This window comes from Dromaius novaehollandiae, chromosome Z (genome assembly GCF_036370855.1).
Source record: "Dromaius novaehollandiae isolate bDroNov1 chromosome Z, bDroNov1.hap1, whole genome shotgun sequence".
Lineage (NCBI taxonomy): Eukaryota > Metazoa > Chordata > Aves > Casuariiformes > Dromaiidae > Dromaius > Dromaius novaehollandiae.
This window is the reverse complement of record NC_088132.1, coordinates 81,235,607-81,306,246: the sequence shown is the minus strand read 5'-3', so window position 1 is coordinate 81,306,246 and position 70,640 is coordinate 81,235,607. Positions and strand designations below refer to the sequence as shown.

Sequence of the window (70,640 nt, the reverse complement as noted above, 5' to 3'; positions counted from 1 at the left end):
AGTCTTTGCATAAAGTTTGTAGTGTATAAAAACTGCACCTTCTCAGCAAATCTAGATGTTTGGGGCTATATCATAACTTCACCTTCACTAGAGAAGCGTTTGTAGCTGCCTCATATCTGGAACAAAGAGGAATTAACAGAAGCAAAGACTAGCATTTGCTCTAACCCTCTTGGATAGCAACTTTTATCCCATTACATTTCAAAGCAGAATCGCTCTGCTAAGCAAAACTGTTGGGAGTGCTGCTTTCCGGAGTCTCACTGTTTTCCTGAAACCATCTGTAACTCTACTTTCCTCCAAGGGGTTTGTCTATGTAGTTTATGCCCATACGAGCGAATGTATTTTGACACAGTGTTACTCAACTGGTTTGGCTTATTCAGTGCATTTTTGAGAGAACTCTGTAACTCAGAAAATGGCTTTTTTGCTATAATGAGATTGTACTTCAGATGTACCCCATATGAAATGTTTCATCTCCAGACTACTAGCCAAGCATTCACTAATAAATCTCAGAGCATCCATGTAGGGTGGGTTCATAATCTACAACCAGGCTAAGAAATACCTGAAGACCCTCAGGCCCTGCGCATGGCTTAGATCATTGATCTTGCAGTGTAAGTGTGTCCCTTGGGCCATGTCCACACTTGCCTAGTTGCCATGGTCTCCTTGGCTTTGTTTTTTCTACACTGGCAGTTCGCAGTGGTGTACTGCACCCATCCCCAAGAGACCACATGTTTCTGCAGAAAAGAACTGTCTTCTCCACCATACCTCCACACTGTGTCAGTGGTTTCAGGTTTCTGCACAAAACCCAACTTAGAGTGAAGCAGATACCATTTTTTTTTTAAAAAAGTGCATTGAATTAAAAAGTTACGGATCCCCTTCAGGAACATTCAGTCTCCCATTGTTTTTTTCCGATTATCTCCTAAAGTTCATTCAAAGTGAATTGCATTCACAGAGATGTTTCCAGACAAGAACGTGTCCCAGACACTTCTATCAGTGCCTTCACACTGGGCTTGCACACAGGGATGGAGGGCTTTAAAAGTACCATGTGAGAGATGTTCAACAGCTTGCAGGAGTGAGCTCTGGTGTGTATTTAGCACCTTTCCCCACAGGGCATGGTCTGAATGCCAGAGAAGCCAACAGAGACTGCCATTGACTTGGGTGAGCTTTGGATCAGATTCAAAATCCCAAATCACTAACAAAGCAATTTATGCCTTAGTTAGAAGGGAGTATTCTGTTTGCTTGATAAAGAAGGAAAGCACTGGCACTTGCCTGGATATAAAATCCTCAGTTCTCAGGAAGTCCTCTATGTCATGTGCAACATAAAAAACATTTTTCACACCATGGTTGCTATGACTCAAAACCAAATAAAAGGACAGCGATGCCCTGTAGGACGTACATACCAAGTTTCCTACATGCCAAGTTTCTTGCTGTATGGATAGTAGAGAATGCAAAATCGGTGTGTGTCTTATCTCAAACCCTGCCAAACAGTCTCTGGGGGATTTGGGAAGGCTCTTCAGTACTGTTTGAGACAAGCACTGGGACAAGAGGAGCTGGAATTGTTTTGCAGCTATTTATCTAAGTACGGTGGAAAAATGTGTCAATCTCTATAGTTATTTTTTAGATACCTGCTCACCTGCCAATCTAGAGTGTGTGAATGAATTAGTGGGAAAGGAGTCCACCCAACAGTACCACACCCCCTTGGATCACAAAGCACAAATTACTTGAGCGATAATTGTGTTGTTTTTTCTTTTTTTTTTTTTTTTTGCAAGATAACTCAGTGCAGTTGCCAACTAATAAGGCAATAAGGATTAGGTCTTTTGTAGAGCAAATAGTGAGGTCCACATCTGCAGCGATGCTTAGTAATGGCATGCTTTAACTTTCAGACACTCGGCTCCAGGATTGAAATTCATACAACAAGGTGTGTGCATTCCCTCGAGGAGGCGTGGGAAAAGGTAGGTGCTGCAGAGCAGGATTCATGACATCCTGCTTGTGGTGCTGTGAAGAACAGCAAAGCCAGTCAGCAGAAAATACCAAAAAGAAGCACATCTGAAGCCCAGCCCCTCTCCAGGTTCATGGCTCAACAGCAGTTCCTTAACATCCTACAGCATTCCTTTTAGTATGAGGAGCTAGCTTGGTCTGCCCAACGCCCGAAAAGCAAGGGCTAGACTATGACTTACTTTGGTCCTATGGTTGCCCCTTGGTCAGGACCCATCTCAGCTGGTGGGACTTCCCTCCCTCTGCACCCAGGGCCGTGAGAGTGCCCTAACCCATCGGCTGCCTGCCCCCTCCACCCAGTTTGATGGAGCATTTCTGAATGCAAAATGTTTTGTTGGAGGCCTGCGTATTTATAGTGCCCAGAAAGGAGTCGGGGAGCTTGAAGGCAGCCCTGCCAGGCCTCTAGGTGGAGTGTGGCCATGCCTCATCCTCCAGCAAGAAAGGCTGCAAAAGGAATTGCTTAGTGAAAGGATGGTGAGTAAAGCCTCTGTTTGATCCACCTCCGCACTTTATTGACTGCCTATAAAAGGAGGAGGTTACTGTGCCCTAATAAAAACCGTGCAGAAAAGAAAGCAATCAACAGAGGCAAATGAAGTGAGCAATTAGTCTGAAACCTTTCAGACTAGCTTTCCTTTCCTGCAAAGTCTTAGCAGCATCATGGTGACACAAGGATCTCCAGCAGCCACAAGGTAATCTAGAAATTTACAATTTTTCTTCTCATTCTGTTACAGATTTAAATTTCCATGGCATTTTTCTTTTTTTAACTTTTTCAAACAGAAGGGTGAGAGCAAGGTGCCCCCGAGACATCTTAATGGTGTGAGAAAAAGAGATTGTACCACAGGGAGCTGGAGGACTCTCTGTCTGCTGTAAGCAGGTGATCTTCCATTCTGAGTGATGGACTCTCAGCTCAGCTCTCCTCCATCCCAGGGAATTTTCACATGAGTTTTTGAACAATTTTGGGGCGAACATTTCAGCCTACTCGCAAGCATGCACACACACACTATTGAATAAGAGACAAAACTGGGATACAATCTACTTAGCTACAAAACTTTGCTGCCTGGTTTTGCTGTTAAAGGTTTTTAAAAGTAGGAGTTGTTGCAGATACATCTAATTCATGCCACGTGTGGTATTTCAACCTCAGCAGCATTTCAAGCTGGTATCATTTTTCATATAAATGTGAGTACGAGTTTGGCTTAGCGTTTTTCCTACAGGGTTGTTTTTTTTTCAGTCACTTGCTTTTACTTATGCAGCCTGGGGCTTAACAGTTTTTTCACAATAATTCCATTTAAATTTAAGCTTATTGATGCAAAGAGAAAAGAATTTAAAGTGCAATGTTTAAGTCATTAGGTACAAGCTCTTTTGATACCTGAGAACATATTGCAAGCAATTGATTAATGTGTTTATTAACTAGATGTCATCAGGATATACCCTGTGATTCCACATTTCATTTCTGTTCTGGAAAAAAAGCTAGAATAGAATTAAATAATGAACACTTTACAGTAACAAGATGTGTTATAATTTTAAGCTTCTGTGAGAGGAATATTCTCATGGTGAAGGCATAAAAACAAGAGACGGGAGATCTGCTTGAAATTCCCAGCCATGCCACAGAATGTGGTTTATTTTAGGCAAATTGTTAGCCTCAGTTTCCCTGTCTCGACAGCAGGGTAATCATGCATCTGTGCCTCGTGTTTGCTGTGAAGAGAACTGCACTCACTATTTTGAGAAACTCAGTATTGGGATGAGTGTTATGGTAGCAGGCAATACCACTGTGGTAAATTAATCTTACTATTTTCTGCAAAGCAAGAAATTCTGTTTTGAGCCCCCATTATCTTTCTGTCCAGCTGCTGATCTTTCTTAGTTACTTGCATACGTGATGGCTGAGATTTTTTACAGGAGTTAAGCACTGCATTTCTAGAGGCAGTAAAAGAAAAGGTATAAATCTGGGCTCGAGAAACTTGGATGCGGTTCCCTGTTCTGCTAAAGTCTTCCTCTATATCCTGGGGCAAGTTGTCTGGGATTAGATAAAAGTGACGTGAAGTGGTGTCTGCTTGCAGGACTGCTTATGTATTTTATTCTGTGGCTTTATCATACTCAATGCCTGCATGCTTCATGGAGCAGAGACCTGACCCCAGTGGTCCGCAGCTCAGTGAGTTGCTTTCTCCAGGTGAAAGCCAAACTCAGGCTTGACCTTCTTGTGGCCCGTTGGAGGAAGGAACAGCTATTTCCACTCATTCCTGGCTCCTTTTACTCCAAACTCAGCTACTTCTTGCCTCCTCTCTCTAGAGAGAGATGAATTTCAGGCAGGGAATCAAAGCTGAGGGCAAGTTACGCACAGGTTTTCTCTGGCAGCAAAACCACTTAAAGATGTTTGTCTGTTTGTTTCTTTCTTATGTTTTACTCATTTTCCTAAACCATTTTATAGCCCTCAACCCACAAACCAGCATATTAGCACAGCTAAAGGGTCATTAGCAAACAACAGGGGCGTTGCAGAAGCGGAGAAGGAGGGAGAAACTTCCAAAACTGGCTTTGTGGCAGAAGACGACATTTGTGCCATTTCAGCCCGAGTTTGTCACACTCTGGACAAGCTTGCCGAGCCCGGGCTCACTGCGGAGTGGGGGAAGGAAGGTGCACACACTGTCCATGTGTTTGCTTTGCAGCCTACCTGACTGCAGCCATTTGGGGGACGTAGACAAACAAATGTCAGTCTCTGGATCCCGTTTGGGGACGTGATGTGCCACAGCACTTGTCAAAGTGAGGTGCTTTAGACAAGCATGACGTCAAACTCAAGGCACTCGGGGAAGTTTATTACCTTAAAGGAAACATTTAGGCTTGGGATGCCTTTTTAGATCTGTCCCTTAACCCCTCTGTGCTTTGGTTTCTAATCTGCAAAATGGTGATAGCAGAATGTCCCTATCTCACCAGGAAGTTGTAAAGATAACTCACATTGGAGGCAATGAAATATACAGTCCTCATTAATGGGTCTAGAATAAATATACTGATTTTGAACGTTAAACTGTGATCTGAATATGTGTCGGTTTTCTTTTTCAGAATGGTCATTGATGCTGAAGGAACTTTTCACAACACGCTGGTTGCCAAGGAAGAAGGTGCTATACTTTTCTGTTTGTTGTCATTAGCACTTAAAATCATTTTTGCAGTGTATATTTGTGTGACAACATTACTTTGAGGCCCCAGGCAATAGCAGTGTTGCTAAACATATAAGATTTAGCAGATACAGATTTGTGAATGGGCTCAAAAGGAATGGATGGACTAGTATAATGAATGTTAGACCCATTAGAGAGGGAGAAATGATGGAAATAAAAGGAGCTCTTGCAACAGAAGAGAGAAGTGTGAAACTTGGAGGAGGGGGATCTAAGTCCAATTTCACCCCATTAAGTTTTGGATTAAACCCAAGAGGTAAAATGGATGGAAACTGAGATTGCACAAGCTGGAAGTGGATGGAAAATGCTGGCTAGAAAGGGAGTAGGATATGGGATCCTGCTATGGCTTCACCGCGAATCAGCGGATAACATGTGAAATAGCTCTGTAGTCTAACAGTGTAGGACTACCCTTGCCCTCCCTCAGATCCAGAGTGCTGGGTTTTAGCCTCAGCCCTGCAACTTAGTTTTGGTTTGTACTTTGGCAGTTAAAGACCCATGAGTTAACTAACTGAGCTGCAAGATTGCTGAAGCCAAAGTAGTGCACAGGAATGGCCTCCTAACTGAGAACGGATCAGCCCCTCTCCATCCACAGCTTGGAGTGTGCACAGAAACCCAGCTGGAGAAGGAGCATCAGTATTTGCAATTTAAAATGAAAATGTAACAACGGGGGCTGTATGACAAAAGGCTGCATTTCTTAAAGCTGTTTGTTGGCAAAACTCACCTGTGGTTTCCATACTCTCCTCTAGGTTCGTCATTGCTTACTTACGAGATCGTCATGGTGTCTCTCGGTGGAAGTCTCCTACTGTTGGTGGCAGTCAGCATAGCAGTGCAGGTGCTCTGGAGGTGAGTGTTACGGCGGCAGGAGAGGAACAGAGTCGCTGGGGAAGTCTGCCCGCAGCAGAGGGGAGCGACGGTGGCTGGAGAATTGCTTGGATGTGTGTCTGGGTATAGCATTTTAGGGAAATGACATTTGGTTTTGTTTCATGTCTGAACCAAATTCCTCCTCCTTCCCCCAAATTTTAAATATACATATGGAAATTGTAGTGAGGCAAAGAGAGAGAACCAAACCCCTCATTTCTTACTGTGGCCAAAATTTTCTTTTTGCATTTTCTCAAGAACAACCAGAAGTCACAAGAAAAGGGACATCCCCCTAAGATTTTTCCTTTCTATAAAGAGAAAGTCAACAATCTTTTCTCAAGAAATCTCTTCAAACAAAATGTTTGTTCAGCTTTAGTTTGAATGTAGCTAGCCAAATGGAGGAGGGAGATGGGTCTTGAGACCTATTTTTGTGTTAAAGGACAAAAAAATTAGGGCAAGAGGAAAGGGTCATCTCCATAATTAATTAAATCAGCACTATCACCAGCATCCTCAGCTATTAGCTCTGTACTGCTGACAGTTATTTGCCTTCATTAATTGAACTGAGTTGAAAATACAAACAGCTCTTCATGCTTATCTAATGCCTAATGACATATTTTGCTCCATTTCTGTTGTGCCAGGCGCTGTGGATCACATCGTTCTTCCAAAGATCTCAGTAGACCTGCAGTGGTTCTGGAAAATATTACAGTGGCAAACAATAGCGCTGATAAGATTCCAACAGTGGATTTGACTGGCCCGGTGTATATAAGTTACATTTCTGAACAGCAAACTGTATCCACAGAGTTTGCCATCTCTGAAGAGACAATTTCCATTATGGGGCTGCCATGCTTCTCCTTTGCTGCCTTGCTAACTCCTCCCGATTCTCCACCAGAGCAGTGATACCCCACTGCTTTTCTTAGCAGCTGCTTGCTTTCTTCTGGAGGGAAAAGTGCCTGAAGGACTCTGGGCGTGTGCTAGCAAACTGATGGATTGATACGCCCCACTTCATTTCCTCCACTGACAGGGGGAAATGCCTTAGCTTTGGACTATGAACTCCTACCACACCAGTATTAGAAAATGTGAGAAACTGGCAATTCTTTCTGGCAGCAAAGTGCTAACCTTCTTTGTAGATATATGTTCTCTACCTGAGTGAGGTCTTGTGTTAAAAATTTGCTGAAAGAAATCCAAGGATGGAGTGAGTAATCAGTTCAAGGGATGCCTCTCCCCACGTGGAAACCCAGGCCTCCTCTCCAACAGCTATGTTCCCTCCCTGTGCCATCTTCGATTTTTACAGAGGTATTTGAGGTGCTTAACTGGTGCGCAGAAGAGCTGCTGCTCTGTGGGATCTGATCCTCAGGCTCAGCTAGATTTCTGGGCAGAGAGCTGGATATGTAGTTAATAGTGAGTTAGAGCTGTCGGCTTAGTGTCGGTGAAGGCTGACCGGCAGAGGCGAGCCTCCTTCGCAGGCAGCGCAGCGAATGGAGCAAAGGTGTGCTGAGAAGGGCCTTGCCCCCTTCGGTCCCTTTTCCCTCGTCCTTGGCGAGGAGGTACCACTCGGTAGAGACCTACATCACGCTGTAGTTCCTGCTTCCATGGGTGAGTCATGGGAAAACACCCAGGAGGGATTTCTGGTGATTTTTACACCAATTTCTCAATCTCTCTGACTCACGCTTGAAAGCCACCCACTGAACTGAGACCTAACCTTTTACACACGGTTTCCTTCTAGCTGCGGTGGAGGGAATCTGTGGCTGGGCTAACATTATCGGATGGATTGCAATCTGCAAGTCAGCCACATACCCGTTTTTTTTTTTTTTTTATCTGCCCACCTTCAGAGGCTGAAGGAAGATACCGTCTATTAATCTTTAAACTGAGTGCCGCGACTTTCCCTGGAACCAATGACCTCTGCCTCCAGCGTGATGCCAACTGGCTAGGAAACAAGCCCGGTGTTCTCCCATCCAGGTGGCAGTTACAAGGGGGCAGATTAGCCCGGGATCTGGCACGGGGAGGGAGAGGTTGGTTCCTTGCCGCCACGCAGTGTAGTCCTCCCTCATGCCCTTGGCTAACAGCCGCTAGGCGCCCTGAGAGTGCTGTGCGGAGGATATATATTTTTTCATTCATCTTATCAACTTTCTTGGCCCACCCCCAGCATGTTCTCCGTATGAATAGCTGGAAAGTCTCAGGAAGCAGGAGAAAAGCCCTTTGACCAATGGTTATTCCTCTAAAATGAGGTTGGCACGTTCAGTTCCTCCTTTCTGCCCACACATCTCAGAGAAAAAGTATCTGCAGGATCATTACGGCGTTAAGATTGGCCAACAGGGATATCTAGGATATCTTGGCATCTAGGACAGTCCCTTAGCTATTGGCCGTAGCTACCCTTGGTGTAAGAAAATGATGCTATTAATTCATGTTTTCCAGCGGGAGCCCTAAGCTGCACAGATACGCGAACAGGAAGGTTACAGCCTGTGAACTGCCTCCTCGTCCAGGCCTCGTGGTCAGCAACAGGGCCAGCCTTTCCCCGGGGAGACAGAGGCACAAAGTAGACCTGATCATTTCCTGAAGAAACTGAGAGGACATTGCAGCCCTCGTTGGCAGGGACTCAGCCGCAGCAGGATCCTTTCTTCCCGGACATTAGCCATATTCCTTCTCCTGCCTCCAAACCTATTTCAAGTCCTGCTGCTGCTCTCGTTTTCTGTGGTTTGGTGCAAACACGTGACTGCACGTCCATGGCAGCAAACATGAGCCCTGTGCCTGTAACAGTCTTTGCCATTTCGGTCACTTTTTACACCTATGTATTTAGTGAGTTGTTCCTGCCTTTCCACAGCCTGTAACAGCGACCGCAAGCACCTTTGCCGCTCTCGTTGGTACTCCTGCTCTTCCCTCCGTGCTGCTCGCCGCATGGGGACAAAATTCCCTGCTGTCAAAATTCATAAAGCTGTTTCCTTATCCTCCCGTAAATCCCCCCTTAAAACCTGCTGCGGCCCCAGTGCCTGCAAATCCGGACTGTCTGTCACGGGTGAGGCAAGTCTAAGCAGAGCCTTCCAATTCTCCAGCAAAGTCGATTTGTTTTGTTTCGGCCCTGCTCCCCTTGTTGCCCTGTTTTATATATAAAACATTATTATAGGCCTGTCATCTCTGAGAAATATCTATATGGCACCTAGCATAGCGGGGCCTCGGTTCTTGATTGGCGTATTCCAGCGTGAACATAATACAAATGGTGACAGGGATCATGATGGGAATACCACAATATAATGTAAAATAATGTAGTATAATGTGGTAGTATGGTATTGATAATACCGTGATGAACAGCAGCGTGTGTGTGTGTATGCACTACACAAGTGACATTAAAAGATTACAGTTACAGAGCCAAGCATGATAAACTTAGGAAATGGCACCAATAAATTTATATGTAAGTTCAGAACGGTGTATTTATTTTTCCTTTTTTTCTTCAATTTCCAGGTAGTCCTTTTGTATATGAAACTGCGCTAAATTCTTTCACGGTGCTAAATCCTAGAAAAGCTGGTAGTCCGCGTTTTGAAGGGGATGGAGCTACACACTTCCCAAATGACAAAGGCAAGGCAGAGATGATCGTGTGCAGTGCGTTTAGAGCAATGGACAGGACAAAGGTCTCTGTGCAGCTAATGAAGGGTAAGAAGCAGATAGTAATTCACGCGGATGTACAAAGTCGTATCACATTCGCAGATGTGATGGTTAAAACAAACTGGCCATTAAATCACCTGAGCATCCAATTTGTCCTACAATAGAGTAGTTGTGTCTGCAGTACACGTCATTGTCCTTTGCAGCAGCGTGGTAGCGCAATAGGTGTGATAATGAAGAATAAAAAAGGCTTCAGTTTACCTGTGAAATGCAGTTAAGAGATTTCTTCACAGCACATACCTGAACCACGGAACCGTATTCTTCTCAGACATACAGAATTTTTTGAATTCATAGAGTTACTCCTGACAGAGCTCGGTGCATGTATCAGACAGGTGTAAAGTTTCAGCCAGCATGCTGTTCCATATAGTGTATATATAGGTGGGGGTTTTTTTAAGGATTTTTCTATCAGCTACTATAGAAATCAAGTCAGGGTAAGAGCTGCTACAGCCAAAATAACATTTCTTCACTTTTAGCTTTGGATTGCATGGCCCAATTTCCAGCCTCTCCTGTATCACTCAAAAATATTTTTACTGATATGTACGTAAAATATCTACAGGAGGAAATCATCAAAGCTCTTTCACAAAAGAAACTCGGAAGCTGATGGCATGTGAGGCTAAGGATTTAAGTCATGAGAAGACTCCCTTTGCATTCAGTGGCCTGGTGTTTACTCACCTGTAGTAATCTAACACAATCCTGAAAACGGTTGCACGCAACAAGCTTGAGCCTCATAAACTGTAGTGGAAAAAAGGACAGTCAGGCCCAAAGAGCTATGCCCTGTACAACAACACTGAACAATGAACCGAGAAGGAAAAATGTAACAGAATGAAAAATACTACGGTCTTCGCAATATGTCGCCCACCAAAACAGTAATCCTTTGACATCTGTAAAGTGGTTTAAAATGCTCTGCAGATGACACCACAGGAATTTACTGCAATGAAACGTAACACTCCAATAAAGAAAAAAAAAATGCTTTCCTTTTAATGCAAGCAACTTTGGTTTTGCCTTCAACCATGTAACATGATGATTCAGAGATAAGGCTCATGTGGTTGTTAAGTTGCCAAGATGGAGCTTAGAAAGGGGGAAATCATGTCAACTTTATGTAAGCTTTATAGCAGCCGCTGTTTGGAAATGTATCTTAACTATGGGTAAAAATATGAAGCCATAACTTGTATGCTTATTGTAAAAACCTCGTTTTTCTTCATTGCCACAGTTCTAAACATTAGCTCTTCATTGAGGTTAGTATTTATTTATAGTTTGGATACTGCAAGGAGGTAGCCCAGGAAATGCTACTTGGTGACAGTGGTTATTAGAGATGCTTGGTTTTGACCCCTGATATTTATCTGGGGTCAAGATCAGCCTTTTTTTGTTATTTATGGACAAACGGAAAAAGATAGTTTGCATGTTTAAAAATTTTTTTGTGAACTTTGGAGGTGTTTGAGCAACTAGAAATGACTCCGTTTTTAAATGTTAAACTGATAGTTTTTTATGAGATTTGCGGTTGTGCCCAATTTTAAAACCTAGATGAGAGATAAATAAGTTACGTTGGAAGCCCTCAGCCTGCAAGTGTGTCTTCAAGTATGTCAGTATACTTGAGTATTCCCAGTAACTGTTGACACATATGAAGTGAAGCATACACATAAGTGCAGAATCAGAGCCAAAATTTGTAAATACTTTGAGCTTTGATATAACAAAATACTTTGGCACATGTTTAAATAATACTGATTTCACTGGAAGTGAAATGTTTTCCTTCCTTCCCTGAACAGAGAATACATTCATCTTGGGGTCTTAAATGATAAATATGTTGAATCAAATGATAAATATGTTTGATAAATAGGTTTTGATTTTTGTTCTCTATCTTTCTTATTTAATATCGGTAATTTCCAGGGGAAAGTTAATACTATAAAATATGCTCCGGCTCTGATGATCTGATGCTTTCTCGTTTTCAGTTCAGTAATTTAATAGCAGTGCTTAAAACTACATCATCAACTGTACCAAAGACAAGTCTTTATGGGAAGGAAAGCAGAAGATGACAAGAAGCAGAGGTGGGGTCTCCTTGCAGCTGACGAGTAACTCGCATTTCTGCAAGCGTCTCGTGCCGGGCTGCGGCATCGGATCGCTTCATGCTGGCTGGCAAACGCATTGACATCAGAGCTGAAGCACGAGCAGGGGCAACTGATTTGCCCCGATCGTATCAAAAGCCTGTGGCGGGGCGAAGAATTGAGACGGGGTCTCTCAAGTCCGAGGTATTAAGCACAAAGTTATCATCTCTCTCGCAGCAGAATGAGTCTAATAACCATCAAAGCACAGTGATTATGCAAATCGTTGCACCCTGATTGAGTAATAAAAGCTATCAAGCATCCAGAGTTAAGGGGTTTGCATATTGTATGATTACTGAGAAATAAAATCAGAGCAATTATGCAAATCAAAACTCCTCAGCCAATCAGACCGAAAGATGCAAGTGAAAAAAAAATGTATATTTATGCATCAATAACTATACAGTATCCCTGAGCTCCAGTTATTATTATTTTGGTTATTTGACTGCAAAAGTACCCAGAGGCCCTGATCAATACAATATAAAATATAATTGTTTTATTCTGGTTTCTGTTATGAATCTTGACTTCTGCAGTCATTACATTTTGGATAAACAACAATTAGGATCTGAGCTGATTTCCCGTTAGAACAAAAATTTAAATCAGCGTATACTGGAAAAAAAAAAAGGTGAAAAAACAAGTCAAGCGATAGTGTCCATGAAATTAAATACAAAATAATGCCGTAATATTGCCACATGTGAAGTGTGTGATGTTTTTAATGATTCTACTACTATTAGGTAATTAATGCACAGATGCCAGTCGAAATTAAGAGTATAACAAGGTGCGTTCGTGCCTCCCAATGTGCTCCGTGGCTGCAGCTGGCAGGCAGAGCAGGTCTGCACTACGTGGCCAGCTCGGGTACCATGTTATTATCAAGACTGGTGGGTGGAAAAAATAACATTTTTAGTGCAAACAGGGTGTTTTATTCAAGGGGAAAAGTTGCCAGCACTTTTCAGGCCCTAACAAACCCAGGCAGTGCTGATTTTACTGTGTTTTGCCCAGCTGCTCCGGCGTTTGGGGGCAGTTTCTGCCCGGCTGCAGCATCTGCCGGGGGGCGAAGGGAGATGCAGGCAGTGCCCCACACGCCGCTCTCTGCGGTTGGCCCGGGCTGGGCTCTAAAATGCAGATATATCAGGTGCATTAATGAGCCGCACTTAAATATTACGAATATTGCTTTTCTATATGTTTTTAATGTGTTTTTAAATATTTTTTATGTATTTTTCTCAAGTTGTCACCCAGACACAATATTGGCTGGCCCTGCCCCACACCCGGGTCCCCCCCCCCATTCAGGGGACCGCAGACCGGCCCTGCCCCACACCCGGGTCCCCCCCCCATTCAGGGGGGCGCAGACCGGCCCTGCCCCACACCCGGCTCCCCCCCCATTCAGTAGGCTGCAGACCGGCCCTGCCCCACACCCGGCTCCCCCCCCATTCAGGGGGGCACAGACCGGCCCTGCCCCGCACCCGGGTCTCCCCTCAGGGCGGCGCGGCCCCGCCCCGCCCCCAGCGCCCCTCCCCCCCCCCGCCATGGCGCCGCCCCGCCCCCAGCGCCCCTCCCCCCCCCCACCCCCCCGCCATGGCACCGCCCCGCCGGTCCCGCCCCGCCACGTCCCGCTCGGGCGCCCGGTCCCGCCCCGGCGGCGGCGGCGGCGCATCGCGGAGGCCGCGGCGGCCATGGCGTTCACGCTGTACTCGCTGCTGCAGGCCGCGCTGCTCTTCGTCAACGCCATCGCCGTGCTGCACGAGGAGCGCTTCCTCCGCCACGGTGAGCGGCGCCGCCGGGCGGGGCGGGGCGGGGCGGGGCGGGGGGAGCCGCCATTCCGCGGCGGGGCCCGCGGCTCCCGCACACCGGCGGCTGGGGATGGCGGGAGACCCCCGAGCCCCGATCCACGTCGGTAACGGCGCCGGCTGAGCGGGTGACGTTTGTAACGTGGCTGCCTGTCTCCGTGTGGCGCAGTGGGCTGGGGGAGCGATCAGGGCATCGGAGGATTCGGAGAAGAGCCGGGGATTAAAGCGCAGCTGATGAACCTCGTCCGGTCCGTACGCACCGTTATGAGAGGTGAGGTGAAGGCCGTGTTTGCTTAAACATCTGCTGGCTGTGAGGTTTTGCTTCTGTACTTTAAGCAAGTAACCTCAGCGTTTGATTCTTTCTCTTGCCGACCAGCTGCCATTTCCACTTGCCATATTCAGTCCGTCCTTCCCTCTGGTTCCTTCCTTCCTCCCTGCGTGGACTCCCTGGAGCAAGGCGCAGGTCCCAGCACGCAGCCCTCAGGCCCTGGGTTGGATAAAGTGTAAAACATCCTCTGCTTTCCAAGCAGGGCAGATTTGGACCGTGACTGCGGCTTGTGGTGCTGCTGCAGCATCTTGCCTCTTCTTGGGAGCTGGTGGGGAAGCCCGGCTATGAAACGGAGCATGCCGCTAGCTTCACCGTGGCTGAACTGGGTTTTATGTGAATTGAAGCATCCAGTGTAATTCCTAGGACTCTTAGCTGTAAGCCAGACTTACATGCCTCAAAGTACGGAAATAAAAGTGAAGACTCTTTGAATGTTACTGATAGTCATTCACTATAAAGCACACCAAAATTTATTGTACATGTACCGACAAACAGCCTTCAAATCGTAACAAACCCTGCCTTTTCTCCTGCCCCGCAAAGAATAAAACCTGATATTTTTCTTGTAAATCTCAGTAGAAGCTAAACAAGAAACAGGCTCTGAGATAGTTTAGTTTCATTTGGCGAAAGGGTTGTTTGGGCCAAAGTTAAAACATGGAAGGTCATAAGAATATTTACACTGTAGCTTCCTATTAATTTTTGGTATCCCAGTCTTCAGTCATGGCTCCTTCCGCTAATTCTCATTTGCACAGGTAAATCAATTGTATTGTTTTTAAATTTTAATTTATTTTACTCCTTAAAAGGTAGTCTCCCAGCATAACATGAAATTCTGTCTCTTTGTGATGTGTAAAAGAAAATTTTCACAATTCCTCTGTTTTTTCTCTGCAGTGCCATTAATAGCAGTGAACACCGTTACAATTGTGCTGCTCCTGTTGTTTGGCTGAAGATGATCTGTTGCAAAAGCTTTTGGACATCCAAAGAGGAAGGTTGCCAACCATCACTGCTTTGAGTTTTCTGGGATCCAGCATGGTTTAGCTGTCAATTTGACATTCAACTTACAATAATAAAGACAGTGTTTCTATTTATCTTATTTCCTAATGTTCACTTGCAGTTTCATTAAACAAGAAAATGGGATCAGTGCAACAACGCTGTAAATATATTGGACTCCGCCAAGTTCTACTGCTGCCTGTTAATAGCACTGACTGTTACAATATGCGTTGTAACATATTGCAATCATTGTCAATAGGATGTGGTTTCTAATTGTCTTGTCACTCAGGGATGGATTTCCTTCAGTACACTCCCAATTTATTTTTAAATTAAAAAAAAATCCAGTGTTTGTTATTTCATAGTTACTACTGTGGCACTATTTAATAGAGTATGAATTTGGCTCTAGAAATATTATAAACTATTGAAAATACCGTTGTGATTTTGAGCTAAAGCTAGATGGGGGGGGGGGGGAACTGTTTCAGTTCAAACTATAAATGGAATTTTCCTGGCTAGGTTGAGGCCAGGATTTTTCTCTTGGTGTTTGATAGCTTTCTCAGATCAATGATGTTTGATGTTAATGGCAAAGTAGGTTGAAAATAGGTACAATAGCTATGCAAAATCTCAAAGAGCTGTACTTAAATGGAGGCAGCTCAGTGTTAATTTAGACTAGCAAGTTATCTTAGTAACTAGTATTTGTTACTATTCTTTCAAGGATTATTGTTACTTTTTAAAGCATGTGTTGAACTTCTGTGTAGCACTTTGTGTGTTAGAAGTGGGGAACCATTTGAATTCTGAGCTTTTGGGGCAATAAGGGAGGAGAATATTGCACCCTTTTCACATGCAGTTCTTTTTCTAAACAGCAAATTTGCAACCTCCATCCCGCCCCTCCATCTTCCTTAGTTAAAGTAAGGAGTTTCTGAAACTGATCCTATGGGTATGATCTTGCAGTTCTTTCTCAGACTAATTACTTTGCTACAGATCTTGTTTCAGTGAAGGCTGCTGCGTCAGGTCCAATGTTCTATAGCAACTTTGAATGCAAGAAAACTGATCCTCATACACCTTTTTAGAAAAGTTAAACTTCAAATGTCTTTTTTATTTCTCGCTGCTGGAGTGTGACTGAAATTGTTTTTATTTTTAAAAGTGGGAAGGGCTAGAGAAACCTGGCAGTTGCATTGTTTTAAAACAGCTTATTGTTCTCTTCTTCTGATGTCTTGAGGACTAAAGCATACATGGTTGTATACAAAGATAAGTCTGTAAAATGTGTAAATGAACTTAACGGTCTTCAGTAGCAGTGTTTTGCAGAGTACAGTATATCCAGGAGGAAGGTTTTTTGTTGTTTCCTTTTTAGTGAAAACTTGTAAATAAATTTTGAATTTCTAAGTTAAGCACTCTTTCCTAACTTGCTCCATATCTGTGTACAGCGGTAGTATCTCAAAACTCAACTTCATGCTGTTCTAGACACCAAAATTAGCGTTCTTATATAAAATACTTCTTATTCCTATGGCTCTTGCAAATACCAGCTGTCTACTATGAGGCAATATTTTGGTGTTATGTAGCAAACCCAATGAACCACAGTAACATTGGTCAGAGGCAGAATATAATCATGCTACATCTTAAATTCCAGGGTAGGTAAATCTATTACAAAGTATTTTTTATTAAAAAAAAAGTTTATATAATTCAACTAGGCTATACCCTGCATCAGTTAATTTCATAAACATATCTTCTTTCACGGAAATTGAACAGTACCTACATGAAATGGATTAAAAAAAAGATGGCAACAGTTTGAATTTTACTACATTGCGCTATGATGTATAACACTGCGCCTATTGCCTTTGTTAACCAGATCATGGAAGGAATGGAAGCTGAGGGTGTGAACTGCATGTAGCAATCATGGCATTTTTTTAAAAAGCAGTAGTAGATATTCTCACGGCTGATGCATTGCATTGGGGCCCTGAATGAAGCATTGCTTGCATATCATTTCATATGTATTGACTGGAAGTGTTAAAATGCTATTTCTTCCTGAAATAAAAGCCAGTACTGAAGACTGCAAGGAGCAGCTCTGAAAACATGTAAAATGAGTGATTTCTCCCTTCCTCTCAGAACATTTTACCTGAGAGTTGCAAGACAGCGATTGAAAATGGGGCAGCAGCTGAGGATCAGGTCTCCCAAATAATGAGCATGGAAGGGGGCAAAAGGGTAGACAGCACACAGGCAGAGAAGGCAGGACTGTAGAGGGAAAACGCTGGGGAATTACAACACTGCCTCCTCAGCAGGTGCACTTCCAAAACATGCCTACTGTGACCATAATTCTTTGTTTAAACCAGGTAAAGCATTTCCCTACCTTCTGAGGTTTTTATTATTGTTATTTTACATTTGACTCCTACTTGCAGTACTTGAGTTTTCCACTCATGACAGCACATCTTTAGCCTCGCAAGCCATTGGGTAGTAGACACCCTAAAAACTGGAGGGGCTCCGGGTACCTCAGTAACAGGGACCATTCAGAAAAGAGTTTCCACTTGGCAAAGAGCTAGCTCCATGTACAAAGTTACTGCCTGCTCTCCAGGAGTCACCGGCACCTGGCTCTAAAATGTCAATAACCAAAGCATTTTGATGAGGACTAAGTCCACTACAGAATAACTGGAGAGGTTTCTACTGAGCATTTGCAAGCAGGTGTTTCCATAGCTGCCACTGGCATGCTGAAGCCTGTTGTCCTGGCATGTTAATGCAGCAAACGGCTACTTTCCGGCTGAGCACAGTGACCCTGTAAAAAGCGAAACATGGTTCTTGCAGTTACCACTATAGCAGCAGTATGAGTTTGTTAAAGTCTCCACAAATGTCTTCCGGGGCTGCGAGTGCGGCTTTGGCACACAGGGCCCGTATCCCCCAAACGACACCCCGGCACAGCCCGTGCTCAGGTAGGGGCGGTAGACGTGTCCCCTCCCTCCGCAACCCCTCAGCACCCAGCTCCGCCTGCCCCCGAGAGCGGATGAAGAGGCACCGCAGCGGCTGGGCCCCGCGGCAGCACCCCCAGCCCCTCACGGCGCCATTTCCCCTCAGCGCCGCCGTGCCCCGCGGCGGGCTGCCCGCGGATCTGCCTGTCGGCGGGTACCGCAGCCCTGCGCGCAACACTGCGCCAGGCGGCCTCAGGCGCTGTGCGGGCAGCCCCGGCCTATGAGGACCCCGCGCGGCGGCGCCAAGCGGGCAGCCGCAAGACCCGGGCGGGCGGCCGGCGCTAGGTTAGTACGTGCGTTGGGGGGGGGGGCCACCCTGCTCCCCCCCCCCTCCCGGCTGAGTGGGCCCGCCCGCGCTGTGCGGGCGGCGGCGGGCGGGCGGTACCATCGCGGCTGGAGAGGGGGGGAAGGCGCCGGGCGCCAGCAGGCCCCCGTGGGCTGCGGCGGCGGGGGGGGCTTGGACAGAGCTCCGTGTCCCTCACTCCGGGTGTATTTACCGTGTTTTCTGCGTGTTTTCTGTCAGTAACCGGAGGATGAAGGGTTCGTATCGCCAGCCTAAAACAGGAAGGGCTGTCGTGGAGCGTAATAATCTTTGCAGCCACTAAAACCTCTCTTACTGCGGTAACGAGCGTTCGGGAAACCCCCAAATGCGGGTTTTCTGCGTGCTTTTCTGTGGCAGTCGAGCAAACGGGGGAGCCCGAGGTCTGTCCCCACGTCGAGGGGAGAAACCGTCTTTAAAAAGACAAAATACGAAAAAAAAAGTGTTCAGATGCTGACAGTGGGGAGAGCGAGCAAGAGAAAGGTTTATTTTAGATGCAATGATTATATTCGGTGATTTCTCAGGTTTTTAGGCCTTACTGGACTGTGAGCTTTATTCTTCAGTCTATATTGAACTAGGCAACGTGTCTGTGAGGAGACAGTTTTGTGTCCTGGAGATAGTGTGGGCTCATCCATATTCCCCTCTGCTCAGGCGCTTTATCCACCTTCATGATTTTACCCTGGGAGAAGGTCTTGGAAACCCGGTGCCCTCCTTTCCCGTGATGCTGGTGAAGCTCCCTGAGTAGTTCTGTTACCAGGTCTTTGTCATAGATGTGTAACCTTGGCCTCTCTGGCAACAGACATAATGTAAAATAAGAATTTTTTTTTCTTATTTTAGGGAACCAGCAGGAATAATGACAGTGGCATCTCATAAAGTTGTCTGCACACGGTGTCTCGTACCTTTGCTATCAAGTTCACATGATCTTGGTAGTTGATAAATCTGTCTGCAAAGATAAAAATGTCCTGATAGAAAATTAAATTTATTAAGACAGTTTCCGGTCATGGGGCTGACTATTATGCATGTTTTTAAAAGTGCATACGTGTTGCATCAGTCCGTCTGTCACCAGAACAGCTGAACAGAAAATCCTGATGGGTTACTAGTGATGATAGATTGGCAAGCAATGTCTGACAAACAGGAGAAAAGCTCCTATATTGGGCATTCGCTAAGAAATGGCTTAGCAAATTTGCCTTTGGAGATACAGCACTTGCAAAATACATAAAGAACAGGTGGTTTATAAAGATGTGCTAGTTTTTGAAGACAACTTTTTAGCCAGATGACTCGCACCAAAGCTCAGTGTTCTCTTCCCCAGTGCCTTTACACTTTGAGTGCTGGTTTCTGTTTTAGGCTGTGTCCTTTTCCTATTTGTAAGACACACAAGCTTGCTGTAGAAAGATTGCATGACTGCCCCCTCTGCAAGAGGAGGGAGTAATCCTTTCGGGTGCTGGATATCCCTGAGCCCTGATGGCTTCCAGACTAGCCATCTGCAAAATCCACCCTGCACACTTTTCATCAGCTGGCTCAGGACCCGGTCCTACTTGCTGTCATTTGTTTGATGACTAGCAGGTAGTCTGGTCCTAAAAACTGGAACGCCTGGATTGCGTTGTGGGCTGGATCACTGTAGATGCAGCTTACAAAAATGAAGTTAACAACAGCCACTTTTGCAATGTGTTTTGAGCGTTATAGTCAGAGCGCTGTATCTTTGCTTAGTGGTATTGTATTTGTCTTTACTTGAACGAACAACTGGTATCGACGGGACTTGCCGAAACGTTCTTGCTGAGGCCTGGAACCAGCAATACCAGACGTAATGATCCTCTTCCCAATCAGTCTTAGTTGTTTAGAGAATTTTTTGACGCGCACAAATAAAGGCACTTAAAAAACAAATAGCACCTGATTTCCATACATAGAGTCTTTTGGAAAATACCACCCCATCAATTATGTATTTTTTTTAAACATTGCCTTTTATTTCTCTGTCTAAAGGGGCCCATTTAATACTACGAGTAATGTTCTGAGTAATACCGGGCTTGGCACAAATGAGGCGCTTAACTGAGTTCCTTATTTTTATTATCCATTGTCTGCTAACCAGTTTTTTGTTGTTTCATTTATTTGCCTTTTCCCTGGGGAATGAAGGATGGCAGCTCGGCGCGCGCTGAAAGCTGTCTTGGTAGATCTCAGCGGCACGCTTCACGTTGAAGACTCAGCTGTGCCAGGCGCGCAGGAAGCTCTTAAAAGGCAAGCTACCTTTTTCCATTTCCTCTTATGGGTTGTGTCAATGCTGTTTGCACAAAGATGCTTCTTTTAGTGAAAGGGGCCTGAAGGTTCTGCCTTATTACGCTAACATATATAAGCAAATATGTGGCTGAATTCTGCTTTTTAGTTACACCTGTGTTAACACCAGGATAACTCTGCAAAGAGCCTAGATATTGACGTGTTACTACAAACCACCTGATCCCCTGCAGTTTCCCTAAGAAGCTCACTAGGTCTTTTGTAAGTCTTTTTTGGGTAGAAAAGACTTATTCAGAGCATTTCAGCTAATTCATGCGGGGCTGCAGCCTTAGCCCAAGGTGGAAGGTTGTTAGGTTAACCTGGATTACCCCACATGTACCAGAGTCGCTCAGCTCAGCTGATGCTCAGTGCTTTGTTTATGAGCTTGATCATACGTCTGAGCCCTTAAGCCTGTTGTGGGCTAGATTGGAATAACAGCGAGAATAACTTGGCCCAGCAAGCAAGGTATCATTTACCAAGTCCTCGTTTCCTTTGGTCTTTCAGACGAGGGTTTTTTTATTATTATTATTTTTTTCTGCTAGGTAAACAACCTCAGCTTTTTAGTTGGGAAGTGTTTGATAATACAGATCTGTGTGAATCTCAACACGTTAATTAACAGTGCAGTAAGTACCCCTTCCAATGAAAGGGTGTTTACAGAAACTGAGGCATAGTAAAATGATGTACTCTAGTTGAAGGGCCAAGTCAGCAGCAAAGTAGGATATGCAGTGTCAGGGATCTTTGTATCGTGTTCTGACGCTGTTTCCCTGAAGAAGTCACCTTGCAAAGGATGAAGAGAAACAATATAAAGTGATGTGTGCCACCATGGTGAGTGACAGGGGACACCTTAAGATACTGGAGCAGTGAGAGTTAATGAGGGGAGAGAAATAGGGCTGAATTAAGCATGGGAAGTTTTTACTGGAGTTCTGTCGACTGCTTAGATTTTTATAAAGCTAGACTGTTGCTCAAAGGGAAAGCAGATGGATTAGGAAACTCTGCATTTGTCTTTACCAGTAATTCTGTGGAAATAATTATCCCCTAAAGATGTAGGACTGCAAGGAAGTAAAAACTGCTGAAGTGCTGGATATTAATTTATACCTGTTCATTCACTGGATCCTGCCTGCCGGTGTTTCATGCTGTAGGGAGAACTTGTGCCAGATGAGAGTTAGCATTCTGGAAATTCCCTGGATGTATAAAAGGGATGATACTGTCAAGAACAGCTCTGCATCTCTCCTGTCTGCTGCTCACCTCCAAACCCCCTGGCAAGAGTCAGGGCAATAGAAAGGATTTTTGTAGAATCAGAAGATGGACAGTATTTTATAAAACCATTGATTCTCCTCTGCCTTCTGCTGTGCTTCTGCTTGAGTCCTACCAGGCTTTGCTCATGCAGGCCCTCTCCCCTAGCTTTGGGAGGGGAGAGCAAGGGAGGGAAATTAGAGAAGGAATAAGACATGGAGATAGTCTGGTGCTCTGTTGTGCTTCGGTTTAGGATCACAGGTTTGGAAAACAGATGTCATTTCCCTGCAAAGAACAGCCAGGTCTTTCTGCTTGAAGATATGAAAAAAGAAAAAATAATTCTCATGACGTTTTTTGGTAATCCAGGTAATTGTCCTTTCTAAAGAGAACCTGAAATGATTGGCACACAGCTTGCTCTGGGAGCAAATGGATAGATTCTATTTTCAGGATTGCATCTTAGTATTGAGGGCATAAATCTTAATTTCTATTTTATTGATAAACAGGATACTTTTTTTTTCTTTCTTTTACCAGTTCATAGTTGTGAAAGGGCAGTGGGTCTTTCCAGGAAGCAGAACAGACAAGGGAAAGAAGTGGCAGGTGCAAGCAAGTCTCCAGCACTGACAAACTTTATTCTGATTTCTCCATGCAGTGGTGATGCCAGTGTTTGTTCCTATAGTAACAAAGAGAGAAAGTGATGGTGGGGGAACAATTAAAGGAAATGCAATTGAAATTGTCACTTGAAATTATTTGGTTGTTCAGTAGCATGTTCTGTCAGTGTAGGGCAATAATGTGATTTTATGTGATCATCAGTGTTCCTCTGTAAAGTGAGAAATGGCTGCAAAAGCTGACATAAATTGCCACACAGATAACATAGGCTCCTAGAGCATTCTGCATCTCGGAGTGAGCTACAGCTACTGTGAAATGCACCAGGCATGTTGAGTTCAATATATTAATTTAGCAGCAAGGTTCTTCTGTTTGTTTATTTTCGTGCAGGATTCTGTTAATCCAGAATACAGGGCTGGACTACTTAGGATCTAGTTTGAATTAAAAGGCTTTTCAGACTAGTTGCAGTTGATGAAAGGTGTTTTCGTTACTCCTGTGAAGATGGAATTTGGAATCACTGTTTTCCTCCTGACTCTTCCTGGTAGAAGCAGAGCAGGGGAGACCTGATCCTGTTCTGCAGAGCATAGCTGTAATTTTTGTCCTGTGTTTCGCGCTGCACTCCCATCCTCACAGCAAGTAGCGACCTCCTGTTGCTTCTGGGCTGTAGCACCGGTAGCCTGCGACACAGGCAATCTTTTTAGCTGCAGCCTTCAGGCAGATGGTCCTTTTTAAATCCCAAAGAAGCATATGAAGTTTGTAAGTAAAAGGATTATCTGTCCAATTTGCCTTTGCTCTTCTGCATCAGGCTCCGGGGTGCTCCGGTTACCATTCGCTTTGTGACCAACACAACAAAAGAGTGCAAGAGAGACCTGCTGGAGAGGCTGACGAAACTGGGATTTGACATCGCGGAAAATGAGATCTTCACATCTCTGACAGCAGCCAGAAATCTCCTGGAGCAAAAGCAGGTGCGGCCTCTTCTCCTGGTGGATGATAAGGCCTTGCCTGATTTCACAGGTGAGATGGTGGGAGAACAGCATGGGGGAAGGTTGTTGAACTGAGGGCTAAGGAAACATTGCGCTCTCCCTTTTGTCGAATGATGAACATGTAAAACACTGCTCTGCCTTCTCGAAGTTAGTGTCCGCTACTTCTCACTGTGATAAACTGGTTGTAAACAGTACTTTCAGTGACATGTCACTAGCCTCCACTGCCCAGGGCAGGGGCTAGCATGTTCCACAGTTGTCAGAAATCTTACAGCAGAGTAAGATAGCTTGTTAAGTCCTAGACAAGGAATGTCTGTGATGTGCTCTGGGCTGAAGTGCTCCTGTGTAGCAAGATTGAACCTTTGGATGTGCTCGTGGTGTCCTGCATAAAGCAGAATTACTTTTCTGCAGGGCCTGTACATAGTGCAAGGGCTAAACAAGAAGAGCTTGTGTTTTCTCAAAAGGAAAAAAAAAAAAGGAAAAAGAAGCAGCAGAAACACACAACTGCAGTGTGTTTTTCTGCAGATTCTAATCAAATAGCAACTGTGAACTATGCTACGTCTTGAATGCATAATGTGCAATATGTAGCCTATATTGTGTTTCATAGTCTATAGCAATTTCACTAGACTACTGCTAGCCATGATGAAAGCCTAAAACATGGAACTCTCCAGACTCATAAAAAATTTTTTATTCTTTTTAATTTAACAGTAAACAACCTAAAGCCATGATTGTTGTAGCTGCTTGAGGAGTAGTGGGAATAGCAGCTAAAACCTTCAAATGGGCAGGAATTAAGACAAAACTCATTACTTTTTATTAATTTCCAGTGTAGAAAGTAGTATTTATTACTAGATCATTGGAGAGTTATTCCACCTACCGATGTTGATATGCTTTATAGCAGAACTGTGTCAATTTGTTGGAAATTGAAAGTTTTCCTCTGCTATTGTACAGAGATTGTGTCCATATAGAACTAATACTTCCAAGCAATTTTCCCAGCTGTTGTTGGTCCTGTGCTGCTTGCAGCACATTTTGTCCTGCTGGGTCACAAAGGTCTTTCTTAGGCAAAGTTAGATGACAGTGATCAAAGTGTCCCATGCATATTGCTAGAGCAGCAGTGACACAAATTCCTGAAAAGTCTCCATGTAGAGGCACAGGAAACTCTTTTGCTCCGTGCCTTACAAATTTAATTCCTTACCAGTGTATAATTTAAGTAGGTTCTAACCTTGCTAGGAGGTAGATGTTTTCTGTTAAATTTTAGTGCCGTGTTCTATGCAGTAATCTTCAGAAAGATAAGTGTGCAGGAGGAAAGCCTCTGTGGGCTATGAGAGCAATGAAACCTGATAATCTGTTCCACCTAACGTTGTAGCTGGAGAAATGTGCCCCCAGCAGCATTGTGTATTTGTGTTCTCAGGAAGGCTTTCTTGGGTGAGAGACAACAGCTAATTGCACTTAAGGTAGATAAATCAGTTTAATCTCTATGTATTTGGGATCTTTCCATCAGTTTAACAGTAGCTGATGCTAATTTTGTATAACGTGGCAAAGACAGAGATACCGGCAGAGAAAATTGGTGGCATTTTGTGTGTAGCCTGAATCTGGCATGGATTGCTTTGTTACTTTTTCTTTTTTCTACAAGCGGTTTGGCTCACATTCTCTCAGGACTGCTCTTGAAACGTTTAAGTACAAAGGAGAATGTTTTAAATCCCTGTTAGTGACTGCTATTGAATTATTCTTGGATAATCTCTCTATAAAATTGGTCACAGATGGATGAGTGTAATCCATTCATGGTTAATGGACCCAAGATGCTTTCGGGTGGTGTCACAAATCCACATGGCATCTCTGAGTGATACTTTTTGCTGTCTGTGCTAACTGAAGGACGAGCAGCATGAGACTTCAACCAGTGGTTTGCAGTGACACTCTCTGGAGATGCAGCAGTTCTGATTGTCCCAGTAGAGGTGTAGAGTATGTGCAGTGTGAAGGCAGAACAAAAACTCCAGCAAGTGCAGGGTGCAGCTGTTACGTAGCCTATTTAAAATAAATCTCTCTGGTGCTCCTGTTTCTCCTGTAGATGCTACTCTGCCCCCACTGCTGGTTCTGTGCCATGGTCCTGTTCCTCACTGCCATTACAGAGCCATATCTAGTTCCTTCAGAGGTGACACTGCCATCTGAAGACAATCATGCTCCTCCAGAGCACTGCAGGACAAAGGAGATGTAAGCTGTTCTCCAGGGAACTAATCCACATTAAAAAAGACCTTCCAAATCAGCCAAAAGTAACCTAATGTAACAACTTCTAGGTCATACAGCACGACCATCTTTGCCATCGTAACCAGACTGCTATGTAGAACAGCAGTCAGGCTTTCCACCCTACGTGGAGTTTTCTGTGACCAGAAGGAATTGAAAAACTGGATGAAATTCTTTAATGCTCCTGCTTTACTGTCTTAACAAATCGATATGCAGAGACATGTTCTTACATAATAAAAAGTCATTTAGTTTTAAAAAAAATGCTGAATTTCAGTGGAGATGGTGAGAGAATTGCTGTTAGACTGTACAGATGTGTTCTTCATGAAGGGTGGCAGACTCTGGATGGATCAACACCTTCTCCAGTGAGGCTTTCCTCATTTCTAAAAGACATATATCTCATCTAAATAATTTATCTGTGTCAAAAAATGCTAATTTTTGTTGTAAAGTGATTATGGCACTTGTTCCCTGGCTTGGCAAATGACAGAGATCCAGTTGGTTTAAACCATAGAGGATTTTACTTCCTGTGAAAATCAAGAACTGACACTTCACTCCATGGAAGATGGTAACTGAAACTTGTCAGTTAACAAATCCTGTGTTGCCTGCTGCTGGGGAAATGCAAGACACTTCCATCAGCTGCTCTTGATCTCATGACCCACTTTGCCTTTTGCTGCGCTCCCCACAGGCAATAGCCCACAGTGTTCTTAGGAACTTGAACTGCTCTAGCTCTTAATTTCCCATTCAGACTTTCCAGTGTTTGTTTGTGCAGCGAGACTGAGAGAAGTCAGTCGTTTTTCATCAGCCTTCCTCTGACGGGCACTGAGAATGTTTTCAATTTACTCACAGTGGTCACAGTTACAGTGTTGGTATTAAGGAGTGAAGACTGTGCCTGCCTTTAGAGGCTGTAGTTCCCTGTACCTCAAATAGGCGTTGTCTGTAGGAACTGGGTCAGTGCTGACCGCTACAAAAAGGGTCTGAACACAGTCAGTTAGCAATGATCTTCTGTGAAAAGGGGCAGGCTGAGATGTAGCTACAGACTATGACCCACGTTCTTAATAGACATGCCGTAACAAATATGTCTGCTTGGGTGGTATGGGTAGTTGGGGGATCACTCGGCCGTGCAAAAAGCTGACTGTATTACTAAGTATGAACAAAATTTGGTTCACTCAGAATAATCGGTGGTACCATTTTTGATTTTCCAGGGATAGCCACTAATGACCCTAATGCAGTGGTAGTAGGACTGGCTCCTGAGCACTTTAACTATGAGATGATGAATAAGGCGTTCCGGTAAGTCCGTGTCTCCTCATTGATTTTTTTAGATGGTGGTTGTCTCATGCTGGGCTCTGTATCTCCACGTATGAGAGGAATTCCTTCCTGTATGGAGAGAAGAGGGTGGTAACAAATCACTGTTATGTAGTGAGGATTGTGGTGTCTTCTTCCATGTTTGAGAGAGAAGCACTAACCTGTGTGGATTTGGGGGCCTTAACCATGAGCCTCAGGCAGGCCAGTCCTGGGTTTCATAGATCTCAGACTGTAATTAAACTTAGTTATAGCATTAACAAGATAATTACAAACATAACAAAATTAAAACATTAACGTGAAAAGGTTAGTAACATTTCAAGAGGAAATGCTTACACAGAAACAAGGATATTGAGAAGTATTAGGGAGAAGGCTTCTGTGTTCAAAACCTCAGTCTTCAGAGCCCAAATCTTGTAGGAGCTAGAAGGAAATCCAGTATTTAGGGCAGATTATTCCTTATCTGCCTGATGTAGGATTTCTAGTAATTTCTTTTGAAGCATCTTGTTTTCAGCAGCGGCCACCACAGTATGTTGGGTTAGATGAACTGAACAAGCTGCCTCCCCTGTACCCCACCAGAGTCTGCTGTTTCTCCATTTCATGCTGCTTTTGTCACGGGAAACCCTCTGAAGCCGCTGTCCTTCACTAGTGGTTTAGGCCAAGCTGATCCACCGGGTCTTTAAAAAGGAGAAGCACTCACACAAGCTGCCTCTGCTGCGGGAGTGCTAACCCCTGCCGGCTGCTGGTAACATGCTTTCAGTGCTTCCCAGTTAACTCCCTGCTGTGTTACAATGCATATGATGAATCCTTTCCACTTTCTGCTCTCAGCGTGGCTGCTATCCCACAGTTTTTCACCTTGAAATTGGAAAAAAAATTGGTCTTGAGCATCTTACGTTGTCTTTGAGCGCTAAATTTGAAAAGGAGCTAACGATTATTGTTCATCAGTAGCTTGTGGAGGCTGCTTATAATAGCAAGCCAATGCTGTCCTTATCTGCACACCAATTCTATGTCCTAAAAACATGTATGGACCCAAACCAATTTTCTGGCTGCCTCATTAGTGCATGTTGCCGGTGTCATTGAGTTTTATAGTGCACTTATGAGTGGACTCTTAATTTCACAACTGCACAAAGTTATCCCATCCTGGATTCCAGTGCTTGCTTCATTCTGACTATTGATATTTCTGTCATGAATATATTATTAGCTGTTAAATGATAGTCATTAGCTGCCTCAGGCTGGAGACCTGGACACTTAAAACAAGGAACCAGTCATGTCATGTTCAGAGTGACTGAAAGCCCCGGGCTTTATCAGGCCGTAGTACCCAAGAGCCTACAGAACGGGTCCTACGGAAGTGAAGGAGGTTGTCCCAGGCTGAATTTGGGCTTGTTGCATTAAACACAGAATTGGGCATTTGGTCTAACGACAGAAGGGAGATGGTGAAGGGCAGATCTGCTCCCCGCCCCTGCGGCTGGCAGTGGGCCTGAGCTGCCTTTGCTGCCCCAGAGAGACCTGGATTCAAGTGTGGAGCATATGCTGAGCAAGTCCGAGCCCTTCAGCTCTCCTCACCTCGTGGCGGACGCATTCCCAGCCTCTTGGCTGACTCTTCTGCCTGGAGGAGGATTTCATCCTCCCCGAATGCTTCCTGGATTTGTCCAGTGCTTGTCCTGGTCCTGCCTCTCAAGCTGGGCAGAGGCCCTGGGATGTGCTGTAGTTGATCTTGAATATCTCACTGACTTTTTCTGGGGTTTTCCCCTAGTCTTCTATAAACTTCTGTCCTGCTGGTGTCACTTTGGTTTGGTCTGAAGGAAATGCTTAACTACTGACCCATTCTCTTCTTTGAGCCTCATACCACTGTCCTTTACTGCTCAGATAATTAACTCATTTGGGATTTGCATTGCTCACAGCAAAACATTGAGGTGAATCTGATTAAATGCAGGTATCTACAATGCAGATGCCTGTATCTGAGCTAGTGACCTGGGAGAGAGGAGGCACTTGTAAGACACCATTCATTTTTCCCCTAGTAATGCTTAAAATAGGACAGATGAACCGGGCCCTAGAAGTGCTTTTTCCTTTTCGCTGACTTAATTACCTGGTAGGCAGCTACTCTATTGACATCCAACATTAGGTTAGAGAAATCTAACCTAGTATGAGTCCCAAAACGTGATACACAAAGATCATTCTCTAGGCACCATTTGAAATGACTGGGAATAAATTTCCCTTTTTGTATACGTGGGATTTTGATGCCACATTTAAAGGAATTCTCTCAGGTGAGATCCTTCCTGTAAGTGGTTGTGGTGCCACTGTCAAATTAAATTTTTCTGTATCCTAGAGGCATCCTCCCATTGTGAACGTATCTGGCTGCTTGTAGATACGCACGCCAGCTTAGTTCTTGTTGAGCTTGCTTTGGAACGCATTGATTCAATACAAGTGGCTTGTGATAATTAAGTGAAATGAAATATTATCATTTATGCATTGCTCAAAGAACCCAGGTTGCTCTGCAGACGTGTGGGAACCAAGAGACATTCTCCAAGGAGCATACAACTAACTTAGGCCAGCCTCTTTGAACAGAGGCACAGCAGAGCTCCAGAAAGGCTATAAAGGGACAAAGCAAGATTTTGTTTGTTTTCTTAAAGGCTTTTTATGTAAAACAGAGTTAAGGGGGAAAGAAATCCTCGTTTCTGCTCTCGAGATAACTGCCCTTCTTTACCCAGCTTTGCTGTTTCCACTATGCTAGTTACGTTTCTACCTGTTGTGATAAAGACTGGAGCTGCCTGCAGGACCTGAGGAAGGTGCCGTAAAATCAGACGGGAAGCGTTTGGCAGGGAACCTCAGCTTTTATAGATACTATCTAGAGGGCTTTTATTGCCCTGAAACTGAGGCTGGGGATGGGGGAGGACTGCAGTAATGTTGCCGAGCTTGGTAGTACCAGGAAGATTCATCCAGCATAGCAGTTATGTGGACTTTCTCTTGCAACAGGACAGGTCGCTGCTATGTCCACTGTAAAGAAAAACTACCAGGCAGGTAACAGAGAATTGGAAGAATCAAAAATGGTAGATTAAGTCCAAATTCTATGAAAGTAAGCCTTCCTGATCTCTAAACTCCTGTTTGTTAGTTATTTTGTTATCATGGATCCACTGTTCCAGGCACTGTGTGCGCTAAAGAAACATGGTCTCTGCCACAAAGGTTTTATAAGGCAAGTGTTAGACAAGAGCCCACAAGCAGATATGAGGTGAATTTATGGCGTTGATAGCACAGGCTAAGAAGGAACTGATCTCCCTTTGGAATTGATTTGAAATTGATCTCTCCTTAGCTTTGAGCTATCTCCCTTTTGGAATTTCTCGTTCTGTATAGCGAGGAGATCAAATCCAGCTTTGTTTCTAAGAGGAATGGTAATGGCACTGCGGATTGGGGGATTCAGTGGGGTAGGAATGTGCCCTAATATCTTTGTGATTTTTCATGTAATCTGTTGTTCCTTCAATGTTAACATAGAAAGTCAAGGTTTAACAATTCACCTTCTGCTTGGAATTCATCTAAACACCCATCTTTGCTGGAAACATACAGCTGTTTAATCATTTGGCTGTTACAGGTGATACAAACAGCCCCAAGAGCTGCTCCGCTCACAACCTGGGCTGCAGATTTCCTGGTTGAAGCAGTGTTTTGAAAGCGCTGCTGTGTTTTCAGTCAAGGCAGGGAGATTAACAGGAAATTAAGGCTGTGGCAGTCAAGCTGCTACCTGCAGCCGTTGCTTATGGTTAATGTATTTTAAAATATTTGCATGGGGAAATCAGATCGGTTCTAATGATAGGATGTTAGCCTTTGTGAAGAGTAGGGTTGCTTAGAAAAATGAACCTAATTGCACTAGGGATACAGAAAGGAGTTAAAAAAATACTTAACTGTTAAAGTCCTCAAGATAGTAGTTTCTTTATTTTGGGGATTTCTTTTATTAGCTGTTTCTGGGGAAAAGAAAGGAAGGAACTTTATTTAACTCTCCGAATAAATGAACATCAGTGGGAGTCTTGTCATCAATGTAAATGAAAGCAGGATCAGGCCTTCAGCTGTGAATACCTGTAATATAATTATGTATTTTCTTCTTCATTGGTTCCCTAGGTTGATATTGGATGGTGCTCCTCTTATAGCTATACATAAAGCCAGGTATTTCAAGAAGAAGAACGGCTTGGCTCTGGGACCTGGGCCTTTCGTAACTGGCCTGGAATACGCAACAGACACCAAAGCTACGGTGGTGGGGAAACCAGAGAAAACGTTCTTCTTAGAAGCTCTACGAGGGACTGACTGTGCCCCAGAGGAGACGGTCATGATTGGTGATGTATGTGGGGACCGAATATCTTATCGCCTGCCTGCTAATACAGTGCTTATCTCTGCTGCATGTAGGTGCCTCCCAAATGAACCCATCTTTCCAAAAGCGCTGGGAGGTAACGAGGGGGGAAAACTGAAGCATCCAAACTTGCAGGACTGAGCGTAGCCCCTGGGGTCAGCTCTCTGACGCGAGTGGGTGCTGGAGCAGCCCTAAACATCCCGCCTGAGGCTGTGGGAAGTCTGCTGACAAGAGGTGCCCTGCGACGTTTCCGCTGACCTTTCTAGAATCACTCAGTGACTTAGCAGCTCCATTCCCGCAGAGGTTCTGCCTTACTATTTGATCAGGCAAAAAACACATAGTACATCATTCCTGTGGCAGGCAGCTGAAGGGTGTGACTCGGTATAGTTGCTTTCAAGTAGTTCATTGGTGACATGCAAGGCAGAAGATGTTATAAAACACTTGTTAATGAGTTATGTCTGTGGCCACTAACTAATCTCCTGTTCTGTCCCAGGACTGCAGGGATGATGTTGGAGGGGCCCAGAACGCTGGCATGCGTGGGATTTTAGTGAGGACCGGTAAGTCCTGATGGATCGGTCCTGTCGGGAGACGGTGGTGCATTGATCTTGCCCTGGGTACCGACAGCCCCTGGCAAAGCGAAGGTAGGCTCTGAGCCCAGGGGCGAGCCCCAGGCCTCTTTGGACGCCTGTCATTCCTGCAGTTTGGTACACCCGGGGCTGCTGGGAGACCCTGACTGTATTGTTACGGAGCAGCTCATTTGGGGATTAATTCAGCAGGTAGATTTCCTCAGCTGCGGCTTGGCAGCCTGTCAGGCAGTAGATTGTGATTAAGCCAGGGTAGGCCATAGATTGGACTTAATGTTTGAACAACAGGTTTAGAGCACAGACTCCTAACTGATAGCAGGATGAAATGAAGTAATAGATGGGGGTGGCTGATCTTGTAGATCTGAGTTTTACAATGACTAAAGTATGAGCGTTAGTCAAAGAACAGAGAACTGGTACTTATCTAAAACGTGGTATCTTAGATTACCAAGATCAGTCATGTCGATGCAACCTCTGACCATTCAGATACTCTGATGATGTTTCCTAGTAATTACACTGATAATTATGTACGCCATTTTGCTTCAAATGAAAGCAGAACCTTAAGGGACTGACAAGTACCCTCAACATTACCAATACTGTGGTAATACCACATATACTGGTACATACAACACATACCATATGCTGCTAAGGTCTTTCTGAGGTAGCAACTGTTCATGCCCTGCAGTCTGCTACCCTCAAAATGAAAGCGAGTAATCCTACTCTTTCTCACAAAAGCCAGACGGGGAGATGTGACATTCTTATTTCAAGACCCGACAGCCCAAATAGCTGAATAGTTAGTGGGAGAATAGTGTCATTGCAGTGCCGTAGATTGAAAACAATGCATAAGTAATGTTAGTTTTGAGCCAGAGCCTCTCCTAGGGCAGTCTTCAGTAAATCTCAGCATTTGTTTAGGAAAGACCTGTGAGATGTCTGTTCTAGGAGAACATCAGATAGGTATCTGTCCTCCCATGTCTGCTGCTTCTGATCCTAAGAGGCTCTAGTTTTGGGGGGGGGGGAAAGATCAAGCTGACAGGTCACCCAGAGCAGCTTTGTAAATGCATCTTTTTGTTCATCTGTTCCAGGTAAATATCGACCAGCAGATGAAGACAAAATCAGTCCGTCTCCGTACTTAACCTGTGAGAATTTCCCAGAGGCTGTGGAACATATCCTAAAGCATCTGCTGTGAGAAAGGGAGTAGTTAGTTTGAAGAAATTTCTGTTTCACATAATTTCCATTATTCCTGCTTCAAAAATAAAGGCCACAGGATCAGTGCATGAAACCTACCCATGAGGAAAGAGGATTGGTGTGTGGCCCCAGCACAGTCAGGGCAAAGCCCTTTTCCTGTAGTGGTTGCATGAGGATGCGATTAGAGACCTCAGATACTCAGCAGGTTAGACAGCATCAGGAAGACTAGAACCAGTACAGCTTGTGTTCATGAATGATGAGGGAACATGGCACGGTGTTCTGCTTGTTTTTAGCTTTCAAGAAATAACTGATTAAAACCTGTCTAAAATCCCATCAAGTTCTTGTGCTGAATTAGCTGTAAAACCTGCTGGAAATGCCTGAGTAAATAAAGCAAGAAGACTAACAGAGCCCTAGTCAGCCTATAGTGCTAACAGCTAGGCCCATTCTGTGGGTTTTTTTCGTTATGCCTCTGCTCTGCTGTAATTTAAAGGTAGAGATTATGCACATCTCGGAGTGACTTTTGTAATAATTATTGTTGATATTTTTCTTCTCATTAGAACAGACACTTTTTTGTTCTTCAAATTTTGTGTGAAATTAAAACTTACAGAATTTTCAGATGTTTCAACTAGATGCTGTTAGAACGAATGGTACAGAAACAAAAATCTGGTATTAAATGGCTTAGAGACTATGAATGTTTGAAGTTAGACTTCAGCAGGGTCCTATTAATGCTACAGTTGCAAAATTTCACTATTGTTGTTTTTTTTGTTCCTTTCTAATGTTATGGGAACAATCCTTTAAAAGCCATGGGGACAGATTTGAGTTTTTATGCAGTTGGTGAGGAGAGCTATAAAATGAAATTTAATTCTGTAGTATGTGTTACTTTTCCTAAATGTGTTAAATACACCAATATGAACCAACTTTGTAATGATGGTAAATAGCTTTTCTGGTCCATTTGCAAACTGTAATAATCAAAGTCCTTTACATTTGTTTTGCAGTGCTCCTGAGTGTTAAATTATTAGATTGTAATTATACATTGCTGCAGTATTAACCTTATTGAAAATACAGTTTTGTGTTAATGAGCCATGCTGATTCTTGTGAAGGAAAACCATCATGATGAATGAGTGGGACGCTCTCCATAAATGAAAGATTACAGATAGACAATCTCACTGGGTGGGTGGTTACCTACACTTGGATTTAATCTCTGTCAGTGACAAAATGTATGTGGACTGAGTCGGCTCTGCAGTAGAAATGCAAGAGACAACAGAAACCCCTGGAAATAAGGGCCACCTTCAGATATTGTTTGTGTTACATCCTGTAAAATGAGATCTGTGCTTAGCACTATTACATGCGTAACAAGGTGAACATCATCTGCGTTAAAAATGTGCTGCACACCCCTCTCAGCAGGGTTTAGGAACTTGAAGCTGCTGTTAGACCCACACACCCACCCACCCCAAGAAAAGGGAATCAAGAGACTAATATCTTTGCCAAATGTACAAAATGAAAAAAAAAGAAGATGTGATCATTGAAGGCCTTATCTTAGGTGCCCTAATCAGTTGTAACCTGCAGTTTTGAATAAATTAACATGTCTAGTGGTCACACCAACAATGCTGAAGCTGGGTTGTTTTCTGCTTGCGATACCTGAGGGAGACCTTTTGCTTCTATTCAGAGATGGGTCAAGGGAGGCGATGGATCTATAGGCAAACTCCTGTGAAGAAATTTCCCACAAAGACTGCTGAAAATGTGAATGATGCTAGAAGAAAGAGAGACTGTTAGGTCTTCAGAGACTGTGATACTCAGAAAAGCAACTGCCCCCAAAAGACCAGATAGGGAAAACACTAGCAGAAATGCAAAGAAAGATGATAGTGGCCTTGAGGGTGGGTGAGAGAGAGGGGAAGTAACAGGACCTTGAAGCCTGAGAAATGTTTATTAGAATATGGAGTCTAATAAAATCATTGTTTGAAGGACACATGGCAGTCCTTTTGACTTGGCCATGTTTACGAGTAGAAAAGTCTCCAAATTGTCTATTATTTACCACCGCACTACCAGGACTTGCTATTTACCTTTTATGGCTGGCTGCAAACTATTGGATAACTACCCAGCCAGCTTCTAGCTGATTAGCATAGATTATGCCAATTTTCCACAAAATCCCCTAATTTCTCTGATAACTTCCTGTTCCCACTTTGGGAATACCCAAAACCAACTGGAGATTAATAGACGTAGCATATCAAGGCTTTTCAGTTGCTGCTGTTTTGATCTGAGATAATTTACAAGACATTGATAAGGTCCTGAATTTCTTCATCAACACAGGCCTCTGCTGGTAAAGCTACGCTGGTTGTGATGGCTCTCAAAGCGGAAAAATCAGGCTAAATGCCTTAACTTGTTGACAAGTTTTCTACTCCAGTCCTTCTACCCCAAACCTGAAAACAACTGTAGCAAATAAAGACTGCTAAACAATCAGTTTATAAATCTTTATCATAAAATTAATGCTGGAGTGTTCATTATATAGTGGCTGCTATTCTGCCATTACATTACTTCCATGAAGAATATTTTAGAATGGTCATTGAAAATGGCTAGTAAGAAAACAAAAATAACCAAACAACCCTCCCCTTATTACAGTTCTGAAAGTACAGATTTCTCCCCTCACCATTCAATCCTTTGGAGGCAACAGAGATGCCATTTTGTGGCAAGAAGTCTTTGAAGTTTTTGGTGTTGGGGTTTTTTTCTTTTCAAACCGACTCAAATTCTCTCTGCCAGGCTGTGTACTTCTGGCTTAGATTCTTTGCTGATGGTTTGGTGTGAGCGATCACATCGAGGAAATCTGCTGTTGTGATTGTGTCCAGTTGGATCATGGGTAAGTTACTCTTACCTAAGAGAAGAAAATTGATTAAATACTGCAATTACTACTGGAAAACATTAAGCCCATGCATGATGCAAAATACTTAATATACAGAAACAACATAACTGACCTAGTGAGAAAGAGAAAAATTTGTATTTTTCACAGAGACTGACAGTTTTAAAAAATATATATAGTTTTCAGAATTGGCTTACGTAGATTTTTTTTAGAAATGTAGTTTAAAACTTTTCTAAGCAGATAACAGAGCTCCACCTGCTGGGGTTAACAGCATTTCTAGAGTTACAGTAGTGGATCAACATTTCCCATATAATAGGTTTCTCAGTGGTACCTGGCTGATGATTTTCAAGAGCATTGAAAATTTTTCTCACTGGCCTCATAGCTGCTTCCTTGCACACCAGTTTAATATCCGAGCCAGAGTAGCCATCTGTTTCCTAAGGCAAGATCAGAGTGATGCATTACAGCTCACAGGCTTACAAATCAGACAGGAATGGAATTTAAAAGCATATATATTTTTGTATATGTGTTTTATATAAATATGTTCATAAATTCCATTCCTTTCTGAAATAATACATATACATACACATGAACATAGACACACACACATCTCTCTCTCTCTTTCTCTCTCTATATATACATACACACCCCAACCATCATGTTGCTTGTTCTTGATTCAAATGTCCAAGATAACTTGTAATAGCAAGCAAAATATCGGACATTTTCTTTCTTAAGGGCAATTTTCCGTAGGTCAGATAAAACTCACCTGTGTCTGTTTTCTCAACCTGCCTGTTTATAAAATAACTATATTTCTTTTCTAACATTTATGAAACAAAATCTGAGCAGTATTGTCTCTGTGAACAGAAATAAAACAAGGATCAAGTGGCCCTCACTGTACATTATTTTTGAAGAATTTAGGATGACACAAAGGCTAAATTTAGGGTTTGAAGAAAGTGTCTGGAGCCTGATATCCTAGTGAAGCTCTTCACTGTCACAGTGCTCTTTTCTCCTGTGGCACTGAAGCTGTGACACCCCTTCCCTACCCAGTTAAGTGTTCATTACCCCAATGGACTGAAAGCGCTCCCAGCCTGATGGGACGAAGAGCGATGGTATATACTACTGCTGTAAGTCTCCCTGTATTTAAGGCTGCAAAGCTGGCCCAGCAGAGGGGATCAGACCACACCATCTCGCCTGGTCTCCCTTGGGCTGGAGCCTCCAACGGAGCTGCAGTCCTTCCCCCCAGCCCTGTACGTAGCAGCTGCTGACTTGAGAGAGGTGCTATCGCAACTCTGCTCCAAACCTCTCCTACTGCGACATGGTCCCACCGCTGACGGACGTCACCCTCACCTCCAGTTCCCACTCTGGAGACCACCTGCACCTGAGCGGTCAGGAGTGAGTTGCACCTGCTTCAGTGCTGCCTCACCTGGCCCAGTAAGCCGTAGTCCAAATCTGTTCTCAGCTCCACTCCGCCGCTGTTGCTCAGGGCGGGCAGCCAGTGCTGAATCATTGCCTGCCGTGCCTCTTTACTCGGGAGGTCGACCAAAATCCTCTTCTCCAGGCGCCGCAGCATGGCAGAGTCCAACTCCCTGCAAGCAACGAAGGAGAGGAAACATCTCAGCCCATCGCTTCCTGGAGACGTGACTTTGACAGCGCTGCAGCGACTGACATTTTACAACCCCACCTGTAACTGTGTCAACCTAGTTTTGAAAAGAAAGGATTAATTATCCAGTGTATTCCTGTTCACTGTGTTAGTGATACTCCTGCTTGTGACAATGAGGCTTAACAGTGACAGTCAGAAGTTTTAGTTATCTCCCCTGGCTCTTGTACTCACGTATGGCAACGTCCCCTGTCAGTGATGAGCTTCCAGTTTCTCCCTTTGCTATCAAGGAGACCCTAGAAATCACCTGTCTGGGGCACTGTGAGGATTAATTACTTGCTACTTTGTAAGGGGCGCTTAGTATGTATAAAATACAGACTTGAAGGTCTTGGCTACGGGGGCCACATTTGTGGTATGTTTGTATGGCACGTGGCAGAACAGGATCTCGAGCTGAGACTGCTCCTGAAATACAAATAAGAAAAAAAAATACAGCCACAAAGGGAAGTATCCTATAAAAAGGATCGTGTGAAAGATGGACAGGCTGGAGAAATGTGCCAGTGAACCAGAACTTCTGACAACATCAGCATTGATAAAGGTGTTTTGCCAAAAAAAAAAAAAAAAAGTAAAATAAATGTCTGGGACACTATTTTCTTCTGCTCCATAAAGGAAGCCTAAAATAAAAATGAACATTTTTCTGTTCTGCTCTTAATGCATTTCACAACGTCCTGCTAGTGCCACAGACAGAGTCAAAGTTCAGGAATCCTGGTATGCCTTGCGGGCCAGCAACTCCCAAATGTGCATCCAAACCATTCATTTTAATCTAGTTTTCTCCGAAGCGCTTTGCAGTTGTTTGTATCTAACGGTAACAAAACCAAACAACTGAATCCAAATTCCTATTCCGGTTCCTCTCTTGTTAATTGTTCAATGGAAATTGTCTACAAGTAGCCCAGTCATCCATGCAATTTTCAAGAAATAGCTGCTACAATATATTTACGCACTCATAAGTCTCCAGTGCCTTCCGGGAGCTGCTTTGACCTGTTACGCTTTTGAGTGCTGTACGAATCTTTCTCTACCAGCCCCATTCAGTCATAGATTTGTTATTTCAGTTTAAAATATAGCTCAATCCTCATACCTGCAGAGAAACTCTCATAAAGGGGAAACTCACTTAAATGTGTTGTGTGCAGACAAAGAAAAAGGGGAACCCTGAGACGGATCTGCAGTGCACCGAGAGAGCTTATTTCCACCACTTCTGGTGACTTGTCCTTATTTTTTAATAGCAAACATTTCCTGCTGACATAGAACATGAGAAAAACCCCAAACGGGCTCCCAAATCCGCACGTAAGTGCCCACGTAGGTTCTCCACAGCTCTCAGCACGCGTGGCTTCCTCAGCTCACCGGGAGCGGAGGCACCCCTCTCCCGGGGAAGGACGTCTTGGATTTGGAGAGCTGTGACACTTAAGCTGAGCCAAGGACAACGCAGAGCTTAGAAAACCAGATCAATAGGATCTTAATGGATAACAGGAATTCATACAGATCCATGCCAGTACTTCTATGCACAGCCTCAGAAGCAAATACCAGGATTTGCTGATCAATGGCTGTTGGTGCATTGATAGTTTTAGGCTGCTTAAGAGATGTTTTCCGAGCAGTCTTGGCCCTTGAGCCTTCCCGTTGAGCCTACACTGTGTGACCCTCAGTGCAATGCTTCTCAGGCGGCATCCAGCACAAACAAGAACAGTATCAGTCCCCCTTCCTCTATCAACACTGCAGTAGTGCACTGCTCAAGAAGCACTGGTTTTACAGGCAGTATTTCCAGCTGTTCATCTTACCGCAGGGTTTCCGTTTTGCAAAAATGCAAGCAGGGAAATTGAGGGCTAAGAAGTATTCTTGGCATACGGAACTGTTCTGTAAATAAGTATGCTAATAGATAGAAGTTACTCTATTTATTCGGAAAGGTTACAGTGACCCTACTTGTTGGCTAAGGAGGAAAATAAAGACATAATATTTTTGTTATCTTAAGAGTGTTTAGGTTGTTTGCTTAGGTTGTTTTGTTAGTGATCAAATGCAAGGTTAAATTACAATAATATCCAGAATAGAATAAGCACTAGGCCAATAAAAATATCCTCTAAATAACCAGTAAAAGTATTAAGAAATGCTCACAAAAAAAGCACACAAAGCTGTACAGGATGTATAAAAGAGGGTCTTCTCAGAGCTCTTCCAGGATAACATCACAGGACATCATGCCATGTTGTCACTGCCAAATTTCATGAAGATAAACACGACAACTATTTTGATCTCCAGGATAAAGAACAGTAACCAATGCCTTAGGCAGAAACTGAGACATGCCACAACAATTCCAAAGATGAACCCAGAGACAGCAACAAGAGAAGACTGGTCCAAAATTAATCTCTGTCTAGTATGACAATCATGGCAGTGCTTTGAAGAGGCACCAAGAAAGAAAGAGCTCCTCGTCCCTTCCCAGCTCCCATCCTCCTGTGAAAGGACAGCCTGGAGACCCCACACGACCATGCTCTCACTCCATGTCCTCTCCTGTTCCTCCAGGGCTTTCCCACACCGTTGTCCTCAGCTCTCCCTCCTCACTCTCCTCCACCATACGCAGCGAGGAGGCTTACGCTGCTGAGAGTGAAGGAAAAGGTTCACTAGCACAAAGTCTGGTTTGGATTTTGCAGCCCAGCTCACCCTGAACCCATCTTGTCCATCCGCTCGCAGCTCCAACAGGACTTAGCTCTGACTGAATCAGCCTGCACCAAAGCTTCACCCACCCCACGGGTAGAGAGGGAGAAGAAAGCAGCACTGCAGTGGGAATAAAACTAAATGCATTGAGACATTAGGAACCATTCACTACATGGTTCAGGATCACTATTTCTTCATCAGCGAGGCCTTTATTTTATTTAATTATGTTGAATCATTTCAACAGGTAATTTGTCAATAAAAAGTGCCTTGCTGATGAGCAGCAGGAAGCTAGCCTGGGCGGCAAGGACTGGGTGGAAAGGAAGATCAGTAGTTGCAGTGCAGCTTAGGACAGCATAAAGAGCTTTGTTTAGGCTTCTTTTCATTCATCTAAAAGCAGCTTGGCACTCTCTTTTTGATGATCAATAAATATCCAAGTTAAACAAATCTCTTAAAATCCAGCTTAATACCAAATGTTTGAAAGAAGGCAGGGTCGTGCTGTGAAGCCACAACCTTCAGAGCAGTCAGCTAGGCACTGGCTATTTCATAAACTTAATTACATATATATATAAAATATTATATATATTTTATATAATAAAATATCCCTACTCAGCTGAAGTCCAAGGTCTTACAGTGGGACTCAATGTAGTCTAATACACATAAAAATAAAAGCAAATATATACTTGAGATCATCAGATGGGAGTTCAAACCCCACTGACATCTCTCGAGGCAGGCATTCCCAAATTCCTCATGGCTGTGAACCTCAGTGACAATGCAAGATGCTTATGGATTTCATTAGCTTTCCATTCCTCCTAAAATACATTTCCAAGTATATACTCGGCTACATTTTTAGAGCATCGTTCTCTGTGCTAGGCACAGTTCTGTCCAACAAGCTAGTCATGACACTCACAGGTTGGATTTGCTGAGGAGAGGGCGAAATCCAACCACCCCCATGAAAAATGTTGAAAAATTCCAGAAAGAAAACGTAAGCCCTCAAGTATAAGACTTCCCAAAGTGGGATCGGGATTCTGACAACAGCTCAGCTCCCACCCTCATCCCAACACGGATTGCCAGCTTCCTGCAGGAGCAGTTCCTCTAAAATAGGAATCTTGTCATTTTGCATCTACCTTAGGAAAGTGGTATCATTTTTTTTTTTTGATGTTTCAAGTGGGCAATTTTGCAGAAATTAGCACTTCAGAATTGCAAAATGATCCAAAATCAAATGTATAAGACATTCAAAACTGTATTCTGCAATTCTGGCGTGACTTTCCGTGAAGAGTTTATCAGTTTCCTAAGAAAGATGCATAACAAGAAGACACGTTCAGCGATCTCTTTTTCTACAGAAGCATTCAGAGGGATGTCAGCCTCATACTTGCATTAACACATCTCCAAGATCCCCAGCTCAAGCACCAGCCAGACTGTGACCCTCAGGCCAGCTGCTGTCTCTGAACTTTTCCTCGGTGGGTTTGGAATACCCAATTTTTCCTTTCAAACTAGTATGCAAGAGTAGAAAAGACATGGATCCTCTAAAGACATCTGATCCTTTTTAGTACTGCCATGTTGCAGCATTGCTTGTGAAGCTTAGCTACTCTGAAGATAATTTAAGCAAGAGACCATGAAACAGTGCAATGCATTGCTTAGAGTTTCTCTTTCTAAAAGAATAACAATGTTATAACAACATAAACATTTCCAGCATTTTACTAATGAACCATAAAGAGAAGAATGGGTTATTAATGTTTTAATTCTCCTTCGAAGTTAACTGTTCACACACACAGTAGCTATTTATTTTTCAGCATTTTCACACAGATATTGTAACACAAAATAGGGTAGATTTTGCACTGATTTAAATTCATGAGACTGTCCAAGGCATAAATCCCCCAAACTGACACTACATTCTGCTATTACAGCTACAAAAGCCAGTGACAGCTTTATGTTTATGCTGTTAGGTCAGGGTAGGAACTGGCCTAACTCATACACCTAACTTGTACATAAATTTTAACTGCCCACATAGCCATTCTCCTGAAAGCTCTGTGTAGGCCATGGAAAGAGGCAGATGAAGGCCTTTGAATATGTTGCTACTTTGGCATTTGAATTTCAGCAGGTAAGATGTCTGCCTGATGGTTTTCCAAAGCATTCTCCATTGCCTGGATGGGAAACGGGCTTTTGCTTTACGAAAGCACTTCAGACATCAAGCTTTCCAGCCAGTCAGCCCCCAGCCTGTACTGGGGCCTGGGATTACTCCTTCCCAGGTGCAGGACTTTGCATGCCCCTTTCTCAAACTTTATGAGTTTCCTGTTGGCCCATTTCTCCAGGATGCTTCAGTCCCTCTGAATGGCAGCACAACCCTCTGGTCTATCAACTGCTCCTCCCAATTCTGTATCATCTGCTAACTTGCTGAGGGTGTGCTCTGTCCCACCAGCCAGGTCACCAGTGAGGATGCGAAACTACCGGCCCCACGCTCAGTCCCTGGGGTACTCCGAATTACTCTGAACTGCTGGCTCTGTTCTTTCTCTGTTGACTGTCTCATAGCAGAGGAAACCTGTCTTTTACTTTAGGTGCCAAAATTACATGACACGAACACCCCCAGTGCTCAGGAAAGGTGGAGAGGTGATTTGGCCCACTTAGGTCTGAAGACCTTCAGGGACAGGGAAGTACAGACCTCAATGCTACGATGACCAGCAGACTGCAAAACATTAGCCAGTCAGAGAGTCTACCCCAAATTCCCACAGCAGCAGACACACTGTATTTCTCTGCTTCGGTCATAATCCAGGGAGGGGAAGAAGCACAAACAAATAACCTTTCCTATACTTATCTCATCTCTTTCTTGCAGACATCTGCCCTGTCTCTCACCTAACAGATAACCTCCATCAATTACTTTGCTGAGGTTCTCCCTCTCTGCTTTCAGGCCGCAGTTTTCTCTGTAAGAAAAGATGTTTCATTCCAGGGGCAGGCAGAAGTCCACAGACTAGTTCCAGATCTATGAAAGTTAACTTCAAAAACAAGCCCTTTATCAGTATGCTTCAATCCCCTATATAGGTGCTGGCTCCTGCTCTGGAAAATGATTACTAGGGTACAAATCAAAGACTGCTGAAAACAACTGTGCTTGCCCAAAAGCCATTATTTTCTCCACGTCCAGTCTGCAAACATTTGATAATGGCTTACATGAAAGAAAAGAAATACCACACCAGAACAGTGGTCGAGGCAAGTCAACATGCTGTCTCTGACAGTGGCAATAGGAGAGGCTATTCAAGGAATACACAAGCCAAACATTTTCTTCCATCTGTTGTAGTATAACAATTGTGGATGCTGGGGAAGTACAAATATTACATCCCTGCGCTTAGTCCTCCCAACATTCTTTTTCGGACTGTTGTCCAGGAATTTGCCTAATCCCTCTTCTGAACTGCTGATACTGCCTGTCTCCACAGCTTTGGTGGCCAGCAAGTCCAGCAGCTCAAATATTTACTTTTCAATTTAAACTGATCTTCTGATAGTTTCAATGAGTGCCCCTTACTTCCAGTATTGTGGAATACAGAAAATAACAGTTCTGTGTTTGACTTACTCACCGATTCTGTGTTTTCTTAATCTAAACATATCCTCCTTCTTCCCAAACTGAAGAGTCCCCGTCTTTTTAGTCTCTCCTCAGAAGGCAGCTGTCTTCAGCTGTCTTCTGTACCTTCTCTATCTCCACTGCATCCTTCTCAAGACAGGATGACCAGAACCGCACACCATCCTCAGGAGATGGGTTCAACAAGGTATATAGCAGCAAAATGACACCGACCCTTGCTCTCAATACCTGTCCTGCCCATTTTGAGACCTGACATGAAGTGTTTCAGCTCCCATTATAAACCACATATTCTTGTATTCTAAATTATGTTAAAGAAACTGAAAAATGTTGTCCCCATCTTTTGAAAGTCACATTTGATACCAATAAAAATTCATCCTTCCTATTTATGGAAGTATCCTTCTAAGCACTAGATGTTTTAAGCACCTTATAGTTCCAGGCTGAAACCCTTCTTAGCTTAAACATAGTAAATAACTTGGCTATGAAATAAAGCATTCCATTTTAAATATTAGCAGCTAGTAGCACCAGCATATGTTGAATTTACTATGGATTACTGTCATGTGGCACAAATAGCAAGAATTGTAGAGTTTAAAAGTAAAAGCTCCAAATTAATCTTTAAATGCTTTAACCAAATATCAAGGCTTTTTCTGCAAAATTCTAAACAAAATCTTTATCTGTGCTTAGAAGCTCAAGCAAATGTATTCAAAAATGTACTCTCTGGATCTCTTACCATGGCAGATTGGAAGCTGCTAAAACAAATACAAGATCATCAGATCGGGCCAAGCCATCCATCTGCACCAGTAATTCTGTTTTCATCCGCCGACTTCCTTCATGTTCACCACTACCAAGATGCAGAGAAATATTATTTGCTCAGTGCATTAAAGTAATCATCTTTATTTATACAGTGTCATTCACAGCAACTGAGCCCTCGTCACAGTTTTGTCCCAGTTCAAAGCATGATTAAGCTCCATTAGCTAACATCTAAGCATTAAAATCAAGCTTTCTAATGATTACTTAAATGGACTCTCTTCAGTGCATTTAAGTGAGGAGAGTTCACTATTACTGAATCGAAAGAAAATATACATTTAGTTTCTTTTTTTCTTCACATTAATCTTTATGCAGAGTTGATGTTCACTGGAAAACAGCTTTGACTGACTGATCTATGTAGGAGAATTTTTGTAATGCATTGGTTGCCATTACACAATTAAGACATCTACCTATCCAGGGCAACTACTTACACTTTTCTGTGAGTGAATTTTAAGTGGTCACAAGAAGATATGCCTACTGCTTCATTCGATATATCACAAAATGTTTTATCAGAAGCAAGCAGAAAAACATGCAGTATTGAAACAAACTGAAAAATAGGGCAGAGTTCTCCTTGAAACAACACAAAAAGGATCCTTCCTCAAGAAGAAAACCTGGAACTTAATGAGTTTCTCCTGCAAAGTGCTAAGAATTCTGGCCCTGATCCAGGAAATCCATTTTGTGGGATACCAGTTTGAACTTTAGGTCCCAGATGTGGAGTACTTGGTACCTTGTGGAACTGAATCCAGAAAAAACATCATGGCCTTAGATGGTAAAAAATACCTTCAGGTTTAAGTGCTTATTTCTGCAAAGGCATCTATAGATGCCTCTGTCAATATTTAATAATAATGTATTATAGTAACCCACATAATCTTAGATAGAAACCACGCTTAAAATAGATAATCTAGTGACGTTAATGAGAGCTTTAAAATGATATATAAAGGCAAAATTTGGCCCATAATTTATGGCTATTAAATGGCAACTATTACAAGTCGTATATTTACTACATGGCATATTCTATTTATATATCTTTGAGCATTTAATTTACAATACATAAAATTCACTGTTACGGGCTCCTAAGGGGTATACCAATTTCTTTATATGTCTCCTGTTCCTTCCCCATTCCCAATCTTTCCAATCTGTTTTGTAGACTATAAACTGTCTGCACCACGGATGGCAATAATAATATTCTCCCATTCCTGCAAGTTCTGACAGCGCCATCAAAATTTGTCCCATTAATGAAAACGTGATTACACCATGCATCTTTCCCTGCTATGCCTAGGCCTGTACAAAGCACCACAAAATCATCTACTTCTTACTTGCCTCTAACAAGCCATCTGTTGTTTCTCCCCACTGCCTTTACTTCCACTTCAAATATATTATTTTAAAATACAACACCGCTGGTTATATAGTCTTGCACCTCTCTGCTGCTCACAATCTTGCCAGACCCATTATTTCCGTAGTCTCTTGCTAACCTCCACATAACCTGGCTTACATGCTTTCTTCTCTACTGATCTCATCTACTGTGAATTAAAGAACAACCACATCTCTCTAAGTCCCCACAGCGTATGCAATGCTGCTGTGAAACAGTACTTTCAGAGTTGATGGGCATTGTGACAATACCGCATTGCGAGGCTCCGAAAGCTGACAACAGAACAAAAGAAAAAGTGCTTAATAAAAAGTCATTAAAATTACCATTATCACTTAAAATAATTATACTGTCAGTACGGTCTAAAAAAGACAAGTCTTTCAGGGGCCCAAGCGTGCTCCTACAGAAGATTACAGAGCAGCTTCAGGCTCTAGTTTAGCTAAGATTTGTTTCTAACAGGTATACTGTATGATTTACCAACACCTGAACAAACCCACTACTGAAAAGATGCAGTAATAAGGGGGCAACGATTCCCCTAAAGCCATAGGAAGCGATCTCCTCGGTTACCCTGTAACAGTGCCTCTTTGACTCATAACTGACTCCAGCTCATCCAAGAAAATTGTGGAAGGAGCATGGTACCGGGCAAGCTCAAATAACACCTGTTAGAGAGAAGAGTAAAAGTGACAGAAAAGATTAACAAGAAAAGTAACACGAAAAGGCATTAAGGGCCACTGACACAAAAGATAAATAACAATACCCACGTTCTAGAACTTCTAGGACAAAAAGGGATATATGCTGGGAAAAGGCTCAGGGTTGGCTGAGGGTCCCTGAATCCTCTCAGATTCTGAAAGGTTTATAAAGGAGAGATAAAGAACACAGGCACATAATCCTGTCTTTATATGTAAATCTTTCTGTCTAAATCCTATCAGAGTACCCTGAGAATAATGGGATAGAAGAAAATGATCCATCACAGGATTCTGGGAACTCCTAAACTGTTATCAGAGATTAGAAATCCTTCTTCTTTTGTTGCTGCTCCATTTGTAGTTTTTTTAAATAAGGATTTGAGAGGAAAAAAAAATCACTGAACCATAATGAAAGAAAATGGACTGATTCTCTTGATAAGAATTAAGCAGTTCTTTTGTTTTGCCTGGTGAAAACAAATATAAACTGCTGAAATAATCAGGGCTAGATTAAAAAATGGAATATTAAGCTGACACAAAATCTGGACCTGCCATCTCAAAAAAGAAGTTTTATCTGTTTTTGCTGTAAACATGAAGAGACTTAGATTAATAATAAGAATATACTATCTATTGTTCTTCAGTGAGGTGTCCTTTGACTTTCTAAATAAATATCACTGACAGCATCTATTAACCCAGCACTTTTAATCTGAACACTTAAAACCTCCCCCACATTTAAAAAGGTATCTGTTTTTTCCAATTGGTATATGAAGCACAGAGTTTAAATTATTTGCCTAGAGTCACAAGCAGTCCATGATCAGCACTGTAATTAGTACTGTTTGAGGCAGCAGAAGTTTATGATTAAGTAGAACGCTGGATTATATAATAATCTTGCCACTTGAGTAGCTTTTCCAAGACGGATGCTGAAACAAAAATTGGGTGCTCTGATATCAGTTCTGTTTGTACATCTCCTACCACTGCTCTCATGTAAGAGATGCTGATAGTTTGCAGCTTACAATTTTATTACAAATCTAAAATATAAATTCACCCTAATGCAGCTAAGAACTGAGGAAAAAAGCACAAGTGGGCCTTCTTCTGAATGAGCACAAAAATACTTCACACAGCTTTAGAAGACCCACACACCAGCCGCATGTCATTTCAGCATATAACTTCATGGAATACTTCTCTTAGAGCTGTCCAGAGCTACAATCCTATTTCATTTCTGGATTCTGCCAAAAACTCAGCTAAGGGTGAAATACCACAGATTCAATATCAATGCAAATGCTGCAACATGTTCACAAAACCCTTTTGCACCATGCTGTGACACAAAGCAGACCGTCCCATCCCTTCTCCTGACAGGAGGGAAACTTCTAGGAAGTTACTGAGACAGACACCAGGAGGATCAATAACACAGGAGGTGAATGTATCTTCTGGCAGAAGAAAAATGTGCCATTTGAAAGGACAAAGGACACACAAAGAAAAATTACGCCGCAGACATTGCCTAAATTTGAAGGGCTATTTTAAAGTATCAACAATGCTTGTAATGCCATTTGCCAAGCACAATCCATCATGATTACTCAATTTCAAGAGCTTTGTATCTCTCTGAAGTACATCCTAACAGATGAGTGTAAAGGAAGGCTAAAAGCCCATTGATTTCTTACATTGGAGTGGTAGCAATTGTTGAGAAATTAGGAGGAGCATCAGGATGAGGATGCTACACTTGAATTCCACTGCATGATGACCTGGACTTTTTTTGTAAGACAGCTGAATCACGCATGCTACTTGCTAGTCTACAGGCTAAATGCATTTACCTACTTGCCAGCCAACTATCTACCTTCAAACAGCATTACATCTGCATTTGACTAAGATCTTTGTGACAAGGGAATTCTTTACCAATTCTGTGCCCTGCAGACTACCAATAGTAGCAAATTTGGAAACTTAAATAACAGCTACATTTTCATAGGGAACCTATGAGCCAATCCTTGCAAAAAGGATATAAAGCACTTCAAACTAAGCAAATGCCGTTTTATTTAGCAATTCTGCTTGCCCATCCCTTATCAGTGGATCAAAAAAATCTTTGCTGGCTTTGGGATATCTGCTTCATCTTGCATTACAGAACTAAAATTCCACTGCGAGAATCCAGAATGATACTTCTGCAGAAGTGATGTTATTCCAGTTTTAAGAACTAGGTACAGAGTCACATGCTCTCTCCAAGACAGCAAAGAATATGAGTATCGGAGAAATACCCATTTTCCAGTTCTCTGTTCAGTTCATCTAGAAACTCTAGTTCTTTAAGTGGGAATGTGATGTTTGTTAAAGTGTAACGAATGAAGTAATTCTTACCCGGACAAGTTTTTCTGAATCACCTCTCCATTTGCTGACAATAGTGGACGCTGATATGTTGAAAAAGGTTGTATTGCATTCAGTGGCAACAGCCTTAGCAAGCAAAGTTTTTCCGGTACCTACAAACAACAGTGTTGAAGAAATTCACTCTCCAAAGAAGTACAATGCAAATGTTTCAATAGGAGAGTAAATAGGTGAAGTCTTTCCAGGATGATCTGGAGAAACTCAGGTAATAGCACTGCAAATGCAGTGACAAATGTGTTCTCCTAATTCTGAAGTACTACACGATGAAATGGCCAGAGTCCCTCTGTGGAAAGTACATCAAAGCATTCACAGGAGTTCACAAATGGAGTTTACTGCAGCGGCAGCCTTTGCAACCTGTCTCAGGCAGTACTTGTGGGCTGTGCCCTCCTTCCCCTCCCAGCCACATTAGTGCTGTGGCAGGGCTTCATTCCTTGTGTCCAAGTGGAGCAGAGGGAGCGAGGAGGCCGTGCTGCCATGGGAAACACCCAGCTAGTACAAAGGACAGAGGCTCCGTCCCATTTCCAAAACAATCCCTAAATGCAGAAAGAAGGCAAGGACATTTTCCTTAGAAAGGTGAGTTCGAGCCAGAGTAATTCACATTCTAGAAGATCAAGTCAAGCCAAACTTGATTAACGTGGTCCAAGATGAGTAACAACAGAAATATAACGTGAATTCTCACTCCTCTGAATGGCTAGTATAAGTAATGTTTTTTGGAAGATTCAGGTGTAGAAATAGTCTAGGATTGTGTGAAAGGTAAAGGGACAGGTTTGAGAGCAATGAGAGACAGATATAATAATCTAAAATTATCTCCTTTTATTTGAAATTACAGAATATGTTATTAGTGATACTGTAACACATTTGATTAGCACCAATAAGTGATAAACTAATGGAAATGATATAAAGCTCTCCATACCTGGTGGTCCATACAGCAATAATCCTTTCCAAGGAGAGAGAATGCCTGTAAACAGTTGTGGGTACTGTGGAAAGAAAAAAGTAATTCAGTGATTAAATGTATCACCTATAACCAAATACAAGGGATTCCAACCCCTACCCCACTGCTCCGAATGCATTCAGAAAACGTAGGAAAACCAAAAGGAGGAGAAAAAACATATAAAACCAATATAACAAACGCAATCTGAATACTGAGAAAAATACTATATTTACCAGATGAAATCTGTTTTAAATGATTTTTTTTCAAATGCAGCTGGTTTGCTATTCTCTTCTGTAAGTAGCTATCCTTTGAAGTGGTATAGGCCAAATCCAGCATCTTTTATATTGTCAAGGTGCCAAAACCCCAAAGTTGCCATTTTAATATGAAAGGCTATTTTCCTATGGGAGAATCTGTATGACATTATCAAATAAAACCCTGCTGTTCAAAAAGGAACTGCCTACAAAAATCACAGAAACGGTGAGAATTCAAGAAAACCACTGTATTTACAAGGAAAATGCTAGGAAGCCCAACAGTGTTTTTCTCAAATCTATTTAAAACCTTACCCTTATTGGATAAACAACTGCTTCCTTGACTAGCCTTTTGGCTGCATCCAGTCCAATAATATCATCCCACTTCACATTTAGATTATGGAGATAAATGTCCTGAAACATATATTGCATCCTGTTAGTAAAAATTGTATTTTCCTGCACTAGGATAACCACCGCTGGCAAAGGAAAAGAATCCACTCAGTTATAAAGCAATAGTGCTATTAAGTGATACAACTTGCATTATTTAACCATATGTACTAGTCAGCTCACAAGAAGAAAGCATACATAGTGATCATTTCCACGCTGCTGCTATGCCTTACTTTCTCAAAAGCCCATAGTTTCACTGAACACATATACACTGCCAGCTGTATATGCTGACCAGATCTGGATCAGATTTGTTATCTCCAGCAGTGACCAACTAACATATCAACAGCTACAGAGATATGAAGGTTTATCAAGCCTAATATTTTGCCTTTGATACTGGCAAGTATTGGATGTTTAAAGAAAAAGCATAAGCAGTAGCAGAGATATGTTGATGCTTCTATGCATCCAGCTTCTGGAAACTTGCAACTTAGGGACTTTGATAGCTAAAACCAGCATCCTTATCTTTGCATTTGTCATTCATTCTTCAGTGAATATCTCTAAACTCTTTTTGAACACGCTTATACTGTAGCAATGAGTTCCACAGTTTAACCATGTGCCACGTGAAAAAGTATTTTGTTTGTTTTGAACTTGCAGCTCAACAATTTGATGGCTACATCTACGACTTATGTTATAAATAATAGTGAAAAATTGCGCTCTGTTTACTCCACTCTATGCAAGATTACATATACTGCAGGAAAAGGTGTGAGAAGCTCTATAACAGCAGGAATATTTCCCCCTAAGCATCTCTCAAAAGAGAGTCAGTAATTAGTCTATGCCCTGAAGCACTGACTCAATTAATTCCATTTAATTCATCAAACTATCCAAATCTTCTATGAATCTTTCCATTTGTCTTAGTAATATTTTGTGGCTTGGCATTCTAGAGACTAATTGTTCTGCAGAAAATATCATATCCTCAATACGAATACTTAGGGTAAATTCTACCCTTCAATAAAAACAGGCAGTCCCCAGAGACTGAAGAAAAATTATGCACTTGTATCCAAGGGGAAAATTTGATTTAATACAATTAGAAAAATTATTTATATAGAGTAGATTACACTTTCCCTTTCTATTAACCGCAAATTAAGATGAATCAGATTTATGATACTAAGTAGAGACTTCTATAAGTGTTTCCAAATTAAATTAGATTATGTGGTGAAATAAATAGCACATGCTATTTATTTTTATTGATTTACAGAGTGATAATTACCATAGCAACTAGGAACATACTAGCATAATTAAAAAAAAATTCCATAACAAAGGCTAAAGCATCCCTATTGCTTTTTTCTAAAATAGCAGTAAGAAAAACACTGTTTTATAGGTTCACCATAAATTAAAAAACAGGCAGTGAATTCATTCATTGAAATGAATGAAAATTTTCTTACTTCAAGGTTGGAAATTTGCTGGACTTCAGTTCTTCTGAACTGCAAAAACAGAATTTTCAGATCGAGAATTTGGGCTACACAAAACTATAAAACCAGCCAGCAGAAGTCTTCTATGCTATTTAAACAGCTGATTTTAAGTGTATGTGAGCAATGGTGGACCACTTGGCTCTCTTCCAATGCTTATATTCAGAAAGAGTCACAGCACTACTAAATATTGTGATACTATGAAGCCTTTTGGCCAAGTGCCTAGTAGGGTTTGGAAGACGATGCATTCAAAGCATTTGCCTGCTTTGGAGCCAGGCTGATCCTGCCAGCGGCCTGGGACCTGTTTGCTGGGACTGCACCTCCACCGGGGAGCAAAATGAAACGGTGCTGACGATGTTGGGATCCCCTCCACCGCCCATCCCAGAACCACCCCACTGCTCACATGAACCCAGAGCAATTGCGCCGAATGGGAACTGCACTCCCAGTGCTGAATCAAGGCTTTTGCCACCATTTGATCACAGTTAGATAATATATTTAGATCTCTTTTCAGTGAAACTATGTACATTTTCTGTAGCAAGAATAAAGGGAAGAGCTGTGATAGTCTGCTAGGTACAGCATGATTAGATTGCATGGTCCCTATTAGAAAGGAAAGGGACTTAATTACTTCCTTCCATTGTGTATCAGGAAGAAACATTGTCACATGCAGAGAAAAGAATGACTTCCAAGGAGCTGCACATTAAAAAAAAAGGTTTGTACCTGCAACAATAAACACTGTCAATGACAACAAAAAGAAACAAACAGCATTTTCAGATGACAAAAAGATCTCTGTACAACTGAAACGGAGGTCCAACCTTACTTTGCTTACAACTGTTGCAAGTTCTCTCATCTCGCCAGTCATGCCAATAAAAGCACTAAGGGGTTTTAATAAGCGTTCCTAAAAAAGACAAAAATAAGTACTTCTCAAAGGTCAATTATTTTAAATAGAAGACAAACTGCAAAATATTTCCAAAAACTAATACATCATAATAACATCAACTTCTAAAGCTGTAAAGATATGGATATAAGAATAAATATATATATAATAATAAGCATTTTGAAATAAGTCGTATTTGCAATAACCTCATCTTTCCAGAAGAAGGTTTAAAAACCTGTATCTTTCCATACTGCAGTTTCCTATATTTAAGAATGACAGAATGTAAGCCTTAATTAACATTAAAATGAGTAGCTCTCTTACTGCCCAAGCAGTCCTAAATACAGCCGATATAGATTAAAGAGAGTGAAAACTGTAAATATGGGTCACCACATTGCCACACGTTCTGTTTTGAAATTTTCTTCAAATAGAATAGTTGACAGATAGACTGACTGGCAGTGAGTAAGCTGGATGCACTGTCCTCAAAGTTGTGGCTTGTGTCAGGAATGATTAATTCACTTAAAATATCTATCCCAACCCTCTAAACTGTGGTCCTGACTCAGCTGAGGTGAATGCTGACATACTGAATTTGGTGGAACCAGAATTTCACCTACAGAAGTTTCTGTGGGTTTCTGCAAATTGTGTAGTTTGTGAATCGTAAGGTATAATGTGTATTTGTTGCCTACTTCTGTGTTCAAAGAGTAAACAGCTGTCAACAGATCAGATGAGTATCAGATAAGACTGTCCACTGGCAAAGGAAAAACACTACCAGGAACCAAGCCTTTCTTTAGCACTTGGGAACCAAGACAACATTGTTACAGGATTTTATTTTGTTCCTGGTTGTGTAACTGAGGTTCATGCTAATTAGATGGAAATATGAATAGAAACACTTACTGATGGATCTGGATCACAGTTAAGGCTGTTCAAGGCTATTTCATTTGATGGTACTTTGATAGCATCCTGGATCAACCCACGGAAGTCAATTATTTGGCCCTTTGAAGAAAATAATGTTGTGAAAAGCTTTACCAGGATGGTAGCTCTACCGCTAAAAATGCACTGGGCCAAATTTTACTTAAGATTTCTGTGTATCATTCTGTTACTGCCCATACAGTCCTAAACATGGCAAAACTGACCACAGAATCAGTGGTAACAATGGGAAAAGAACGCACATCTCCTCACATTCAGTGCAACAACTTAACTGCAAAATCTCTTATCATCTCATTCAGGAATCTGAGATCTATCTTCCACTTTAACTATAACCATTGGGCTTTAAGAATAAAAAGACTGTTCCTTCTTGTGTATGTCTGAAATATTATTTATTGCAAGCAGAGCCTCCTGTGCAAAAAATTACTGCCCAAATCAGATAAAATTGACCCTTCAGCTAATTATACAGAGACATTTTATATTAAAACATATACAAAGAGCTCACATCACGTATTTGTGATTTTTTTTCTTTTTTTTTTCTTCCTACATACACATTCCTGTTACAAATTGCATATGAGGTTTCTACGAACCCTTCTTGGGTGAGTGCTTTCTCCTCCTCCAGTTTTGTTGATTGCTGAGATGCTTAAGCCAAAGTCAGACTGCTCCAGAGTAACTGTACTGTCATTATTCTAAAGAAAAATCAATTTTAAAACAGATGTGCTGCCAAGTAGATGAGCTGCAGATATCGTCCCATTATAAGTATCATCCCACCTCTTTATACATGCCCAGATGAACTGTTCCATTACATAGAACTCGCAACAGTAACCTCATATTAGTCAAACACTGTTGTGCAGTTTGTTAGACTTCAGTTCATCTGTCTGCTGACAGCAATGCCGAGAGCCATAGCTCTAAAGCTCAGCATCCAGTTATTTCATTTGCAGATCTTCCACTGCAGGTTGTAGAAATCTGCATCTTACTCAGCAATAAGAAGAAACTGTGCACTAATGTACAGTGGAAATGACAGGCAAGTACAAGGCCCAATACATCTGCTTAGACAGAAAAAAGGAGACAGTTTAGGACTGTTTAGGACATAGTAACTATGACATTCATTTCCAAGCAGTTACTGTTGTAATGTCCAAGACTTATTAAAAAAAAAAAAAAAAAGTGAGAACCAGTCAAACACGAGATCCAGCCCCACAAAGAAATTGGGCAAAGACCTTAAAAAAAGAGGCTGTCACTCACGCAGTTCCTCAAGAGCTATAACAAGTCTCTTGCTTGCCCACCAACCTGCTGCTCCTGCTCCTCTCAATGTAAGGGAGGGTAATAAAATAGTTTTCTCAGCAGTCTTATCAAAATGAGACTCACAAAGCTAAAAATTACTGAACCAAATTACTCCCCCAAGCTCAAACTGCTTATGCACTGTGAAGATGCTTCAACACCTTACGCACTGTGAAGATGCTTCAATTGACACCAGACTTACTACTTGGTTTGTTTTTCCTGCTTTCTGGCACTAAAGGATCAATCCTTAAATCCACTGATGCTAATGGAAAGACTTCTGTTGATTTCAGCACGTGCTAGATGATATAAATTCCTGGACAGAAAGGAGTCTTGTATCTATTATGCTTAAATTATGTTAACAGTAAAACCCATTTAGTTACACAATCGCAAACCATGTATCTTGCATCCTCTCACTGGCTATTGGCACTCAGAAAAAAATCCCATTAATTGCAACTGTAACACTGTCAAGATAAAACACATCCAGACCTGTTTGGGGCTCTCCTTGGTGGATGATTTCAATTCTGTTGTCATCCCAGGTGAAGTTTTTGACAATGGTCGCCGCACTGTCTGATGTTTGATCCTTGGTAGAGTCTGAGAAGAGCTTCCTGCCCTACAATACAGGAAATCATGTCCTCAAAGGCTTTTACAATGTTTTGTTTTCTTCAAAGTACTGAAAGATTATAAAGCACTTTTCAGATAAAACATTTTTGGGCCAGCTTTGCTTTGTTTGAAGTTAAAGCATTGATTTCAGCCACAGAGAAGTCCAAAGCTCATTGCTTGCACACGCTCCATCTTACCTTATCCTACAGCACAGAAACTTTAGCAAATTGCCTGCTTCTCCATTTGGGAAAAAGCTCTTTATTTTCTTCTAAAAGATACAGGAAAATTCACCATGTGGTCAGCAGCACGATTCTAGCCTAGTTCAGGATTCCTATAGTATCACAGCATTATGTTAACTACATTGCACATTGCTCTTGGAAGAAAATTTTCTGCCCAGAAAATGCCCACGCATTTCTCTTACCTTTTTGGCTTTCCTCCAGTTCTCAGTTGCTGTTTATTTTCTGCTGTGGCAAAATGAATATTGAGATGGAACATAATTAAGAATATAAAAAAGGACAACTTGATTTTTTTCCTTTTAAAAAGCATACTTGAGCACATACTAATGACTTTGGAAATATGCATAGACAGGATCAGCATGATGATAAGCAATTCAAGCAAGCCTGTAAAAACGTTTTGAAAACAGAACTGATATTGGAGAGGTCTGTTTTCGGAGCTCAGGCTTGTTAAATTTTTTAGATCTGTCTTTGGTTTCTCTCTGTATATTTTAAAACAAATGTCATTTTTGCACTAAAATTTCTTCTTGCATCCTCTCACTGGCTATCGCCACTCAGAATAAAATCCCTACCACAAATCAGATTAAGCACAACAGACTAATTCCATATACCTTGCAGAATGATTTTTTAATGCTAATAACTTTTCCCTTACCAAATTAAGAAATAAAAATTTGCCTCACTCTTAGTAAATCTATCATGTTCAGCATAGCAGGACAGCAAAAAAGCCACATTGCAATCGTGGTTATCAAACTTTGCTGTTTTTTTTTTTTTTTTGATTGAGAAAATTTCAGTCAAAGTAAAGCTTTTTCACAAAATGTCAAACTCATGGTTAACTCCAAAGCCCAGACCCGAACTCATAAACCCGAGGCTTTGTATCAAACTAGCACATGCCTCATTGCTCTACATTATATCTTCTGTCAGTGTTGTCTGCACAACACTCCTGCACCCAAATTCTCATACACTTACATAAAATAATACTTCCCAAAGAGCTGATGGTAAGTGCTTGGGGACATGGAATACTTATAGGCAGCAAGCCCCATGCATGAAATTCATAACCCTGGGAGGTACATTTACATCTACAGTGCAAACTGTAATTCAGCAGAGAAATAATTTAGTTTGTTCTATAGGGTATTGCAAAGAGTTTACCAGGAAGGGGCACCACACTGATCTTTTTCTTTGGTGCACTTACACCCTGATTTGATGGTGGAGACAATTTACAGCAGGTCACAAGCTACCAGGCAGTAGCTTCGTCGCTGAGACACACGCGGGAGAAAGGCTGCTTGCGTTTCAGCAAAAGAAGCTACATCCCTGCCAGCATGGCAGCAGCTCTGGGCTTGAGTAGCAGCTGAGTGCCAGCGTCTACATAACTTTACTTACCAAAAAAGGGGACCAAGAGCTTGTGAGCGTCTAAGAGATTTAGTGGACTTTTGGGAATTGCTCACTTGGATCTAAGCTCCATTTTCATGGATCCAGCCTCGGCTAACTACTCAGTTTGACTGAGAATATTGGAAGAAGTACAATGTAACCAATGCTTTGTAATGCATTTTCTTTCTTGATTCATTACAAATCCCTTGGTTTACGTGCTGCGGGGCTGTTCCTCTTTGTATTGACACCAATCAGTGGGCTCTGGCTCTGAATCTCTCTTTCATGGAGATATTGTTAGCTTCCAGCTAGCTCTGATCTTCTACATCACAGTGAATGTCGTGATGACTAACAGCTTTAGTGGTTTTCAAAATCATTTCACCTACACAGGTAATTTAATTATATTTATATAATGTTTCATTTACCTAGGATTTCAAAGTTGCTGGAAGCCATATGAAACAATGAAAACTGCTCAGAAAACGGCTCACGCTCCCTGGCCAATCACTGCCTTCCCTAATTATATCTGTCTTACAAGAAATATAGGTAGAATTGCTTGTGTTCTCTGCACCCTCCAAGTTCTTCATAACTGACTCCTCTACAACTGTTCTTATGGCTTCAACAAGTTACACTTTGCTGAAGTTCAAAAACATTCAGGATCTCAGGGTCCTACCAAAATGTTTAACTTCTGATTTGTCCTACTCTCCATCATTCATTCATACCTCAGACTAAGTCCTTTGGGGCAAATAAAGCTATTATTTTTTTGGCACATTACCTCTGCTGAACAAACATGTGCAGCCTAAGTGGTTAATCAGAATGGTGGTGATAGCTTAGATGAGCTAAGACATAACACCTCATTTAAGTGGTAGATTTTAATTTAAATATTTAATCAGAAGTAGAACCAACTTACTATTCCTACCCTATTAGAAAAAAAGAGAGAAAATATTTATGCCATAATACTTTGCACTCAAATAGCATTTTTCAATATCAAAGTAGTTTTTAAAAGACAGAAAAATACCATCTTCTTGTTTGTTTAGAAGAACAGAGGAAAAAAAGACCAGAAAGGCTGAAACTCCCCATCTCTTAAATTCTATGTCCTAAGTGCTACAAATGTAGCTCTGTAACACAAGAGAGTTCAAACATTAAACACAGACATGCATGAGTAGCTCAGAAAGTATTTCAGGTAAACACACTTTTTAAGCTTTGAGGAAAAAAAAAAGCTTTCTTCTTGGAACACAGTCACCTACCAGTGTCTAGGACCTTTTTAGTAATTTTAGGATATTTTTGGAATTTTACGAAGTAATAGCTTTCGTATTCCATCAAAATTGTCTCAAGATCAATGTTGTCACAAACTTCGAAGCCACGTAAACCTAATTTTGTCTCTTGCTCCAAAGCATTTGCAGCATCAATATACCTGGTAAGTTCAAAGAAAAAGTAAAGAACAAGAAACAGAGTCATTATCTTATTCTGATTTTTGAGAGTAAAAGCAAGCAGTGACATCCGTAAGTGTAAGCTATTTTTAGGATGTCCACATCTCTCTATTCATTATAAATGCCATCAACTGTACTTAAAAGTCCTTTGCTGATTGCTTAAATACATTTTTAAACTGATATAGGATATTTTGTTCCAGAAATTGAAATGAATTAAACAGTCAAGGGATTTAACAGTAGTTTACCTTTTTATTTTCCTCACATAGAACCAATGGGCCACGCTGTACATCCACCCAATAGAGGGCAAAATTACATTAGAGACACACACAAATAATGGTAGGGCACTATTATTTAAAAAACATACCCTTCCTCCATTAAATAATGCAAAATTAGAATGAGGAGATTTTTTCGACGCGCTTCTGTTCGCACCTCTTCCTGTGAATTAAGACAGAACTCTAGATCAAATGTAATATTCTCTTTATTGCTGTAAACAGCATCTAAACGTAGCCTGTGGAAACAAACAAATTAAGACAACAGCATCTCAGAACTGTAAAACAACTCACTGTTAATAAGCAGAAGTGGCTTTCAATGTGATTTTCCTTACGCATTATCAGGGATCCCAACTAGGTAGAAACCTTTTCCCAGAGGAAAGAAAATTGCCTCGAGGTTGAAAAAACAAGTTACTTCCCTTACTGTGACTATGGCTCTCCAACATGTTCAGGCCGATACGGATTTCAGGGTAGGACTCGTGGACCTACGCGTCTCCAAGGGCTGTGCAAGCAAACCCCACGTCTCACCCCTGCGAAACCCGTCTCCTCGTGCTCTGAGCTGGGGGATGGAGAACAGGTCTGGGATCTGCACGACTAGGCTGCAAAGACCAGCTCAAAGCTGCTGGCACCTCCCATTTCACGTGCCTCAACACATCAACGCAAGTGAAATACAGAACACTTGAAGAACTAAGAGCTTTGGATAATGCCAGACTTGCCCAATTTTAACGCCAGCATGGCCAAAGTCAGGTCCCTACCACAGAAATTTCAATATGGAGCCAGTCTCATAGATTTCTTCATACAGATTTGAGTGACCAATGGCATTTGCGCTTGGTTTAGTGATAAGAGCACAGCAGCATAAAACACATCTTTGCCATCATGCAGTGAAGCTACATCTGGGGGAGCATATAGTGCTGCCATACAGGCATAAGATCTGCAAACAAGAAGCTCTGAGATTTTAGGGTCTTAACAGAAGTCATTAAAAGGAAAGCTCGAGACATCAGCATATTGACTTCAGTCTGCCTCATTGGGATTTGAAGATGGGATCACATGAACAGTAGGTATTTCCAAACCTACGTTTCGACAAATAAATTATTTCCCCTCTCTTTTAGGATGCTGACATCCTCAACTCATCAGGTGGACCCAGTATGAGCATGAGGAACTTGTATTGATTTAATAGATGGAGGGAGAGAGGTAGTTTACACTGCTTGTGTAGCACATATATTCCAGATCACATTGCACAGCAGTGGGTATACAGCATCCCACTTCTGCTCCCAGTTTCTGTCCCTCCTACCCGACTCAGTGACTGCATCCCTTCCTCAGTAAAAGCCTGGCCCAAGCGTTAGACAGTGGGATCTGTGGGAGACAAACCCACAAATATTTGGCTGCTTCATACTGGACACCAAGCTTCAGCCTCTGTAGCAATGACTTCCTCTGCTCTCTGCCAGTTCTTGGTGCACAAACAAGACAAAGAATTACTATCAATTAAAGCAGTAACTTAGATTTTTAAAGCCCCAAAGACATTTAAAAGGAATATTCATACAGAAAGACAATCACTCTATTCTTTCTGGCCTCTTGAAACGCAGCTTCATCACAGCAAACTGTAGATAGGGTGATTTTGGGTGGGGGAACATGCTGCAAAACCAGCTTAGCTCTTCACTGTGCCTTTCCTGTGTCAGTTTAGAAGTGCCTGCTCCTTCTGCACTGCACACAGCAGTGGATACCATAGAGCATTCTCCTGCTAATTTACACATCCGAGAGAGCACAATCAACTAGCGCTTTATTTTGAGACTAATGCTTATATGTGTGTCTGCTAATCTTTAAAAAAAAAAAAAAAAAAAAAAAAAACTGGCCAGAGCAGGGAAAAAAGGGTCTTCCAGTCTGGCAGGTTTTCTTCTGGGATGTTTGCTTCAAACGTGGGGCCATCTAGTGACACAATTAGGAAAGGGCCAGGCTTTGCTTTTAACAACGTATTCTGGGAGTTGAAAGTGTATTTCTATTTCACATGTTAACAAAAAGACTGGTAAAAATCTTCATTCTGGTTTTCTGGAAAACAGAATCAAACTGTCTAGGAAAAAGAAGAAACTATACCCCACCTCTCGCCTTTGTTACTTTTTATTGTCTTGATAAAATCACACCATCACTCTGTTTCCCTATCCTAAGGAAGCTGCAACACTATTTGCCTTCCAGGGGTGGTACAAAGATGATTTTTATAAAGCGTTTTGAGGATGAAGAGTGCTCTGTAAATGCTTAGTAGCTTTTTTTTTTTTTTTTTTGAATGAATGAATGAACTAGACCAGTTCCAGAGAGGTGCTGCAAGAAGACATGGACAAATTCTGTGAACAGGCACATGCAAATTAAAAGCAAAGACAAAACACTGGTACCCTGGGGTGAAAGGCTCTTTCCCCTCCCATTGTTCTGACTGTTACTGGTATTTGGAAAACAGAATTTGAATTGCCATCCTTCTGCTATTTCTCCTGGATGACCTGAATCTTCTGAGACAGTCTGAAGAGTGAGGGAGAAGCTGGAGGCACCACTTGCTTAGAAAGCCACCTGTACACTCTTAAATGCAACTGCTCGTGCTCATTTATCCTGAGAAAAACTACTGTTGTGCTTGCCCACACATCAAAGGGCAAGATTACGTCTGGTTTTGAATATTCAAAAACCAGTAGAAAAACACAGTGGTTGCCGCAGAAGACAAACATATCAAGTGTTCAGTGTTTGAGTACTTACAGTAACAGTGATGAGGGAGGAATTACATCTGTCTGATAAAGTGGCAGGGCTCACAACTGGTGCTTGGAAGACTCCTTGAAAAGAATCTGTATTCCGGTGTGCCTTTTGCCCTTAACCCCACTAGGTTACTTCTGCTATCCCTAGAGGCATTTTAGATTTTAGTATAGGCAGGCATACAGTGATGAGCAGCATCTCAAATACTCTTTTAGGTAGAGACTTGCCTTGAGCAGTATAGAAAAATGTAGTGCACCAAGTATGGGCAACCCCCTTCGACCTTAACGTATTAATCGTTCTGTTGTTGGGTTGACTGAGCAGAAGCAGAAGTGAAACTTTACAGCAGAAAAATGTGCCCAAGTGAGCACCATCTAAAAATGAGAGGGCAGTTTAGGCTGAGTGGTCCACTCCATCTTTGTCTTGTGCTAATAAGAATGCAAACAGTGATGGTTAATTTAGAGAAACAGACATCTGTCCAGAGAAAATTAACTGAGCCATCAAATCAGTTGATCAACTGACAACAACTTGCACCTAATTGGATCTGAAAAATGGAATGCAGCTATTGGAATTCCCTGAATTCCACGAGGTTTCTATAAATCAAAGAGAATTTAAGGACTTTTCAACATGTGACTGTTATCAAGTCAGAGATCTTCTGAGTCACTTGTGCATGGAACATTGTTTTTTTGACCAATCCCAAAGTCACCTCTCCCCGTTTTTCACCAGTTTTATCCTACCGTGTGCCCATGCCTTCTGTACATGTCAGTGCTATCAGCAACCTTAGCTGCCCACTTAAACAGCTCCCTGCCCATGCTGGTTTGCTTTCCCAGACTCCACTTCATTCCCTAGGGATTCTCCTCACTCCAAATATTTCCAAAAAACAGCCAAAGTAGAGACAGATACTAAAACCGCACAGGACTTCAGCCGTGTTTAGAGAAGAAATGGTAAATCTTATATTGCATGAAAAAATAGGAGCACTTACCAGTACAAAGTTACTTAAAATTCAGTTTAGCTTTATAGTGATTTAGCCTTCCTGTTTAATTAGTACTTAGAATTGCATGTTGTTTATAGCCACTGGTATTTCCATAGATGTTTAAAGTTTAATAAGCTTCCATTCTTAAACAAAAAAGTATGTAATTAAATTTTCAATTACTATAGGGGATTTTGGGGTCCATGAAATTAATAAAAGCTTAAGGCACTTAAGCATGATCTTGTTTTAAAAGCTAAATAGTTGAGCACTTAACTAATTAGCTACAACACTTACAGTGTATTTTATTTATTTCTAGCTTAACAAAATAGTGTATGTACTACTTTCTTTGCAGCCGTTTAGAATTAAACTCTAATAAGAGTCATGCATCTTTAGCTGCAATTGTTCACTTAGTCATTTCCATACCTTTTACTAAAACAGATTTACATTATAAATCAGCCTAGTCTCTTGTGTAATCCCATCAAATTAATGGAGCTACTAAAAGATTAATTTAACCCCATAATGTTTCATTATTATTCGACCCTATATTTCTGCATTAATATGTATGACTGCATAAAGAAAGAACAGAGTTACAAAGTAACTCACAGTCTAAAAAGTTCAGAAATCACAACTACATCATTGTAACTTTGTGCCCTTGTACATCCAACTGGGGCAGCAAATAAGACAACAGTCCAGCAGGCTCTGTGATCAAGAATTCAGACAAGAGGCAAGCAGCCAGCTCCATAATCATATAAGAAAAGACCGTATGACACTGCACATAGCCAAAAGGATGACAGCTGCACAGGCAACCATACTTATAGCATTTCCCAACTTTTAAGTCACAATCTAAAATATCCTGTTGCGACATACAAACTTTTAAACGAAAAGAGTAAAAAACAGCATAGCCCACAGTCACATTCCATTTTTTGTCAACATGGGATACCGTGACGCTAGCACAACTACCCTGTTTAAGTTACAAAACTAGTGTAGCAGGCCAAATTTATCCCAGAATGGTGATGGGCCACTGCAGACAATACGGTGTTCAGATGGAAATTAATCTTTCCTAGTCGCTCCTGTTTTCTACCCCCACAGAAGGTAAAAATGATATTGCTGTCAGAGAAGGAGAATGGGACGCTGGGATGAGGAGTGAGAGCAGGCAGTAGGACTCACTAAGAATAGTGTCCTTTCTCTCTTTTTCCTTCGGGATCCCAGGATGCCTGCCAAGCGTGGTGTTCCTAGGGAGCGAGCTGTCACACTGGCACCGTGCGCCAGGCCGAGGAGAGTAGCTGCGGGACCACGAGCTCACCCACTTGTCTTCCTCCACCACTCCATATCCCCCCCCCCTTGTTCCCTCCCCCCAGCCCTTTGCATATTATAGTTCCAGCTTTGCCAAACCTTTTAGAAGATTGATGTTCAATTATTGTTTGGCTTCCTGACAATATTTTCTGAGAAACGCAAGCAGAGAATGGAAATGGTAATTTTTAAACATATTACTTGGCTATGATTGAATAGAATTTCACGGCACAAAGCAGAGGCACTTCTGTAGTCTCTTCTCTCTTCCAGATTATACAAGTCTGCTGCAAACAATAGAGCTGGCAAAGTTTCTCAAGAGGGATTACAAAGAGCTTTCATAATGAAAAACATACAGCAAGCTAAGCACAGACGTTACAGCTGTCCTAGTACTATCACTGAGATGCATTCAAGAGGTGTTGCATTTAAAATCTAAAGGCTTTTTTACAGTTTGAACTTGGTGCACTGAAAACAAATCTGATTTCCCCAACTAATGCAATGCTTATATGTTGTATGTCATTAACTCATGTTCCAACAATACTCGCTCTCCACCAGTGCCACTCAGAAAATGCTAATATCTTGTTTTTACAATGAACTTTCCTGAAGTCAGGTATTACATTGCCAAGATTTCACTAACTTGAAGTGATATGCATTGTAAAAAATACATTAAAATGAATAAACACAAAATATGGTGAGCTATTAATCATCAGAATTTAAGGATACTGAATATGTTCACCAAATCTGCAAGTGAATTAATAAGCATTAACTCTCCTATTCATTTGTGTGAATTAGCAAAGTTCTACTGCAGTTTACACTAATACTGCTTTTAGAGGGTGATTTACAGAACAAACATAGGAAATATTTAACAATTAAAACCAGTGAAATGTCTCAGAAAACATTTAATTTATTTGAAAACCACACTGAGCAGCTGCAAACAGCTACAGAAGTTGTGCTGCATAAATGCACCATCATTACAAAATTTTTACGGTGAAATCTGAAGGGGGGTTTTTTTGAAAAAAATAGCCCTTCCTTTTTCCACTTGAGGCCTTGGATCAGGATTCCCTATTCTTTTTTTCTGTCAAACCAGTATCTTTCACCCTTCCCGGGGCACATTTTCCTGCTCTTCTCTCCCAAATCTAGAGCCAAGGATTTGCTAGTACATACATGCATGCGCATGCACACACACACACACACCCCCTCATGCCCTCAGGGCAGAGTGCTGCATGAACACCAGTGCCTTGTGCCAAAGGGAAGGCAGCCTGGAGAGAAGACATTCCAGCTGGGTCTCATCCAGAGCTTGTCCCTCAAGGATGCCAAGCTGGGATGCCCCTTTTCCCCCCTCAGAGATTTTCCCTCCCTCCCTTCTCCAGCAGGTGCACATCGCTAACCTAATCCTCTGCCGTAATTCACCAAAGCCAGCTGAGAAAAGCAAGAGACACAACTCTTGGAAATCCCAGTAGGCCTCCAAGAAGTGCTACTTTCACATGTTTCCATCTCAGACACATCTCTTCCCATTACCATCCTCCCCAGCTTGAAAAGGGCTGTCTTGGATACCATACTTGTTTCCAGCTGAAACATGAAGTTCAAAGGAGAGGCAAAGCGCGCAGTCCCTCATTCGCCTGGTCCAAGTATAAGTACTAACTGAAAGTGATCTGCCTGCTCCTCTCCCTTTCATCTTTGACCCTGGCTACCCAGTTTAGCCCTCATTTTGCCTCAAATGTGAAAACCTTGCAGCTAAATAGTAAGTCTGAGCACACTGGTCTAACAGAAAACTAACACACAAATGTGTCTATGTCTGGGTGCACGTGTATTTTGTGTCAGTTCAACAAATGAATCCAGCTCAGGCAAATAAAATCTTTCAATATCAACAAATGTTCATACATTTCAGTCATCATCATTAAACAGCTGGAATTGGACTAGAATTATTCTATTGAAATGGAGGTGTTCATTACTGGAGGGTGGGGTGGTTTTTTTTTTGAAACATCTTTCCCAAAATTGGTAGAAAATAATAATCTCCATTCTGTAGAAGAAATCAATGGAAATATGAGATACAGATGAGAACAGGATTGGGGGCCAGGAATTCCAGTAATTATTTTGCACCACAAATAAAAGATGGAGCAGCCTAACTTTCAGACACTGCTTATGGGAATACTGGATTTCAGAAATCAGAAATTAAGCACCTAGGGCCCCTCTACAGGAAGTAAGAGACCTTAGAACAGGAATCAAAAAATCTGTTCCCCTTGGCCAGTTCCTGGTTGTTCCTAACAAACAGTCACTAACAAGGGCTTAACCAAAAGTGGGCTCCAAATTTCTGGACCTCTGCAGAATTTGACCTCCCTCTGTTGGTATCCAAAATGGAAAATCTGTTCTTCACATCCATTCTCTCAAAGGGCTATAGAGAGACCAGTTTACAAAACAAACCAACCAAAAAATCAGTGATACAGCTTAAGGGGGAAGAATTTCCAGGTTCCAGGTCTTAATTCCGTGTTTCTGCATTTAATAGTCAAAACCAGTCCTGGGACCAGAGCCACTCAAATCCTCATTAGTTATCTAAGGGTTACAAATCCTATCCCTTTTTCTCCTCTCTTCCTAGCCCTGGGAGTCCTATCTCCCATTTGCACATTAAAGCCATTTCAATTGCCCACTTCGGGGCACCATTCTCAGTGGCTGGGATCTCAAACCCCCTGAGGGCTTAAGAAGGCACTAACACAGAGGCACTCGCCTTGGAGGTGAGTATATTATCTGCCTATCTAGGAGGCAGACATCACCTAACCCTCAGAACTGCCTCCCAGCAACTACAAACACACTTTCTAAGGAACCCCATCCTACTTAAGCAGGGACAGGGATTTGTGCAAACATGTAGAGCACCTCACAATGCTAGAACCTTTCCGGGAAATAGTTTTCCGGTAGTCCTGCAGGGGAGATCTACAGCCTTATCTGCTAAACCATACCTTATTACAGTCGAAACCGTCCAGCAGGTGGAGATAAAAGAACAGCTTAAGAAATGCAGCTAAAGACTAATGCTTCTGGGCTCCTGTACTGAAAGGACTCCCTGGAGCCAGGCCCCACGCACGGGATGAAGAGGCGGTGGTAGAGTATAGGCCTTATTTATGCAAAAGGCGCTGGAGAGCCAGGAGTGGGCATGTCTGCACCCCCCCCCCGAACTCGCAGCCGGGCCTGACCAGGCAACGGCCGCGGACAGGTGGTAGAGCGGCCTGCCTCATACTGCGGAGCGGACAAGACAAACACTGCCTACAGAAGGAGGGGAAACGAGCCGGGAGAGCCCCGCACACCCGAGAGGAACCCCAGGGACCGACCGACCGACCGACCGCCCCCCCGCACGCACACCAGACCAAACTCCCGCCGCCATGACAGCACCGCCCCACCCCCACCCCGCGCCTGCGCACTGAGCGCCGCGCCTGCGCACTGGGCGCCACCCCCCGCGCACGCGCAGAGGAGGCCCCGCGCGGTCTCCATAGCAACGGGGAAGCGCGGCCGCCTCGGCCCGCTGGGTCTCACCGCCTCCCTCGCCTGGTGGGCGGTTCTGAGCGCGTGGCAGGAGAGCTCCATCGGGGCGGCGGGAGGGCCCCGCCAGAGGGGGCTGCAACCCGCGGGGGGAGGGTCGGAGCGACCTGACGGCAGCGCCCAGCCCTGGCATCCCGCGGCGGCGGGGCAGCGAGGAGGCGGGACGCCGGGCTCACCCGCGGCCAATCGGAGCGCGGGAGGGTGAAAGATTGCCCGAAGAGATAACCAATCCTGACTGGAGTGGGGGGCGGCCGTTTAAACGATGGACCAATCACGGCGGGGAGGAAGGGCGGGACTGTCATCTGTGCTGGCCAATCGCCGCTTGACTTACCTCAGCGGTGCCGCCGAGGAGTTTGGCGGGCAGGGTTGGAGACAGACCTGGTCCGGTCTGGTCTGGTCCGCCTGCACCCGACCCTACCGGGGTTAAGGACGCCCAGTTTGCCCCAAGAGCCGCGTCACCCCCGAGGAGCAGCAGGGTGCCGCCTGCCCCTGGCGCCAAGGCCGGCGGTGGCCGTTAAAAATGGAGGTAGCCATGGCACCAGCAGAAGAACTACCTGCGGCTTGAATACCTAACCGACTGCTCACCTCACAGCAAAACGCTGTGAATAATGCATTTTAATAACAAGATAAATACATGCAGTATTCATGCGTAGGTTTCTCTTGCTGCCTGTCAAGCTGTTGTCCTCAACAAGTCTCCTCATCAAAAGCTCCCTGACGCCAGAACTGCTGCTGTGAGGGCCGGTGGCGCAGCAGTTGGCGCCTGCCGCTATCCCAACGTCCATTTGCTGTTCCATCAAGCTCCTTTTGCTGTTCTGAAGTATCTCCAACTGCCCATGCTTCTTACCATAACCTTCCTCTCTGGCCTTTCAATATGTCCCGCTTTCAGGGATATCCTAAGCAAAAATACATGACTTCAGCAGACATTAACTGCTCAGTCAGTTATGCTGCATGTGTATTGCAGTTTCATCCTATTAAGCACATAATTTAATACATATCTTTTTATGAGATTTGTCCCATAAACCATGGAGTATACAAAGTAGATGAGATTGATGTTGCTGCATCCAACTTAGGCCCTCTCTTACTAGACTTTGTGTTTAATTTTGTGGCCTTAATGTTGTGGCAGAGTAGGTAATAGGTTTGTTTTCCATTATTGGGTGCTTCTGTTTTATTGCTCTGAAAGAGAAATTCCTATAATTGAAGTTAGTGTCGAAGTCATCCCAATTAGGTTTCCAAGACCACATCTCAGTGCTGTTGAGAGAATAGCCTGAATTCTCATCTTTGCTTGATTGGAGAGTGTTTTCTACAGCATCTCTTTTAATGGGGTAGTAGCATCTTAATGTGTGGTTTGCTATTGTTTTGATGGAAAAAGAGAGAAAGTCTTCAGTCGTAAGGACACAAACTGAGGATAATTTTCACCACGTGGTTGTGAATGAATCTTTCAGAAAGGCTTTAGAGACAAATGCACACCCACAGTAAAGGAGGCTGTTTTCAGGACTGTGGCATGTCTATGAAAACTCGAGCCTGTTCTGCCAATTAGATCTGCAAGGGCAGATAGAGCTGGTTGGCAGGACCAAGGTGTCACCAAGCAAATCAAGAGTCTACTCAGAAACCTTGCTAGGGCACTCAGATTATCTAGGCTTTACATCCAATAGCCATCATTTAATAACAAATAATAATGGTCAGTTAAACAGCTTTATACCTAGAATTTAAATATTCCTATGCTGTGCTTATAACCAATATACAGTTATATAACTATAGTATGTTAGAATAGGCAAGTAAAACTAATTAACGTGTATTTCACCATGAAAACTGATTACAAAAAAAATAGAGAAGAATAAATTAGTCTTCCAATTTACATTTTAGTCTGCTAAACATTAATATATCTAATGAGCCTACCGTTGCTTTAGAATTATATAGCACTTCTTGTATGTCTTGACATAACAAATACAAGATCACGTCCCATTGCTAAGCTCTGTTTTGTCAGTTAGCTGGGCTAGAGATAGTGCGGGTATCAGGCACCCATAGAAAAGTTTTCTTTCCAGTAAATCTAATCTAATAAGTATCTAACTCAGAACATCTTGTGTCATAGTCAAAGCCCATATTTTTATGGGCAGTAGAACAATCAAGGGTGTCACAGGACGACCGACTATCTTTACAGTCCCAGAACGTGTGGGTTTCATGTGGCATGAGGGAGGGGAGGAGAGGGAGAAGGAGATTTACTGCATGACTCCACAACTTATTTTAAAGATCTAAATTTACTGCACAAGTTACAACAGTATAAAGCAACAATTCTTATCAACAGAAACTTAGTTCAACTAGAATACTTATTTTCCAGTTCTAATCAATCTCACCCACACGTTGCCCGAGCAGCCAACGTACGCTCAATCCCAGGGAAGTTACTGCGGGAGGGTGTCCCCATCCCAAGGGGATCCGCAAGTTGGCAGATCTGCTGTCACCTGCAAAGAGCCCAAGACAGCCTCCGGGGCCAACCTATTCGTACCGCTTAGGGGAAGGTGGAGGTAGAGCCAGTCGCAGTCCCTAGTTCTTCACTGCTGCAGGGTTCAACTCCGTGGTTGTTATGATGATCACACCCACAGTCATGGGGTGGGGTGGGGGTGGTGGCCGAACACACCCCAACGGCAGGCTAGCTGCCTTGGGTGCTCTACAGCACTGACTATGACTGACTGCTTTACTCTTGGAGCGGTGGTCCAGTCTGCGATGATGAAGACTGCCCCAGCGGTGAGAGGAGGCTCTTGTTTCTCAGTGTCCTGGTGGAGATAGTCCGGACCACAATGATTAATGCTGCCCCAGTGGTGAGAGGAGGCTTTTGTTTCTCCGTGTCCTGGCACTCAAGCAGGCCTTATCTCAGTCTTGACATCCTCCCTTTTGGAGCTTTAGTCCGTACGCAGGGCTTGCTATAAAACACAGGAATGCAGACTGCTTGTGACTGGCACCAAATGTGAAGGAGGGGGGGAAGCTGGGAGCATCCCCCCACAAAGGGCATCTGTAAGCTTCCATGCTTTGAGAACTCTAGACCTAACACAGGAGTGCGGGCATTAAACGCTACAATTTCCCACCCATTTTCTCTAGTGTTAAATTAAAAAGAAAATGGCTATAGGATAGGAAAGACCATGGAGAAACCTAAGGCTTGCATTATAACATTTTCCCTCTAAACACAGTACACACAAAATCTACTTTTAACCCATTCAGTCATCTCAGACCCCTCATCCTCTCCCTGCTAATCTGTATTTGGTTGTCTGTTACCAGCTGGTTAAGGAGCACAGGAGGAGATTGTTGAGTGATTGCTGATGACTGCAATTGCTGCAATGCTGGGAGCAGCTGTAGAGTTTCTTACTCTCTGGGATGTGTTTGTGGGAAGAACATATTTAGATGCTCACATGTCAATATTACACTAGGT

At 42.6% G+C, this 70,640-nt stretch overlaps 3 protein-coding genes across 12 annotated transcripts; 2 read left to right on the top strand and 1 right to left on the bottom strand.

Annotated features, from left to right (window-relative positions):
* Positions 1-13,323: 13,323 nt before the first annotated feature.
* Positions 13,324-16,227, top strand: LOC135324957 (immediate early response 3-interacting protein 1). Its single transcript, XM_064502156.1, has 3 exons — positions 13,324-13,510; positions 13,703-13,804; positions 14,744-16,227. The coding sequence occupies exons 1-3, from the start codon at positions 13,420-13,422 to the stop codon at positions 14,797-14,799; spliced, it is 249 nt and encodes an 82-aa protein (XP_064358226.1). The 5' UTR covers positions 13,324-13,419; the 3' UTR covers positions 14,800-16,227.
* Positions 16,228-17,986: 1,759 nt separating this feature from the next.
* Positions 17,987-33,893, top strand: LOC135324956 (haloacid dehalogenase-like hydrolase domain-containing protein 2). 4 transcript variants are annotated; one of them, XM_064502151.1, is made up of 7 exons: positions 17,987-18,078; positions 20,240-20,341; positions 23,016-23,224; positions 26,625-26,709; positions 30,823-31,039; positions 31,542-31,605; positions 32,712-33,893. In XM_064502151.1, exons 1-7 carry the CDS (start codon positions 18,014-18,016, stop codon positions 32,813-32,815), a joined length of 846 nt encoding a protein of 281 aa, XP_064358221.1. In that variant the 5' UTR covers positions 17,987-18,013; the 3' UTR covers positions 32,816-33,893. The 4 variants fall into 4 exon arrangements, with proteins under 4 accessions (XP_064358221.1, XP_064358224.1, XP_064358223.1 ...); XM_064502153.1 differs by lacking the exon at positions 17,987-18,078 and adding an exon at positions 18,159-18,280; XM_064502152.1 differs by lacking the exon at positions 17,987-18,078 and adding an exon at positions 18,165-18,333.
* A 1,375-nt stretch (positions 33,894-35,268) lies between these two features.
* Positions 35,269-67,394, bottom strand: LOC135323446 (katanin p60 ATPase-containing subunit A-like 2). Of its 7 annotated transcripts, none has more exons than XM_064502143.1 (16): positions 67,217-67,394; positions 58,815-58,885; positions 58,268-58,434; positions 55,850-55,892; positions 55,315-55,438; positions 54,141-54,239; positions 53,521-53,619; positions 52,573-52,650; positions 50,221-50,319; positions 49,640-49,703; positions 48,703-48,821; positions 46,250-46,341; positions 44,240-44,350; positions 37,086-37,248; positions 35,997-36,099; positions 35,269-35,680 (listed from the first exon to the last, which is right to left on the bottom strand). In XM_064502143.1, the coding sequence occupies exons 1-16, from the start codon at positions 67,265-67,267 to the stop codon at positions 35,541-35,543; spliced, it is 1,623 nt and encodes a 540-aa protein (XP_064358213.1). In that variant the 5' UTR covers positions 67,268-67,394; the 3' UTR covers positions 35,269-35,540. The 7 variants fall into 7 exon arrangements, with proteins under 7 accessions (XP_064358213.1, XP_064358214.1, XP_064358220.1 ...); XM_064502144.1 differs by having other exon boundaries at positions 55,850-55,889; XM_064502150.1 differs by lacking the exon at positions 67,217-67,394 and adding an exon at positions 67,046-67,064.
* Positions 67,395-70,640: the final 3,246 nt, after the last annotated feature.

Excerpts from the sequence above, each read along its gene's own strand:
- LOC135324957 (XM_064502156.1), top strand. The coding sequence starts at position 13,420 with ATGGCGTTCACGCTGTACTCGCTGCTGCAGGCCGCGCTGCTCTTCGTC. Across the intron at positions 13,511-13,702 it reads GGAGCGCTTCCTCCGCCACG|TGGGCTGGGGGAGCGATCAG; the intron begins GTGAGCGGCGCC and ends CGTGTGGCGCAG. Across the intron at positions 13,805-14,743 it reads CGTACGCACCGTTATGAGAG|TGCCATTAATAGCAGTGAAC; the intron begins GTGAGGTGAAGG and ends TTTTCTCTGCAG.
- LOC135324956 (XM_064502151.1), top strand. The coding sequence starts at position 18,014 with ATGAGGACCCCGCGCGGCGGCGCCAAGCGGGCAGCCGCAAGACCCGGG. Across the intron at positions 18,079-20,239 it reads GGGCGGGCGGCCGGCGCTAG|GATGGCAGCTCGGCGCGCGC; the intron begins GTTAGTACGTGC and ends TGGGGAATGAAG. Across the intron at positions 26,710-30,822 it reads ATGATGAATAAGGCGTTCCG|GTTGATATTGGATGGTGCTC; the intron begins GTAAGTCCGTGT and ends TTGGTTCCCTAG.
- LOC135323446 (XM_064502143.1), bottom strand. The coding sequence starts at position 67,267 with ATGGAGCTCTCCTGCCACGCGCTCAGAACCGCCCACCAGGCGAGGGAG. Across the intron at positions 55,439-55,849 it reads ACTGGAGGAAAGCCAAAAAG|GGCAGGAAGCTCTTCTCAGA; the intron begins GTAAGAGAAATG and ends CCTGTATTGTAG. Across the intron at positions 49,704-50,220 it reads CAGTTGTTTATCCAATAAGG|TACCCACAACTGTTTACAGG; the intron begins GTAAGGTTTTAA and ends TTCTTTCCACAG.